This window comes from Miscanthus floridulus, chromosome 16 (genome assembly GCF_019320115.1).
Source record: "Miscanthus floridulus cultivar M001 chromosome 16, ASM1932011v1, whole genome shotgun sequence".
In the NCBI taxonomy this organism is placed as follows: Eukaryota; Viridiplantae; Streptophyta; class Magnoliopsida; order Poales; family Poaceae; genus Miscanthus; species Miscanthus floridulus.
Window position 1 is genome coordinate 23,994,352 of NC_089595.1, and position 69,118 is coordinate 24,063,469.

The following is a 69,118-nucleotide window of genomic DNA, read 5'->3' on the forward strand; positions in this document are numbered from 1 at the left end:
GCAAGTATGACCCCAGAATGGATGACCAAGACCAATGCTTTCCTAGAGCATGCATTTGGCGAGGCTGCTAAAGGGTTAGCCCGGATGTCGTGTCCGTGCAGCAGATGTGGCAACAAGAAAAGAAAAATTAAGAGGCTCATGGGGGAAGATCTTATCAAGTATGGATTCATGGCAAACTATACCCACTGGATCCACCATGGTGAAGCCGATCGTATTAGAGAGGAGGTGGTGAGACAGCGTCAGAGGATTATGATGGAGATGGCGGGGTAGCAGACTAGATGGATGACATTTAGCAGGCACGGTTCGGTGAAGGATTGGAGGAGAAGCCAGAGGAAAGCGCAAAGGCGTTCTATGATATGCTATCTTCAGCGTAGAAGCCCTTGCACGAAAAGACAACGGTATCGCAGCTGGATGCAATTGGACGCATCATGGGGTTGAAGTCGCAGTTTAGCATGAGTCGGGACAACTTCGATGGTATGTTGGCAGTTTTTGGATCCCTGCTTTTGGAGGATCACATCCTGCCGAAGAACTTGTATGAGTCACAGAAACTTCTTCGTGCACTTAAGATGCTGTATGAGCAGATCCATGCTTGTCTGAATGGATGCGTCCTTTTTAGGAAAGATCACGAGGGAGCAACGCACTGTCCAAAGTGCAAATCCTCTAGGTACCTGGAGGTCAACACTAGTGATGGCAAGAAGGAACAGCTGAGTATCCCTACGAAGGTCCTATGGTACCTTCCTTTCATACCGAGGATCCAACGGCTGTACATGACAGAGAAGTCCACGAAACAGATGACATGGCACAAAAATGGCAAAAGGTACAATCCGGACAAGATGGTACACCCATCGGATGGCGACGCCTGGACCCATTTCGATGGCATACATCGTGTTAAAGCTGAGGAGGCTCGCAATGTACGTGTAGCGTTGGCAACAGATGGGTTCAACCCGTATGGATTGTCCGCGGCCCCATACACTTGTTGGCCCGTGTTCGTGATACCCCTGAGGTCGTCCGAGGAGGGCGCTACAGTCGTCTGTCGTCCCCTCGCCCGAGGAGGACCGGACGACGACCACTGACGACGAGGACCAGCAGCTGGCCCCCTAGACAGGAGGGGGTGACACTTCCTCTGGGGGGTGGCGGGGGGTTCCACTTCGAGCACCTCATCGGTACCGTACTTGCGCGGGTCCTCGCAGCTCCCGACGTGGCCGATCCCGTTTCAGAGGAGGCCGGTGATTCGTCCCAAGGGCGACAAGTAAGTATCCGTTCATTTTGCATCTCTTCTTATTCATATGCTGAAAATCAAACTACGGACTAACAATTCTTCTTACTGACTCCTGTAGGAACTGGGAACTTGTGTCCGGGGGCAATCATCGGCAGTGCAATGGGATCCTCGGCGGCCTGATCCGCCTGCACTACCCTGGTTTGGTCACCCACGCCCAGGTTGAGTCGCCTCCCTAGACGTGGGACCACTTCAACTCCGTCGTGGACGCCGTGTACGGCACCGTACAGGAGCGGATCAGGCATGAGTTTTGGGTGAGTCTACATCACACTACATTGCTCAATACTATGAATTCATTAGACGTTCTTGAAATAATGAAAGGACACATGATGTCTGTATGCAGGACTTCTTCATGTTGGAGGAGGGGCATGACCCCGCCTGGGTGATGAAGGTGCAGGACAGGGCATGCAGGGGCCGAGTCACGGACCTGTACTACGAGGCGAGGCTGCAGTGCTACATCAACCACTCGTGCGACGTCCTTGGTCGGTACCCGGGGAAGAGCGAGGCCAGGACCATGACACTCACCAGGGAGCAGTACCTCGCAGTAAGTTATAAAACATTGTTACTGACTCATTCCATGAAGAATAGGTAGCCTTCATTTTATATTCTAACATTTCTAATACTTGATGGCATGCAGATGTGTCCTTCTTGGTGCGCCACCCACAGAGACTGTTGGGCGTCCATCATGGACAAGTGGGTCTCCGATGAGTGGAGGGAGAGGCACGCCCTCCGTCGAGAGTGCCGCCTGCAGATGGGTGGGCCGGCGCACCACCAAGGCAACCGACCCCTTAGTTCGTACGCCCAGGCCTGGGTACACGCTATGCACTTATTTATTTATTTGTTCTAACGCTCAATTCTCATTACTTCTAATCGTCTTTGTGTTTTCCTTGCAGTCCCAGTCGCATGATTGCCAGGAATGCAACGAGTTCATGGCGTACGCCATGGCACACAAGGGCAAGGCGACAGCCCCGGACACCATCTACAACCCAGAGGATGGGCCCGAGGCATACAGCAACACGAGCGTCCACAGCAAGCTCACCGACTACGCCTCGGCGGCCCGTGAGTGGCATGGGGAGGACTTCGACCCCGCCACCCAGCCCCTTGATACCGACCTCGTGATGAGGCTCGGAGGAGGGAAGTAGCACGGCCGGTACTGGATGGCCTCCAACATGATCAACTCGACCTCTGTGCCCAACCTCGCCCAGATCTGAGCACAGAGCACGAGCTCCTCCGTCCCCATTCGACCTCGGCAAGCGAGCACACTGCAACAGATGGCGGCACTCCAGGTTAGTTCTATTTCATTCACCGTTCATTACTTTTACACATGTACCTTGCATTTGCATTGTTTAAACGTTGGTGATTGAATATTGCAGGCCACTGTGGAGAGGATGGAGGCCGAGAGAGTCGAGAGGGAGAGGGAGAGGGCCCAGAGGGAGGCCGAGAGGGCCGAGTGGGAGGTCCTGAGGGCCTAGAGGGCGGCCGAGGCGCAGAGGATGCAGGACATGTTCTCATTCATGTTGAGCCTCGGCACCGCTCTCCCGGGTGTGGTGGTGCCCCAGTCGCTGCTCGCTCCAGTTGTGCCTCCTACTCCTCTGGCTCTAGGCACTCCGGTGAGTATATATATGGTTGATCAAGTCCTTTAGCTTGTGTAGATACTAATGAATTCAATTCTCCTTTGTGCAGCAACAGTCGTTGGGTTCGAACCCGACTCCTTCGCCTTAGCACACACACCACGGCTGGACAGGTCCACCATCGCACGGAGGTGACCCTTCAGGCTCCCATTGGGATTAGTGGCAGTAGGTGGTTCCCCTTCATGTTTCATTGACTTTTCTTGATCTAGGACTGTGTTGGATGAAGACTTTTTAGATGTTGTCATGGATTTGCACATTGGATGTGCGTGTGATGGATTATGCAGGAGGATGTGCTTGTGATGGATGTTGGATGTGCTTGTGATGTATTATGGATGTATGTGATGGATTATGTATGCGTTTTGTGTGATGCTAAATGCCTGTGTACTGTCTCATGTATTATATATGAGTTTTACGTGTTTGCTTTCGAAGGAAAGCAACAAACAAAAAAAATAGCAAATTTCTCAGCTTTGCCGAGTGCCAACACTGGGCAAAGAAGTCTTTACCGAGTGTCAGGGGTGTGGCACTCGGCAAAGCTGGAAAAAATGCTGTAAAAACAGTCACTTCCCTAGTTTTGTCGAGTGTCACAGCCTGGCACTCGACAAAGAGGTCAATTTTGCCGAGTGCCAGGTGGTACCACTCGGCAAAGACTATTTTAAAAAAAAAATTTAAAAATGGTTTCTTTGCCGAGTGCTGAGCCCTGGCTCTCGGCAAAAATTCAAATTTTGCCGAGTGCCAGTCCCTAGGCACTCGGCAAAGCCGGCGTCAAATGTTGACGGCAGTTATTTTTTTGCCGAGTGCGGGCTTGGCACTCGGTAAAGACTTTGCCGAGTGTCGATTTTTGGCACTCGGCAAAGAAATTTTTGATGATAAAATCTTTGCCGAGAGACCTTTGCCAAATGCGACACTCGGCAAAGCCTTTGCCGAGTGCTTGGCTGGCTTTGCCGAGTGCCCCCAGCACTCGGCAAAGAGGGCGTCTGCAGTGGTGTTTGGCACGTGGTTTAATCTGAGAAACAAAGTGAAATATTTGAAGTGCGCTAGTGCTAGACCGCTAGGCTATGCTAGTCGCTAGTGCACTGCTGGAGCCTGCCAAGCAGCTTAGCCCTTAGACAGGTAACAAAAATCGACGCCCTAGGATAGCTGCATGGCAAGCAACTCTGCCTAGGCACGAAACCAAACAAACCCTCTATCTCTATGTCGAAGATCATATTTGGATCCCTATAAATAATAGCTATTTACTAATAATTATCTTTTTTATTCAAGGTGTAGCTAATAAAATAGCTAATTGTTAGTTGGACCTCTAGATAATAACTACTATCTCACTAGTTGGACAAAATAAGATAATATAGCTAATAATTATCTTAGTAGCATTGTTCATTGGCTGTGCCATCCAAACGCCCTCCAACTAATAGGTAGCTATTAGTTACCTACCTAATATTAGCAAACTATTAACAAATAATAAATTCAAAAAAGGCCTAACCCCTTTTATCCCACCAACCAAACACCACGACCCATTTATCCCACCAACCAAGCACCGTCTTAGGATAAACATGCCATCAGTTTTTTTCCAACTTGGAGGGGGGAAGGAAGAAATAACAGATAGGTAAATAAATGGTAATACAAAGGTGGACAATATCAAGGGCAAGGTAAAAATTGGAGCGCGAGATGGTTAGGAATTTAGGCCCTCGAGCCATGAAGCCCAAGACGTAGATCCATGGATCCTGTCGCAGAGGAACGCATGAAAGGGGTAAGATGATGTGGCCTGGCTTGGCCTGGGCTGGCCCGGCCCGTGCCGTCTGGAGCTGGACAGGCTGGTGGGCGGTGACGCGTCAAGTGGGCCTGCAGGAGATGGGCAACGGACTGGCTCCAGAGTGTGTAAAGAGGACAGACAGACAGGGAAAAAAAATCTAGTGCGCCCGGTGCGAGGACACTGTTTGGATGATGAACACGTGGAGAATTTTTTTTTCGGACAGGAGCCCGTCCAGAGTGCCAGAACAGCGAAAGAAGAGCGGGAGATGGTTAGGAATTTAGGCCCTCCAGCCATGAAGCCCAAGACGCACATCCATGGATCCTGTCGCAGAGGAGCACACGAAAAGAGTAAGTCCCCACAAAAAAAACGAAATGGGTAAGACGATGTGTCCTGGCCTGGGCTGGGCTGGCCCGGCCGTGCCCAGCAGTGCACAGTTTAATCCTAACTAGCTGCAAGAGTGTACTGTGAAAAAGTACGATGAGTGCGCGCCTGCTCACGAGCAGGACAGATCGAGTACAAGTACATGGACATATATAGAGCTGTAGCACGACGACAAGGTCAAGTGTGGACTGATAGAAATTACTGGCCATAGATCTAGCATATATACTGACATTTTGAATAAATAGCAAGTTCTATAACATGAACTAGTATGGGATTTAAAAATAGAGAGAGAGAGGTTCGGAGATGCAAACTGTCGGGCTCGGAGGAGGAGGAAGCCATATCGTCGGTGTAGTGTCCCGGCAGCGGTGAAGCCGGTGGCGGTATTTTCTGTCGCTGGCAGCATCCCTCTCTAGATCGGCTAGGGTTAAGAGTGTAGGTGGGGTTTCTAGCGGCGCAGATGAACCTCGTGCCTTGTGCCCTGGCCTCCACCTCTTTTTTATGGCGCTGTGCGACGGGAGTCCACCAACCATAGTTAGGGTTGGACGCCCTTGATCAAAACGTGGATCGAGGCCCAATTGGTCGTTAGGCCAACTGGTGGGATCAATCTAACATTCTCCCCCTTGATCTCACCTTATGACTTAAATCTAACTTACTTTATCTTATCCCTATTCCATCATAGATCAGTGCATAGAGCGTGCCTCATCGTCATGGCCCATTGTCATTAGATTAAATAGCTACAATGCACCTCTCTGTTTTGAAACAAATTCTCAACTAGGCCCTTATTGTTTAGGAATCATAGGCTTTCCCTTAAACTCATTCCGGCTAAGTGTTCTCTGAACACGTTGGGTGGTAAACCTTTTATAAGCGGATCCGCGAACATCTTTTTTGTGCTTATATGCTCAAGACTAATTATATGATCATGGACTTTATCTTTCACAACATAATACTTTATGTCAATATGTTTGGCAGCACCACTTGACTTATTGTTGTGAGCATACAATACTGCTGGATTATTATCGTAGTATAATTTAAGTGGTTTATGTATGTCGTCTACCAATTTCATCCCAGGCATGAATTTCTTCAGCCAATTCAACTGCCATGTAGCCTCATAACATGCTACAAACTCGGCATACATCGTGCACGATGTAGTGACGGTTTGCTTTGAGCTTTTCCACGATATAGCTCCTCCTGCGAGAGTGAATATGTATCCTGACATGGATTTTGTGTCATCTCCCGCATAATCAAAATCTGTATACCCTCTATATGTAGGGAATCAGATCTTCTGTACATTAGCATGAGACCCTTTCGTACCTTACAGGTAACGCAAAACTTTCTTTACTAATTTTCAGTGTTCTATTTCTGGATTACTCTGATATATGCCAAGTAACCCGGTAACAAATGCTAAGTCAGGGCGAGTACATACTTGAGCATACTATAAACTTCTGATAGCTAAACTATATGGAACTGCTTTTATTTGATCGATCTCATATTGGTTCCTGGGACATTGAAATTTCCCATATCTATCGCCCTTGACTAAGGGAGTAGGTGAAGACTTACAATTTTGCATACTGTATTTTTTTAGAACTTTTTCTAAGTATGCCTTTTGTGATAATTCTAAAACCCCTTTTCTCTATCTCGGTGAATCTCTATTCCTAGACCGAATGAAGCTTCACCGAGATCCTTCATATTAAACTTTGAGGACAAGAACTTCTTTATTTTTAGTAGTAAACATCACTGCAAGCGAGCAAGATGTCATCCACATACAAGACTAGAAAAATATATTTCCCATTTTTAAACTTTGCGTAAACGCAATTGTCCTCTACATTTTCTTGAAACCCAAACTTTCTTATTGTACTATCAAACTTCAAATACCACTGTCTTGAAGCTTGTTTTAATCAGTAAATGGATTTCTTCAGGCAGCATCTGATACGTTCTTTTCCTTCCATAATAAAACCTTTCGGTGGTGCCATGTAAACATTTTTCTCTAGATCCCCATTTAGGAACGCCGTCTTTACATCCATCTGATGTAATTCTAAGTCATAATGTGCTACAAGCATCATTATGATTCTAAAAGAATCCTTACATAAGACTGGAGAAAATATCTCATTGTAATCTATGCCTTCTCTTTGTGTGAAATCTTTCGCTACAAGTCATGCTTTATACCTTTTTATATTCCCTTTAGAGCCATGTTTAGTTTTGTAGACCCATTTATAGCCTACTGTCTTAACTCATTTAGGAATTATTTCTAAGTCCCAAACACCATTGGTTTTCAATGATTTCATTTCATCTTTCATGGCTTCAAGCCACTTTGATGAGTGAGCGCTTCTCATGGCTTCTTCAAATGAGGTGGGTCGTCCTCCATTTGAAATTTCTCACATTCATAAACTTCATAGTCATCAGGAATGGCTGATCTCCTGACTCTTTGAGACCTTATAGGGGCCTCGGTAGCTAATGCTTGTTCTATATAAGGCTGTTGTTACTCTTCCTTGTGTGTGACAATGGGTTCTAAGGGATCCTAAAAGATAGGTTCCTCATGTTCATTCCTTGTTGCCACAGGAGAACTAACAACAGGTGCTGTTACTATAATGTCTTGCACTGTTGGTACAGCAACAATAGGTAGTGTGAAGAATGGTTCATGAACCATCGGAGTGGGCACGTATATCCGCTTCTCTTCAAAATTAATTTCTTGTGCTACCATGCTCCCTCTGATCATATCATCCTCTAAGAACATAGCATGTCTTGTTTCTACAAACTTCATTTCTCTGTTAGACAATAGAAGCGATTATCTTTTGACTTTTCTAGATAGCCATGAAATGGTAACTGACTGTCTTAGAGTCTAGCTTTCCTATGTTTGGGTTAAAGACTTTAACCTCAGCTGGACAACCCCACACACGAAAATAGTTCAGTAAGGGTTTATTTCCTATCCACAACTCATACGGTATTTTAGGCACCGACTTACTTGGCACCCGATTAAGAATATGAATGGCGGTTTTCAATGCCTCTATCCATAAACTTATCGGTAAAGAAGAGTAACTTATCATGCTTCTCACCATATCCATTAAGGTACGGTTACGTGTTTCAGCTACTCTATTCTGTTGAGGCTCGCTCGGTGTAGAATACTGGGCTACTATGTCATTTTCCTGTAAGAACCTTACAAAAGGTCCAAGAACTTGGTCATATGGGGTATATCGACCATAGTACTCTCCCCACGGTCAGATCTTACTACCTTAATCTTTAAGTTGTGCTGATTTTCTACTTCAGCCTTAAATATCTTAAATTTATCCAATGATTCTGAACTTTACTTAATTGGATAAATATAGCCAAAATAAGAATAATCATCTGTGAATGTTATAAATGAATCATAACCATCCATACTCTTCACAGGAAAAGGACCATAGATGTCTATGTGAACTGTTTCTAAAATTCATGCGCTTCGTTTGGCATATTTCTTTATTTTCTTAACGTACTTTCCTTTTATGCAATCAATGCATTGTTCTAAATCTGAAAATTCTAAAGGCGAAAGAATTGATTTCTTAATCAATCGCTCTATTCTCCCCCTCGAAATATGGCCTAAACAGCAGTGCCATAATTTCGAAGATGTATCATGAACTCTCTTCCGCTTATTACTTGCATTCATAGATGAGTTAGAATTCTCATTCTCAATGCTCACAACATTCACATTCTAAGAAAGTGATAATAAATAAAGCTTGTCTTGTTGGAAGGCAAGACCAACACACTTATTATTATATAGAATCCGACATTTTCCATTACCAAAATGGCAATCATAACCATCATCATCAAGTCATGAGACACTTATCAAGTTTCTACACAAAGAGGGTACATAAAGAATATCTGAAAGCTGAAGTCTAAAACCATCATCTAATTCTAGAGAGAGATCTCCAATGGCTTCAACTTCAGCTTCAACTCCATTTGCTACTTTAATTTTTCTTTCTCCTCTTTGCAGGGTCCTCATATGAAATTACTGTAATGAATTTGCAACATGAACAGTTCCACCTGAATCAATCCACCAAGTAGATTTTACATAACTTAAATATAAAGACTCGTCTATGAATGTAATGTAGTCCTCACCTCTCTTCAGAAGGCTCTTCAGGAAGTCTGCACAATCCATACGGTAATGTCCATGCTTCTTGCACCATTTGCACTAATCATTTTCAACTTGGGCATTGTTGTTCTTCTGATGGTGCTCAGTCTGAGAGGCTTTCCAATGAGGTTTGGCATTCTTATTGAAATTCTTCTTCTTGTTGTCCTTCAAAAGGTTAGCAGAGTCACTCTGCATCTTGTAGTTCACAACAAAAGTTTTATATTCTTTGGGCAAGGAAGTAAAAACAAATAAATCAGGAATTCATCCTTGAGCCCTAAATCCATTGGCTTCAGCTTCGAAGCCGTGTTGCTCATCTTCAGTATGTGCTCTCTGATACCGCCACCAGTGTATTTCTCATCGAACAATTTCTTGATCAAAGTACTAGCATAAGCCTTTGAAGAGCCAGTGAACTGACTCTCCACTTTCTTAAGATACTCTGTGATGATATCACAATCTGGGATAGACCCCTTATAGCATCTGAAATTGTGGACTTGGCCACCATCAAGCACTTACAGTTTAAAATGTCCCATTTCTTACGTTCGAGATCATATTTGATCTGTACTTCTGTATGATCTCGCTACCGAGCAGTAAAATCAGCATCAGCCTCATTTTCTTTCCTCACCAGGTCCACTGGCTTAGTAGGACACGGGGAGGTAAGCGCTAGGTCATTTTCAGACAGCGCAAGTGCTAGTTCATACTTATCTCGCCATACCCTATAGTTGCCCCCTTCAAGAGGCGGTATGTGCAAGATAAATGCCATTGGGTTGAGTCCTGAAAAACACTATCAGACATAGTGAGAAAAATATGACATGATAATTGTATGCCTTAATTTAACGTTGGTCAAAATTAAAACATACAACTTTCTTATACACTAATTCTATATCACCATTGGGCAGAAATAGAATTAATGCATGGAAAAACTTATGAATAAACATTATAATATTGCTATTATCAACGTTGGTTAGAAAAATAACAATATTATAATTTACTGACTAAAAATGACTGCACTTCAAATTAAATTCTCCCATTAGTTCGAATTTAATTAGAAGATAATAAACTTTAACATTGCAATAGAAATATGAAAAGGTTATTTATCTACTTTTTAGAAGCATTTTACTGTACTCATCTACTCTCTGAAAAATTATCCCGTTGGTTCAAATTTTAACAGAGATTGAAACTAGACAAAAAATGATCAAAATTTGCTTCTAAAAATAATAAGAGAATAACTCAGTATCTACTGTTCATTTTGCCCAGCCTGGTGAAATAGTATGCGGCCTAGCAGCGAAAACCAGCCCACACGCCCGTGCTCGTGGCCCAGCAGTGGCCCAACACGGCGCGCGCGCCCGCTCCCCCGTGCCCAGGACGCAATCTGAGCCTAGGCCGGGAATCTCCAACCCTGCCTGGGCCAATTTCGGTCCAGCGAACGCCGACCGTCCATCAAGATCCGATGGCCATCCGCGCTCCTCGAGAGATCAAAACCGGCGTCCGCGGCCGCATCCGAAACCCTAAGCTCATTCCAGTCTTTCTCTCCCTCCTCTCTTCTCCTCAGCGCCGCAGCTAGGAAAGTAAAGGAGCAACGGAGCGGCGCCGCCACTGGTCCCCTCGCTAGCGTGCGCACTCACCCTAGGTTGAGTGCGCCATCGTCGAGTGGTTTGGGCGACGGTGCCCTAGTCCCCATTCGCGCTGTGGTGGGACTCTTCCCTAAACCCTAGTCCCCTTCTCCTTTGTTAGCCCTCAAAGAAACAGACACCGAAGAAGTTGTGCGGCGCTGCCATGGGTCCCCTTATCGGAGTGCGCGCTCACCATTGCTTGAGCACGCCGCCGTTGAGCAGTCATGTGATGGTGCCCTTGGCCAGGGTTGCGTGCACGGTGACGAGCATGGCTCGGCTAACTCCCCGCGTGCCGGCAAGGCGGCGGCGAGTGCTTCTTCCCACGCGCGGTGGTAGCGACGATGGCGAGGAACCAGGTAGGTCCTCCCCTCGCCAACCTTTGTTCTAGGGTTAGGGTTGGGGTTTGGGTTGGGGTTCAATCCGATTCACAAGTTGAATCCCCTCCTTCTACATTCTTCTACTCGATTTTCTACCCCGACAAGCTAGATCTACGCCTAGTTAGGCAATTGATACCATTGATAGAAATTATAGGATCCACTAGCCATAGATCTAGCATATATACTGACATTTTGGATAAATAGCAATTCCTAGAACATGAACTAGTATGGGATTTAGAGATAGAGGGAGAGAGGTTCGGAGATGCAAACCATCGGGCTTAGAGGAAGAGGAGGAAGCCATGACGTCGGTGTAGTGTCCCGGTGGTGGTGTCGAACGGCGCAGTGGAGGTGCTGTCACAGAGGCGGCGGTAGTTCCCGTCACTGGCAGCGCCCCCTCTAGATCGGCTAGGGTTAGGAGTGTAGGTGGGGTTTCTAGCGGCGTTGTGTGACGGGGGCCCACCAACCATAGTTAGGGTTGGGCGCCCCCGATTAGGGCATGGATTAAGGCCCAATTGGCCGTTGGGCCAACTGGTGGGATCAATCTAACATGGACATCTTGATCTTGCCATGATCTAGTAAGAAGACAACGAACTACTAGAGTCTAGAGTAGATCGTGGATCCAATTACCAACAAATGACCTCCACTTTTAGGTCTTTTCTTTCAGAAGAGCTTTAGGTTTCACGGCATGAAATTTGTAAGTTTGGGTAAGCCGAATCCAATTCTAGTTTCCACATGAGTGGGCCTGGAATTTATATGGTTCAAATTTCAGGCCCATCAATGCATGTCGTTGGATTAGGTCACAGTCTCAATGATGCACGGTAGCCCAACAGCCCATCAGGAATACGTGAGGCCCACTGTCACCTGAACAGAACTTGATCCCTATCCCTGCTCACTCTCGATTTTATTTGTGCCAGCCGCTACACTTTAATTTCACCTTCAGTGGACAAATGTCACTTCTTGTCTATTTCCTGGTATTTGCTAGGACGACATTAAGGCGTGATGGTTCCCGCGTGACCCATCTTTAACCTCACGCTCCTTCTCATCCTCGCGCTCGTCTCCCTCCCCCACACCCCTCCTCCGCTGCCTCCTCCCACGTCCTCCACCACCGGCAGCCATCGACGAGCTGCCTCACTGCACCACCCTCGTCCTCCTCCTCCTCTTCACCCCCACCGCCAAACACCGCCTCGCCGCGGTGCACTAGGGTTCACTGGAGCTCCCGCGAACCCTAGCGTGTTCGCAGCCGCCTTCTTCCCCTCCCTCTTGCCACGACGGCGACCTCCGCGGCCATGGCACCCGCCCATCCCTGGCTTGACCGCCTCCGCTACCGCCAAGGCCCCTAACCACCCAGCCACCTTCGCCACCCCCTGGCTGGCCTGCCTCCCCCCTGTCGGCCCCTTCTATGCCTGCCGGAGTTAGGAAGAAGAGGTCGAGTGACCGGCGAGGTGCCGTCTCGTCATCTCCACCATGGCCATGCCCGTCATGGATCATTGTTAACCGTCGCTGGAATCATAGCGATCTTTTTAAAATTTTAACACTTTTTGTAAACTATTTTTAAATCTAACACTATTTAATTTTTTTCAAATCTAACATTTTTTGCCATGCCTATTTCCCTGGCGCGGCGAAATGTCTGTGAAGCGAGAGAGATGATGTGGCGACGTCTAGGACGTTGACCGGTGATGTGACAGGGTCTACCGCGTCACCGATCTAGACGCGGCACTGATACGCCACGGCGTATGGCGCGGCAAGCCGCTGTTTATTTTCAAAAAGAAGTGGCGGGACAGACAGTGCCAGCGGCCTGTCAGGCACAATGACAATCTTGGAAATGGCACGTCAAGAGCAGGCGTTGAGATGAGATAGACGGAGGCAGGCAGGCAGGCAAACAGACATCCAAAAAGGTGAAGTATGATATAAAAAAGAGAAGACAGGTAGAGCTCCCCGATCGAGGAACACTAACATGCTTTGCTCGTCAGTGTGTGTCAGAGAGAGAGAGGAATTGAACAAAAGCACCATGCCACTTTCTACATTCTTTGATGGTAACTTTTAGTTTTGTTTAAGGCCCAGTTTAGTTTCCAAAAATTTTCACCCTAAAGTGTCACATCGAATCTTGCGGCACATGCATGGAGTATTAAATATACATGAAAAAAACTAATTACACAGTTTGGTTGAAAATCGCGAGACGAATGTTTTAAGCCTAATTAGGCCATGATTAGCCATAAATGCTACCGTAACCAACATGCGCTAATGATGGATTAATTAGACTTAATAAATTCGTCTCGCAGTTTTCAGGCGAGCTATGTAATTAATTTTTTTATTAGTATACGAAAATCCCTTCCGATATCTCCCGAAACATGTGATGTGACATCCAAAATTTTTATTTCACGAACTAAACACACCCTAAGGTTGACAGGTATCCACAGCAAGCAAGCATGCATGGCAGTATCTCATTTATTTTGTGCTTTTCTTTTCGATCATGAGCCTCATAGCCGCCCAAGCATTCCTGCAGGCATTTTCTTCCTCAATTGTCAGCTGAGGGCAATCATCCCTGTTTGTTTGGATTTATTTAGCTGATAAGTCATGGCTGAAAATACTGTTGACTGGTTTGGTGTGAGAGAAAAATATTATTTGTTGGCTGATAATCTATGGCTTATAAGCCAAATACGACCAAATAAACAGGCTGATGTGTGCTGCTGCCTCCAGTACTAGACTAGACATAGTGGTATGTATGTCATATCACTTTGTGTATGATCTGCGTGTCGATAACTTTGACTCGATTTATAGAAAATATGGGTAACATTTCTGTCTCTAAATAAATTTATTAAAAAACTAGATTTAAATATCTATTCAATGATACTAATTATGTATCATAAATATTAATATTTTTAATATATATTTAGTCAAAGTTATTTCTTGAGAAGCGAAAACAATAGATATTTAGGGACGGAGGGAGTATACGCTTGCAATGAGTAGTACGTAGTAGTAGTAGCAGAAAAAAAAAACAAAAAAAGAACCAAATCCGCCACAAGAACACTTGCTACTAGTCTTTATTTGGCATCTCCAATCCTGTAAAGATTGACATGGCTCGGGTGAGATGTAGATTCAGGCTTTGTTAGTGTTTGTCAGTACTCGCAGATGATGCATGCATAGCTAGTAGTACTTGAGTACACGATACAACATACATACCTCCTACTTCAAGTAATCTATATAATAATAGTACATAAACTAACTGTACACTATAAGATGTCATTAGCCATTGTTTTCAGTCAATACCCAGAACATGGAAGGAAGGCTCAAAGTGATAGCTTCTCCCATGCAAGCAAGCAACCAGCAAGTGTAACAACAAAATGAATGAATGGGCCATGATGGATCTTGAGACAGGGAGAGGTCAACAGCATGTTCGCTTGTTAGTTTCAGCCAAGACTTATCAGCCAGACAACAGTGTTTTTCTCTCACAACAAATCAACATCAGTCAGTCCAAATCAGCCTAGAAACCAACCAGCGAACAGACTGAACTGAATGTGCCAAGCTAAAAGCTCACACAATCTCTCACTGTGTGTGCATGCGTGCGCGCCCCTGCTTGCCTTGCCATGGCAATCACTACTAAAAAAACAGACCTTTCACCTCGTCTCTATTTTTGCTTTTAGTCCCGATATTTTTGTGTTCGGGGACTAAAGGGACTATTAGTCCCGGTTGTATCCTCAAACAAGGATACAAAGTTCCTGTCCCAAGTGTGTGGCGACGGCAGACAATAATTAGTCCCAGTTATAGCCTAGAGTCAGGACTAAAGGAATAACCTTTAGTCCCGGCTGGACCCTCCAACCAAGAATAAATCTTTACTCCTGGCTTGAGGCTCCAGCTGGGACTAAAGGATGACCTTTAGTCCTAGCTCTGGGCTATAACCGGGATAAAATCTGTCTTGATAAAATAATATAGTCACGCTGGACAAAAAAAATAGGGCAGCCAGGCATTGAACCCACGACCTCATAGCCAAGGTCCAAACCGCAGCACACTAGCTAGCCATCTGAACTAAGTCACTTTCTCAACAAGAAAGCACCCAAACATTTATTTAATAAGAGAAAAGACCCTTTAATTGATTATATTCTTTTGTTAACTATATTTTGAATTTTCTGGTCCAAGTGCTTTCTAGTGCCTGATTGATCTCATAATTTTTATCAGGGTTTCAAATGCCCAGTGTGAAGCCACCACCAAGTTCAAGATTTTTCTGAATTGGTTTGGTAATTTTTTCACTTTAATTAAATTTCCACGCGACTTCGCCGATTAATTATACGTTGAACTGAGTCCACCCCCGAAAAGATCCAGAATGGTGCCAAACTTTGCCAAATGGTCTCTTGTGCCCTAGGAGACAAATATTTGTGGAGGTTGATGCAAAATTATATTGTTTTGAATATGTAATTCTCCGTATTTCGTCTCACGCGGCACAAAGAAAAATGTAATAATAAAAATAATTATCAGAAAAACCTAAGATCTTGTGTGGGGCCATATTTTGGGTGTAAATGACTGTCAAAAATATTTTAAGCCATTTTGGCATAGGCGGAGTCGACGTGCTTCACAGAGGTATATAGAACCTTTTGTCGAACCCTATCTATACACCTAGGTTCTCTGGGATTCTGAGATCCATGTGCTTTCTAGTGTCGGATTGGGCTGAAACTTTTTCTCAAGACTTCAAATACCTTATGTGTAGCCACCACCAAGTTTGAGATTTTTCTGAGGTGGTTTGATACTTTTTTCACTTTAATTGAATTTTCACACGAATTCACCAATTAATTATACATTGAACTGGGTCCATCCCCTAAATGATCCGGAATGGTGCCAAACTTTGCCAAATGGTCTATTGTGCCCTAGGAGACAAATATTTGTGTAGATTGATGCAAAATTATATTATTTTCAATATGTAATTCACTGTATTTCGTCTCACGCGGCACAAAGAAAAATGTAATAATAAAAATAATTATCAGAAAAATCTAAGATCTTGTGTGGGGCCATATTTTGGGTGTAAATGACTGCCAAAAAAATTTCAAGCCATTTTGACATAGGCGGAGTCGACGTGCTTCACAGAGGTATATAGAATCTTTCATCGAACCCTATCTATACACCTAGGTTCTATGGGACTCTGAAGTCTATTTGCTTTTCAGTGCTGGATTGGTCTCAAACTTTTTCTCAAGACTATAAATGCCATGTGTGTAGCCACCACCAAGTTTAAGATTTTTCTGAGGTGGTTTGGTACTTTTTTAACTTTAATTGAATTTCCGTCCGAACTCACCGATTAATTATACAATGATTAATGAAGAACCTAAAGATTTATGTTACAATTACGTGAAAACTAATTTTCTGTCGAAAACCAATAAATTTAATAATTTCAATTAAAGTCTATATTTTTGCATTAACGAAAATAGTGAGTATTAGTTGCATTATGTTCAACATTTATAATAAAAAACACAATAGTTTAGGTCACATATTTTTTTTGTGTGTAGTAAATGAAAATAAAGTTTATTACTTTTTCTAAAAAAATTTATGTCTAGTATTGAATTTACTGCGTAAATAATAAGACTTAAACATTTAAATACAAAACATATATAAAATAAACTGATCTGCTTAAAAGTTGGCAGGGAATGAAAATGTAGCCCACCTTTAGTCTCGGCTCCTGCCACCAGCTGGGACTAAAGGTGGGCTACATTTGGCGGCCCGCCAAAAAATCCTTTAGTCCCGGCTCCTTCCAACAGCCGGGACTAAAGGTCCCCCTTTAGTCCCGGCTGGTGGCAGGAGCTGGGACTAAAGGTGCTTTAGTCCCAGGCGGTGGATAGAGTCATGACTAAAGGTCCCTCTCCTATATACTACCGCCTCCCTTCTCTCATCCTCCTCATCGATCGTCTTCATCTTCAGCGTGTCCCTAGAGCTCCGCCGTCGCTGATTCACCTTTCCGGCCACCCCCGACGTCGCCTTCCTCACCGGAGGGCACCCCGAAGCTTGCCCACCTCGCCGGAGTAGCCCCGACGCCGCGCCCCTCACCGAGGAGCCCCTGGCCGCCCCTAACGCCGCGTGCGCACCACGCCGCCGTCGATTTTGCCTTCCCGGCCACCCTCGACGCCGCCTTCCTCATAGGAGGGCACCCCGACACCCGCCCACCTCGCCGGAGTAGCCCTGATGCCGCACCCCTCAAGGAGGAGCCCCTGGTTGCCCCCGACGCCGCGCGCGCGCCACGCCGCCGCCGATTTCGCTTTCTTGGGCCACCCCGACCCGACGCCGTGCCTTCTTCCTCACCGGAGGGCATCCCGACGCCCACCCACACCTCGCTGGAGTAGCCCCGACGACACCGCACCCGGCCAGGACCCCCATGCCTCGATCCAGCACCGCTGTCCACCACCGCCCGTCGCCAACACTCCATTAATTCTAAACCGCCGGTATATATATATATATATTATATTTATTATATTTATGAATTATATTGATGAAATGTGTATTAATGTATATATGTATGAAATTATATATGTATGAAATGTGTATATATATATATCAATTAATGTATATATGTATGAAATTAATGTGTGTATATATATATATATATCAATTAATGTGTACATGTATAATTTTTTCTTAGGAAAAAAATCAATTGTGTTATATTCTGATACCATGTGGCCTATACCCTAAACCCTAAACCCTAAACCACCCTAAACCCTCCCCGGCCACCGACGCTGGTCGGCCGCCCCGCGCAGGCACCACTGCCCTAAAATGTGTATGAAATGTCTATGAAACCCTAATTGCATAATTATTGTTTTATAATTGTTTAGGCTCTCTATGGCCGACCCGAGAGATGATGACCTAGAGGCAGAAAAGATGGAATTATCAACGCCAGCGCTGAACATTGTGCCGATGTTGATAATGACCAGCAGGAAGACGACGGGAGTCAATACTTGAATCTCGATCATATTGTTGAGGAAGTTGTTCATGAAGATAATTCCGGCAAGGTATATATTTCTCAATATCTAGCTCTCATTTATTTATTATGCATACATGTAGCCCACTGGATCGACCTTTGTTTTATAATACTTTTTGTATTTCTATGTGTACATAGCCATCTGGATCGACGACGATGATGGGGAACACAAAGAATGTTCGAGGGGCCAAAAAGCCATTGGAAGGCCGCTACATCATCTCAGAATTCAACGTGGCTACAGGCGAACCACTAGGACAATATGCACAAAAATTCGTGTACCACTGTGGGTACCTTGTAAGGGACAAGCTCCCGATTGATGCCCATGAATGAAAAAAAATAACAATGCTCCTCATATTAGTTATGTCTCTAATAAGGACAAGGAGCTGATTTGGCAAGATGTTCTTACACATTTCACGCTCCAAACAGATAATTATCATGAAGACATCACCCATAAAAGGTTGACGGAGCGAGTTAGGCACTGGACAATGAAGAAGATGGCCACCCAATTCCAATCTTGGAAGAAGCTGTACAAATCATACGTCAAGAAGAACAAGACTCCAAATTGGAATGATAAGGGCCCAATCACGAAGGCAAGGCCCTACTAGGAGGAATTTGTATAGTATAAGACATCAGAAGAGGGTGCAGAATGGGCGAGAAGGAATCAAGAGAATTCTAAACAAAAGCAATACCACCATAACATGGGATCAGGTGGCTACGCGACTTCCGTTCCCAAGTGGCAAAAAATGGAAGCAGACCTTATTGCCAAGGGGGTCGTACCTGAATCAGCACCATGGCCTGAATGCACAAAGCGTTGGTTTTTAGGTCATGGGGGAGGATTGGACCTAGTCACCAGGAAGCTCGTCCATGGCACAAAACTCGAAAGAGCAACAGAAAGGTTGATTCAAATTCTAAAAGCTAGAGATAGTGGACTATTCTGGCCCAACAAAGAGAAAGATGAACTGACATATTCCATTGGGACTGCTAAGCATTGTGGATGAACTAGAGGCAAAGGGGCTGTTCTATGGGTGCAAGGTTTCCCTGAATGGATTGATTCATACAGAAGCCGCCAGAGACAGAAGGATGAGGAGGTAAAGAGGATCCGTATCTTGCAGCAATATGTTATTGAGTCATGGGAAGCGGTGCTTGAATCACAAAGGCGAGAAAAAGAAATGCAAGCGAAAATGCAAGAGGAAGTCGCAAGGCAAGTGCAAATACAATTGAGTGCCCACGGGATTACAACAGCTTCGGGAATCAACATTAGCCCCCCTGATCAGTTGAGAAGCAGTTGTGCTTCTACGGAGCTGCCTGATGCCATAAAAGATGCAGAGCTGCGCTTCCCTATGGATGATGTCACTGAACCTTTTACATCATGTGAGCTACACATTCCAAAAGATAATGGCATAGTGAAGGTGGCTATTGGTGTTGTAAACCCTATCGACCGTACCAAGACACCAAGAATCCATGGGGCAGTAGTACCAGCTGGATATGCTACCGTCTCGGTGGATAAAGCTATTGAAGGTTTTAGCGATGTGCCTCTTGACATTCATGGAGGTGATGGGGAGAAGACCGTGGGAGAAGCAGAGAAGTCATTCATTGCATGACGCAAGCGCTACATCAATATTCCCGGGAAGCCGTTGCCGCACAATAGGTACGGATGAAAGTGAACGAAACAATTTTTTATTAATTTTATATTGCCTCTTAAATAACAATTGACTCATTGTCTTCTGTACGCACACAGCAGGGCCTCCGCCAACCTAAGTCCAATAGTACAATCACTAGACCAGCATAGTGCTCCAGGCGGCAGTTACAATGGGGTAGAAGACACGGCTACATCCCCACCATCTCCAAGGCGGTCTCCACCGCCGCCACCACCGCCTCCAAGGCGTTCCCCAATGCCGCCTCAAAGGTCTCCAATGCCTGTTCCCCCACCTCCTCCCATGAACCAGGGAAGACGGCTGCAAACAAATAAGCCATCTACCCCACCGGCGAAGACGACCAAGAAGGCCCTCGTGAAACCAAGGCCAATTCCACAGAAATTGCCTGGTGAAATGAGTAAAGAGGAGTTAGATGATGTGGTTAAAAAAACCGTCGAAGCATTCTTCTTAGGCACAGGGAAGAGGAAGCAGAAGGAGCAGAAGCACTTCCACCTACCTCTAGCTAAACTAAGGCGGATGGTGGAAGCTAAGCAGAAAAAGAGACGGCAAGCTCGTAAGCCCTCGCCACCATCAGACTTTGACCACACTCTTAGCAAGATAATCAAAAAAGCTGCTAAAGCAGGGAAAAGTGTTGCACAACTCAGAGAATAAGAATTGCAATCAGTCCCTCCTCTAGTTATTGCTAATGAATATGGTTCAAATATAGATATGCTAGATATGATGGAAATACCTGCTGATAAAGAAGTGGATATGGAGGAAGTTGCAAACTTTTATGCTATGAGAGGTATCGACCTTGGCGATTTCCTCTTCGAAAGTGTGCCGGTAGCGGATGAATGGTAGAAATATGAGCATGGCATGAGTCTATGGAATCCTAAGACCATCAATGAACTGGGTACACAATTGTTCAAGCTAAACACCTTGTACCTCGATGTGTGTCACCAGAAAGAATTCTATATTTCTGTCAGAATCAAAGACGACCATTGGTTCCGTGGCGATGACGTTATGTACATTGAGTTTGCTGAATTACACCAACTAGTCCATCGGAACTCTCTCGACAAGACTCTCATCAGCTGCTATTGTCTGTAAGTGATTCTTTCTACTAATTAATAATAAGTCTCTGTGTACGTACATGTCTGTGTTTATTATCCTCACTCTATATATATGATGCAGGTTTGAGATGGGAGAGTGCAAAAAGAGAGGGTGTACTGATATTGGTTTCATTGATCCACATATCGTATTAAAAAACCTAAACCCCAACCAACATGGAAAGCAAAAATGGAGGCCAATATCAAGATGTTCTTAGAGAAGCAACGTGACAAGAAATGTATACTCTTCCCCTACAACTTCAGGTAAGTGTTCATAATGTCGACGATCGTGTATCCATATATATATGTTCATTGTACCTATTAGCTAATTAATGAGTGTTAATGGACATGGCAGTGAACACTGGATATTGATGGAACTCGATCTGGAGAAAGGTCTTCTAGGCATCTAGGACTCGATGAGAAAAGAGCAAAAAGAGTTCCAAGAGATGATAGATATTATTCAGAGGTAATTACAGTCTCACTAGCAAAACTATTCCAGTCTCTCTGCATGCAAATTAATGGTCCAAATATTTTTTATGTTATTTGGTAGTTGTTGGGAAAAGGTCTGTCAGGAACACCATATGAAACGCAAAGTGCCACTGAAAGTAGTGCTATACAAAGTACTATATACCTACCTTAGTTCAATTTCCCTATGCTCGGATGATGACGAATCTTTTTCTCATAAAGTGGGTTCTGCTGCAGCCCCAGGGGACCAATCTCTGTGGATACTATGTTTGCGAGTTCATGAGAGTGTGCTCAAAAAGAACTAGTCTAGAGCAAAAAAGGGTAAGTGTACACATATATATATATATATTCTTCATACATATATTTATATATATATATATTCGTGATAGATATAATTTATTTATCATCATTCTTGATACATATATATATACTAATATACTTTTTCTTTATCTCATATCTCAAATTAAAGACTCGTTGGTTGAAGGAAAAAACCCTGGACACACACCATCTCAAAGCAATCCAAGAGACAATAGGTGGATTTCTGAATGATCAGGTCTTAACTCCTGGCGGCGAGTTTTACTATGACCCAAATATGTGATGATGAAAGCCAAATTTCATATTGATCCAAAGAACATGTGATGATGAAATGTACAATTAATGCAAACTTTACAGGTGACGATGAAATGTAATATCATGTTTTAGTTTACTTTTACTTATGTTGCTTGCGTGCATTGATCGTGCGAAAACTTTATAGTATGTGCGCGTATATGTATATTACTTTGTAGCAAATAATGCGTATTCGAAAACCAAATTAAAACAAAAAAAGAATCATCAATTGAAATAAGCAGGAAAAGAAAAAAAAGACCCTTTAGTCCCGGTTGGTAATACCAACCGGGAATAAAGGGGCCAGCCCAGGCACTGGTGTGGCTACCTTTTTAGTCCCGGCTGGTATCACCAACCGGGACTAAAGGTCCACTTCTATTCCTGGCTACTAACTCTTTATTCCCGAACTCCTATTCCCGGCTACGTAACCGGGAATAAAGGGGGTTGGCAGCCGGGAATAGAAGCCCTTTTTTAGTAGTGAATGGCATGATCACAGGAGCTCATGTCACTATTCATAGCAATTACATGGTAAAAATCACACAAAAACAAATGGATTGAAGTGGCGCATGGAGCATGGTGCATCATCAGTCATGGGCCCTGGTTTTATAGTGCAAGCAAAGCATGTCAGTGTTCCTCGATCGGGGAGCTCTACCTGTCTCATCTTTTTTATGTGCGTGTTTAGTTGGGTGAAATTTGGGAATTTGGCTACTGTAACACTTTTTGTTTTTATTTGGTAATTAGTATTCAATCATGGACTAATTAGGCTCAAAACGTTCGTCTCGCGATTTTCAACCAAACTGTGCAATTAGGCTCAAAACTACATTCACGTATCGCAAGATTTGATGTGATGGATACTGTAGCACTTTTTGGGAAAACTTTTTGGAACTAAACAAGGCCACTTTGCCTTTTTGGATGTCTGTTTGCCTGCCTGCCCGCCTCCAACTATCTCATCTCAATGCTGCTCTTGACGCGCCACTTCCAAGATTGTCACTATAGCTGACAGGCCGTTGGCACTGTCTGTCCCGACACTTCTTTTTGAAAATAAACAGCGGCTGGCCACATCATGCGCCGTGGCATGTTAGTGCTGCGTTCAGATCGGTGGCGCGATAGACCTATCATGTCAATAGTCAGTGTCCCAGTCGTCGCCACATCATCCCTCTCGCCGTACCACTATGCATGGTGTGGCACAGGTGCCGATAGAATATCATTGGCAGTCCTCCGAGGGGTATCCCACAAAGGTAGATTGATCGACAGAGAGGCGTGTAATCGACAACAAGAAGGCAACAGAGACACACGAGTTAGACAGGTTCAGGCCGAATTATCTGTGGTGAAGAATCATTATGCATAAATATTATAAAGTGCATGTTTATGAAGTTTGCTGGTATTTGTGGTGAAAAATCATTGTAGTAATAATCCTAACGCAATTATACATAGTATAAGTAGCGTCCGAGCAATTAGTTTGTTACTGAATGGGCCTTAACATCGAGCACGGAGCCCGTGCATGTGTAGGAGGAACAGGCGTCACCAAGGAAACATAGCCGACCACCCATAACGCAGAGCGTGGAGCCCGTAGCACGTGCAGGGAGAGATTGAAGACGAGGTCTTCTCCATAGAGCGTAGAGCAAAACGTGTGCTGCTCGGCGGTTGATGAAATAACTTGGAGATAAACATAGTATAAGTGGCGTCCGAGCAGTTAGTTCTTTAGTGAGCTATCAGCCTTGGCTAGCCCATAGTCCATAACATTGAGCGCGGAGCCCGTGCACGTGTAGGAGGAACAGGCGTGACCAAGAAACCATAGCCGACCACCCATAATGCAGAGCACGGAGCCCATATCACGTGTAGGGAGAGATCGGAGACTGGGTTTTCTCCGTAGAGCGTAGAGCAGAACGTGTGCTGCTCGGTGGTCGATGAAACATTTTGGAGATATGGAGAAATGTGGTTAATGATTTAGAGAAACCTATTCAACGAAATACGTTGGAGATTTGGAGAAACGTGGTCGGTGATTTGGAGAAACTTGTTCGGTGAAAATGTTGGAGATTTGGAGAAACATGGTCGAAGATTTGGAGAAACTTGTTCGGCAAAAACGTTGGAGATTTGGAGAGACATGGTCTACGATTTGGAGAAACTTGTACGGCGAAAACGTTGGAGTTTTGGAGAAAAGTGGTCGGCGCAGCTATGGTGATTTCGTATTGGAGTTCGTTATGGAGTAGCTTAGAGCTCGGTGACCGTAAGTGTAGATTAAACCATAATGGAGAAATAATGGAGATAAATTATGGCGATAAAAACTTTATTCATCATGGAGCGGAGAATACATATCTAGAGCGTTTCAAGGATAGATACGTCTAAGGTGCTCGATGTGCCATGAGTTGGGGACATCGATTTAGTCTAAGTCACATAGGCGATAAGACCCTAGTCGGGTAACCTCTTTGACGACGTAAGGCCCTTCCCAGGGGGAGGAGAGCTTGTGCATCCCTTCGGTTTTTTGTTTTCTACGGAGAACGAGGTTGCCGACAGCAAATGAACGACCTTTGATGTTGCGGTTGTAGTACCTCCGCAAGCCTTCTAGATATTTGGCTATGCGGACGCAGGTGATTAGGCGTTCTTCCTTGACCCTATCGACGCCCTCTGTCCGAACAGTTGTGGCTTGCTCTTCATCATAATTTTCCACCCTATGTGCTCGGAAGACAATATCCATTGGTAGTATGGCTTCTGAGCCGTATACTAAGAAATATGGAGACACACCGCTGCTATGACTAGCTTGAGTACGCACTCCCCAAACCATAGCTGGTAGCTTTTTGAGCCATCTGCCCGGATGCTTTTCTTCTTTCTGATATAGCCCCTTTTTGAGGGCATCAAGGATCATGCCATTCGCCCATTTGACCTGACCATTAGCTCTAGGATGGGCAATAGAGACGTATTTCACGGAGATGCATCAGTCTTCATAGAAGTCCCAAAAGTGATGGCCAGTAAACATAGTGCCGAGGTCGGTGATAATGCTGTTCGGGAGACCGAATCTATGGATGATATATTTGAAGAGCTCGACTGCTTTCTTTGTAGTAGCCGAGACGAGTGGTTTATACTCAATCCACTTGGAGAACTTGTCAATGGCGACATATATGTACCGGAAGCCACCTGGTGTTGGCTTGAAAGGCCCAATCATATCCAATCCCCAGCATGCGAAAGGCCAGGAAGCAGGGATGGTCTACAGCTCTTGTGCCGGCACGTGTATTTGCTTGGTGAAAAATGGCATCATTCACAACATCGAACGAGGTCTTCTACATCGGAGATGGCCGTGGGCCAGTAAAACCAGCTTAGAAAGCTTTGCCGACCAGGTTTCTCGAGGTCGCGTGGTTGTCGCAGGAACCAGAGTGAATTTTGAGAAGTAGCTTCACTCCCTCTTCTTGGGTGATGTATTTCTGCAGTATCCCTTCCTTGACACTTTTTCTCATCAAGTTGTCGTCCACCAGCATATAATGCTTGCTTCGACGGATTAGGCATTCGGTTTTAGTCTTATCGGTGGGTACTTCGGCGCCAGTGAGGTACTTGATGAATTATTCCCTCCAATTAGCAACCGGAGAAGGTACCATAAGTACCAGCTGCTCGGCGGGGGGAACGTCCTAAATTTCCTTATCTTCTTTAATGGATGACGCCAAAAGATCTTGAACAAAAATCCCCGATGGAATCATGGCTCAAGAGGAGCTTAACTTGGATAGGTGATCGGCGAGCTGATTTTGATCACGTACCACATGGTGGTACTCGATATTGTAGAACTTTCCTTCAAGCTTCCTGATTTTGACACAATATGCATCCATCTTCTCACTAGAGCAGGACCAGTCTTTGTTGAGTGGGTTGATGACCAGCGTGGAGTCCCCATATACCATGATGCATTTAACGCCGAGCTCAACATCTATACGGAGTTCGTGGAGACATATATTCAGCGGCGTTGTTGGAGGCTAGAAAATGTATTCAGAGAACATACCAGAGCTTATCCTTGGTCGGCGTGATGAACAGAATGCCCACACCAGCACTGTTGATGTTGAGACCGCTACCAAAGTACATCACCTAGTGCTCGGGGCAAGTAGTGGCGATGGGCTCTTGAATCTCGGTCCACTCAGCGACGAAATCAGCAAGCGCTTGAGACTTAATGGTAGCCCTGCTTCTAAATTCGAAGGAGTAAGTGCCGAGCTCGACAGCCCACTTGATGATGTGGTCGTTGGCCTCTTTGTTGTGGAGAATGTCCCCCAAAGGGAACTCGGTGACCACGGCGATCTTGTAATACTCGAAGTAGTGGTAGAGCTTGCGCGACATAATCAGAATGGCGTATAGCAGCTTTTGGACCTGAGGATAACGAGTCTTGGGCTTGTTAGGAACCTCGCTGATGAAGTATACCGGATGTTGCACCTTATAGGCATGCCCGACCTCCTCGCGTTCAACCATAATGGTTGTGCTGCTGACGCGAGAAGTAGCGGCGATGTAGATCAGGAGAGTTTCGTCTGGCTGTGGCGCCATCATGATCAGAGGCTTTGTTAAGAACAACTTGAGCTACTCGAAAGTTGTGTCTGCCTCCTCTGACTAGGAAAAGCACTCGGAGGCCTTGAGGAGTTTGGGAACGGTATCCCTTTTTTTGTCGAGGCACGATATGAAGCGGCTTAAAGCAGCCATGTAGCCTATAAGCTTCTGTATATCCTTGACGCATGTTGGCCATTTCATATTGGTGATGGCAGAGACCTTGTCGGGGTTGGGTTCGATGCCACGTGCGCTGACGATGTAGCCTAGGAGTATACCGGATGGATCTCCAAAGAAGCACTTTGAAGGGTTCAACTTTCATCCGTACCTTTTTAGGTTGGCGAACATTTCTTCGAGGTCAGCGATAAGATCATCGGTGGTCTTAGACTTGACAACCACATCGTCGATGCAAGCTTCGACGTTGCAGCCAATCTGTTGATCGAGGCACATCTAGATAGCCCTTTGATAAGTCACCCTAGCATTCTTGAGTCCGAAGGACATGGTGCTGCAGCAGTACACACCGAAGGGCGTGATGAACGATGTCTTGATCTGGTCTTCTTCCTTGATGGTGATCTGGTGATAGCCGAAGTAACAATTGAGGAAGGAGAGTAGTTCGTAGCAGGTGGTGGAGTGTACAACCTCATCTATCCGAGGTAGACCGAAGGGGTCTTTAGGGCAGTGTTTGTTAAGATTAGTGTAATCAACACATATTCTCCATTCTTTATTCTTTTTTGAAAGAGAACAGGGTTTGCTAACTACTCAGGATGATACACTTCTTTTATGAATCCGGTAGCTATGAGCCATTTTATTTCTACCCTAATAGCCTCCTTCTTGTCTGGCATGAATCGGCAGAGTTTCTGCTTGATCGATTTGGCGGTCGATGAGACATTCAAGGAGTGCTCGATCTTCTCTCGTGGTACCCCCGGCATGTCTACAGGTTTCCAAGCAAACACGTCAGCGTTGGCACGTAGAAAGGAGACGAGCGCGCTTTTCTATTTGGGGTCAAGGTGAGCCCCAATCTTCACAGTCTTGGAGGGGTCATCGAGGCCAAGGCCGACCTTCTTGGTTTCCTTAGACTTGGTGGAGGCGCGAGGAGGCTCCAGCGATGGGATCTCCAGGTCATCGACGGGCACCGTCTTGGCGTCGGTGACCACACTAGGCATCTGGATGGAGAGGTCGATGGCTTCGGCAAGAGCGAGACTCTCTATCTCATAGATGTAGGCGATAGAGAGGTTGGTCTGTAAGGTCAGGACTCCTATAGGCGAAGGCATCTTTAGCACCAGATAAGCGTAGTGCGGTACAGCCATGAACTTGGCTAGAGTTGGCCGACCAAGTATGGCGTGGTAGGCGGTGTTGAAGTCGGCGACGTAGAAGTTGATGTGCTCGACACGGTAGTTGCTTGTCATGCTAAACTGTACTTGTAGGGTGATCTCTCTAAGAGATTTTGATGCCCTGCCAAGTACCACACCCCAGAAGGAGTCTAAGGGTGTGAGATCTGTTATACCGAGGCCCAACTAGTTTAGGGCCCCGGTGAAGAGGAGATTCAGAGCGCTCCCACCATCAATGAGCACTTTTCTAAAAAGCACTTTCTGGACGGTTACGTCGAGAACGAGGGGGAAACGCCCTATGTAGGGGATGTTCACCCACTGGTCGGCCCTACTGAAGGTGATGGAGACCTCGGACCATGGGCGATAGCTAGGGTTGGTGGCAATGTCTTCCGTAGTGATGGCGAGCACCCACCGGGCAATGAGCTTCTGTTCTCTTCTATTCTCAGCGGAGGCGAGGCCCCCAAAGATGGTGGCGACCACCTTATTGTGGTCCTAGAAGGCATTGTTATTGCCCCTAGGTGGTCGACAGCCTCTAGCTCTGTCGTTGGTGTCATCATCTAGCTTTTTGTCCTAGAACTCCTTAGCTAAGCTGAGGTAGTCCTTCATTTTATGTCTAGCATTCTTGTGGAGAGGACATGGGCCATCGAGGATCTTCTTGTATTGCTCGTCGTAGTTACGCTTGGCGTGAGGTTCATTAACAGCGGCGACGATGTGATCTGGCCGGCGGCGACGATTTTGACTAGACTTGGGTCCTTCTGGCCGATCATGGCTACTGTCACGATGGTAACTGCGGTCGTCGTAGCGGCGATCGTTGTGGTGTCGGTCGTCAGGGTGGTCGTCCTAGTGGAGTGTTGGGCGATGAGTGCTCGCATCCTCGTTGAAGCACACCTCAGCTTCCTCAGCATCGGCGTACTGGTTGGTGGTAGTGATCATCTCGGCAATCCCTATGGGCAGCTTGCGGTTGAACTTAGAGTGAAGCTCATGGTGATGGAGTCCTCTGATGAAGACGGTGATGACCTCCACTTCTGTGATGTTGGGAATAGAATTCATCATCTTGGAAAAGCATCTGATGTAGCTACGGAGGAGCTTGGATGGCTTCTGGTTGATGCGGTTGAGATCATGCTTGGTACCCGGCCGAGTACACGTAGCCATATAATTGTCAGTGAAGACTTTTTCAGCTCTTCCCAGGATCCAATGGAGTCCAGGGCAAGGCATGTGAACCAGTTCATGGTGGTTGGCGTGAGCATGACGAGAAGATAGTTTGCCATAACACTGGTGTCTCCTCTGGCGGTGCGGACAGTAGTGGCATAAGCCTATAGCCACTGTATTGGGTTCATCCTTCCTTCGTAGGGCTCGACCCCAGTGATTTTAAAACCATGGGGCCACTAAAGTGTTTGGAGCGCCCTCGTGAATGCTGGGGGCCCTTCAGGGTTGGTGGCGCCATCGTCTGCAGCGTTGCCAGTGTTGAGCGGCTTGAGAGCTGAGTCTAGGTTACCATACTCTTGCTCGTACTCTTGGCGGCGATGTACTTCTTCTTCACGGAGATTGAAGCGGCGTTCATTGATATGTCGTCATGCATCTCAAAGATTGTTGAAGTGCACTCGAACATCCTGGTCGACCTCTTGGTCATGTTGGCAGTGATGTTCGATGCGGTTGCCCCTAGCTCTGCCCTAGGGGGTTACCTGTCGTCGTGGTGCTGGTCTGTGAAGCGACTTGGGTAGCGATCGAATCTTGTCGTGGCTGATCGGCGAATCAAGGTTGTGGAGTATGAAGGTCTCTGATCCTAGCGGATCTCATTGACCTGATAGTATGCTGTTTTAAGCATGGCGGTGACCTTGACGACCTTAGGTGTCTGCGGGAGCCGAGCGAGCTCGTTGGCGGCCACTATGAGATTGGTGCTTGGGGTCTTGTAGATGTCGTGGCCATCAACATGGACAAACTCATCGTTGAGGTTGCGTTGGTGTGGCCTTCCTTGCGAGTCAAGTTGCTGCTTGGCCATCGTAAGAGCAATCTCATTTGCTCAGTGCTACGCACGGTTGACGTTCTGATTCTCGCGGGTGGCACATTCCTCGGATTCACCGTTCCGAGGGTGCTGTCGATGCTGACGTTGAAGATTGCGCCGCCGTGGAAAGAAGGGAGAGGAAGTAGCTCGGTGGTGGTTTCGGCGGCGGTCTCCATAGAGCCCTGTGACTCAGAGTCTGGATTCTCCTCTAGGATGGTTTGGAGGGATGCTCCGGGGCGTCGGCCGACGTGCAGCATGTTGACGGCCGGTGGAGGCTGATCGGTGATCTGGTCGGTGGGAGGATGGACATCTCCAACCTGGTCGGTGAATCTGCCCCTTAGGGCATCTTGGTAAGCGGCGGCGGCATTGGCGAACCTGAAGGGTAGGGCCGTAACCCTTGGAGTCTCCCAAGCTGCCTCCGATAGATCCGGATCGAAGGGTGGTCGGCACTGAACCAGAGTGTCCAGAGCCGATTCGGCGATGGAGAGGCAATCGACGAGCTTTAGACTAACCTGATCGATGGATGTGATCAGATCGTCGTTGTTGATCTGCCTCCTCTGGTAGCGACGAAGCGGGCGGCGAGTTGTTGAAGAAGGCAACCTCGGAGGCAGTTTCGAGATCGGATTTGCAGTCGCAGGTGTTGAGGTGATCGGCACAGAATCGATCTGCACCGGCTCGATGAGCTCTCTGACTCCGTCAGCGTTGATGACCCACGAGATGGATCCGACCATGAAGATCTGGCCGGGCTGCGGGAGGGATGAAGAGCCTGCGAAAAAAATCATCTTGTTCGACAAGGAAACAACACACACACCCCTACCTGGCATGCCAACTGTCGACAGAATATCGTCGGCAGTCCTCCGAGGGGTATCCCACGAAGATAGATTGATCGGCAGAGAGGCGTGTAATCAAGAACAAGAAAGCAACAGAGACACACGAGTTAGACAGGTTCAGGCCATCAGTATGACATAATACCCTACTCATGTGGTCTGTTGGTTTATATTAGCTATCGTATGATATTGCGTGAGTTTAGAGGTGGTCTTTGTCCGCCTTATATAGTCCGGGGGGCAGGGTTACAAGTCGGTTAGATCTGAGAGATAACCGGAAAGTAATAATAGATTACATGAATCTTGAGATCATACGTATCCTAACAGATCTCGTAGTATCTTCATGATATCTTTCCGGTGTCTTGTGGGAGGCGCCTCGCAAAGCCGTGCCACATAAGGTTTCGTCTTGTGGGATGGGCCGCCCCTAGGGGCGTAGCCCATGTGGTCTGCCGTGGGTATCTGGGGTCGTACCCCCACAACAGACGTTTCGCCGCGTCAGGGAAATAGGCGCGGCCAAGTGTTAGATTTAAAAAAAAATAAACAATGTTAGATTTAAAAATAGTTTGCAGAAAGTGTTAGAATTAAAAAAAATCACCCTAGCCATGTCGTCGTCATCTCCGGCGTGGGCTCATGGCCGCGTGGGAGAGGGAGAGCGGGGTTGCGTGGGAGAGGTGGGCCGGCCCATGTCGCGCCATCCGCGCTCTGCACGATGGTGCGCGTGATAACTTCTGCGATTTAGCTAGCCACCACAGCCACAGGTCGACGAGAGTGACCTCAGAGCAACGGTGGATCTGCACCTGGGCTTCGGGGCTGCAGCCCAGGCCACAGCTCCAAAATGTCAAGAGCGCCTGTTCAGTCTCTAGCCCAAAGTCCAAGCACGCGTTCAACCTCCCCCGGCACCAGTATTCCATAGGCCCAAGCAGAGTCAACCAATCTTCAACTATTTAGTTTCAAAAAAAAAAAAATCTTCAACTATTTAGCCCCCCTCTTATCTTATTTCTGGATCCACCACTATCTCGAAGCATCAGATTATCAAAACTGAAATAATTAGGTTCAGTCTATTTTCCCACTGAATTAACCAAATAACTCTTTTTTGATAATTTTCAAATATACAAATTTAGGCTATTCAGTATATTTTTTCTAATACTCTCCAAATATATAAATAAGTTATGTACGTAGTCATTTCTTTCCACAATCTTTTCTTCTTTGGTCTCACCAAACATCTACGCTATAACGATGCCAATTTTGCTATAGTTTGAAAGTTTACACCTTAAATTAAGAGCAATAAATACAAGCATGAACACATTATATGATCACCCACTAGTTGCTGGAGGTGTATTTAGGTTATTCGGTCTATTCGGATTTTAGAGGCCAACCACGAACACTAACCCATACCACGAATGAAAATAAACTCAGAACCAAACCCAAAATAGACCGATCGATAATTCATGTTCAGGTCAAGTTGGTTTTTGGTTGTCGGGGCTCAAAGCGAATATACCTACAGAATTACACTACAAAGCAATTGGATTATCACGGACCAAGCATGAGTTACACTACAAAGCAATTGGGTTATCATATACCTGGGCATGTTTGATTTGAAACCTGCCAAGCAGCTTACCTCTGAGATAGGCAACCAAAGTCGACGTCCTAGGATAGCTGCAAGCAAGCAAATCTGCCTAGGCACGAAACCAAACAAGGCGTATTATATGTCTAACTCCTCATGTTCCTCCAACAGAACACCACGACCCCTTTATCCCACCAGCCAAACACATCGCCTTACGATAAACATGTCATCAGTTTTCTCACCTACATGGAGGGAGGAAGGAAGGCAGGCTGAGGAGATAGGCAAATAAACGGTAATATAAAAGTGGGCACAATCAAGGGTAAGGTAAAAAAAAATTGGAGCAGGAGAGATGATTAGGAATTTAGGCTCTCCAGCCATGGAGCCTAAGACGCAGATCCATGGATCCTGTCGCAGAGGAACGCATGAAGGGGGTAAGACGATGTGGCCTGGCCTGGGTTGGCCCGGCCCGCCATCCAGAGCTGCACAGGCTGGTGGGTGGTGACGCGTCAAGTGGGCCTTCAGGAGATGGGTGCGCTACTAGCACTCTAGTCTAGAGTGTGTAAGGCATTGCTGGGATGTTATCGGACATCAATCCACGTGTTTTAGGTGGATTACAGTGGAACTTAAACTAAATTACATCTCAATACAAGTAGATTAATATGAATCCGACTACATCTAACAAGGCCTAGAGAGGACAGAAAGACGGGCGCTGCTGCTAGTCAAGAGTGCCAGAACAGCGAGAGAAGACGACGGCTGAGGCCTTAATGCAGGGGCTAAAGTTTAGGGGTGTCACGTGGAAGTGTTCAGATAGTAATAATAAAATAAATTACTTAGTAATCCGCGGTACGAATTTATTAAGTCTAATTAATCCGTTATTAGCACATGTATTACTGTAGCACCACATTGTCAATTCGTGGACTAATTAGGCTTAAAAATTTTGTCTCGTAAATTTATCGTAATCTATGCAATTAATTATTTTTTAGTCTATATTTAATACTCTATGCATGTGTTAAATATCCCAAACAAGGCCCGAAAACAGAAATCATACACGTTGATTCTGACCGAAGACGTGGGATGACAACTTGGGGGCGCTCGCTGGTGCTGCGCTGTCACCCCGCCTGCCGCCTGCCTGCGCGCCCCTGGGGTCAATTTGAAGGCACTGCGACTGCGACGCCCCGGCTCCGGCTCTGACCCGGCGCTATCATTATCAAACTCGAATGCAGGGTGTTTGGCCGGGCCCTGTGTCGGTCGGTGGTTGAATCGTGCATGAATCAACAGAATTTATTATTTATATATAAAATTATAAATCGAATAAACTTGTGATGAATCAACAGAGAGGAGGTGTAGTAGTGAAGGAATCAATCTCTGAACTTACAGACAGCAGTAACTTGAGACAATCAGGACATACCCATGAATATATATACTAGTAGCAGCTTGATAACTGTTTGTTCGATTCATCGACGATCACACACAAGTCGGCACGGCATTTATTAACAGATAGATAGAATCATACAAGAACAGAGCAGCTTGTGCTACCTAGCTACGACTATAGCAGGTGTTGGAATCGGCATCCATACATAACAACATACATATCGGCGAGCTGAGCAAGCAAGGAACAGCAGTAGTAGCTAAGCCAATAACTAAGCTACTTGGTGATGGCGTAGACGGCGTAGATGATGCCGGGGAGGTAGCCGAGGAAGGTGAGGAGGAGGCAGAGCCAGAACTCGTGCCTGCACCCGAACTTGAGGAACACCCCCAGCGGGGGAAGGATGATGGCGATCAGGATGTCCACGCAGCTGGCCGTCCCCTCCGACATGGCTGCCTGCTGCTTTCTTCTCGATCTGCTGCTCGGCGGTGATCTCGATGGACGGATGCAGTACTCTTCTCTCCTGTGCTGTGCTGTGCAGTGCCTTTTCTCTGCCTTGCCTGTTGGCTTGGATGGATCGGATTGCTGATTTCCTTTGGCTTGCCCTGCTGCGGGGAGTTCACTTTATAGACCGACGGACGGACGGACGGACGGACGGACGGACGAGGAAGAGCCACTGACAGCTAGGTTCGTTTGATCAACCATGCTTATCAGCAATGATACAGTGTTTTTCTCAGGCAACAAAACAGCATCAGCCGACTTATGAAGATCCTAATCCCCAACAGTCGAACACGCAACGCGAAGAGGACACGTCTCATGGTGGGCGGTGGCACGTGCGGTGCGAGCGGTCCCGACCTCCCGACGAGGCGCCGCCGCGGACAAGTGGCGTCCGTCCGTTCCAGGGCGTGGACGGTTGATCCATGGATGCCGCGTCCGATACGACGACGTCCCGCGACGGCAAGGCAACGCGGTGGGCGGCTGCATGCTGCCGACGCGCGGCCTGCTGCTTCCTTCGCTGCTAAGCAGCAGCATCTATTCTTGGTCCACGGACGCGGACGACGCAGCGCCCGCCCGGACGGCCAGGCCAGACTTCACTCGCCGTCTGCTTGTGCGGGTGCGGCCGTGCCAGCTGCATGCTGCTGTGCCGGCTGCCGCCCTGGAAGCAGTACCGCACCAAAGCACACACGCGTCAGCAATCAACCACCACCACCCGAGAGGTGGAACGCTGGCGTTCAAAATCTAACGCGGATAACTTCACCACACGTGAAATTTTCGTATTTGGGTCTCTTTTGAAAATAATTTTTAGAAAAATACCAACGCCAAAACATTTTCTGAAAATAGACCATTTTTAGGCGTCTTAGCACATGACGCCGAGATATGAGGCTCGGCGTCGTGTCACTCGACGCCGAGGTACTGCCACGTCACGGAAGACCGGGGTCGTCGTCGACACGTTGGCGCGTGGGTCCGAGACGTCGGCGTCGTGTCAGCCGTCGCCAAGTACCCAACCTCGGCGCGGTCGGACCGAGCGCCGAGCTCTGGCCCCATCCGGAGCGCGGCCCAGGCGGCCCAACAAAGCACGGTGGCCCAGCAGCTCGGCGTTGGGTCACTTAACGCCGAGACTCCAGACCTCGGCGTGACCCGACTCAACGCCGAGGTCTAGACCCTTTAAGCCGAGGCCCCCTTCTTCTTCTTCCCTCCCCTCCTCCATTCCCCCACGGCTCCCAAATCCCCCACGGCCCCCACGAAACTCTAACCTCCAAAATCGACCCCCGGTGCCCGGATCTTGTCTCCCGAAGCTTCCTCGAGGTAATGGTCCCTCCCCTCCTCCATTCTATCCGCGTAGATGTGCTTATATTGTCTCTAATCATTTGGAATCATGGTTGTTTGGTGATTTGGTATATTTGTGTTTGCATTTGCAAAATGTATGGCTTAGGATCATTGAGTGCATTGTTGTTTAACTGTTTTATGTGATGAACATGTTAGGTTAGTTTGGTTTCTAGTTATTTTGGTCATTAGGGTTATTTGTTTATTGTAGGTGTCATTAGGGTTAGTTATTTGTTGGTCATTAGGGTTACTATGTATTTTATTTATTTGTTGGTCATTACATTTCAATTTGTTATGATCAAGGCGTTTTGCCAAGGTACTCCTCTTTCCCCTCTTTCAATTCATTCATTTAGATTCGTTTGTTTTTGAACTTGGCATTATAGGTTTGGTTCATGTTCATGTCATTCGTACAATGTATGGTGGTTCAAATGATTGAATGACCCAAATGTATGGTTGTTGGTGTTGTTGTTGTTGTATATGTTATGATTTATAATCATTGAGTTAAATTTTATGTTTGTTGGGATTCAAATTTGTTTAGGGTTTGTAATGAAAAGCTTATTTGGGAGGTATGGTGATGTAGTGTTAGTACCTTTACATTCGTTGCAAGGTACTTTGGATTGATTTTTTTTCTACGTAATGTTAGGATGCCAAGGCGTGGTAAAGCTCGTATTCCAAGGTAATCCCAATGTTTATTCATTATCTATGCAACAAATAGAAAACCCTAGGTTTAGGTTTGGTTCTCCGTTAATATGACTAAATTCTTTCAATTGTAGCTATGGTCGTCAGATGGCAAATCCCTACGACCTAAAGCCTCTCCCTGAAGGTGTTCCTCGACCAATGTGCTTTTGTGGTGATCCTTGCAAGGTAGACATCTCTGAAGATGAGGAAACATATAGACAGAGGTACTGGATGTGTCCCAATTATGCATGGAAACCTACAAAGCAACAGCGCCGTGCATCGTTTGTGAGGAATTTTTATTGTGTTAATTAATTTTCTTGTGATATTAAGTATTGCTTATTTATTTGTTTTGTAACAATTTGTTTTTCTTGCAGACCGTTCCACCACTGTGTGACTTTGAGCAGTGGATTGGCACTGAGATCAAGGAGTCGGACAAGCAGCGTCTAGAAGGCCTGAAGGAGTGGGATGCGGAGGTTAAGGAGAGGTTTGAGCAGAGACGCAGACTGGAGGCTATAGAAAAGGAGCATAAGGAAGAGGAGGAAAGGAGGCGTGTTGCTGCGTACAGGGCGGAGAGGGAGAAGAAGCTTGAGCGTGTGCGCCGAGCGAAGGCAGCGATGGAGGAGAATCCCGATGCCGAGAGGAAGGGAAAGTGGCCTCGTTGCACTCAGTAGGTATTTGGTTCATTTACGAGCGATGTCGTGTAGCCCTGGACTTTTTTACTATGTTGTAATGCACTCTGCTTTTATTTCAGATGAACTTATTCCCTGGACTTTTTTTATTATGTTGTAATGCACTATGATTTTATTTCAGATGGTCTTGTGCCCTGTACTTCGTTAACTATCCTAAGACTATAGTGGTACTGTTTGTATCACTGAAAAGACTACTTGTGTTGTTGCAGTCACTGAAAGGGCTACAGGTACTGTTGCAGTCACTGAAAGGGCTACAAGTCTATTTGAAAACTCACTGAAAAGCCTAGATTCGTTTACTGTTGTATCCGTATACACAATGAATTAATATCAGAGTGATGTACTGCATTTAGATGAAGTGACAAAACACAGGTGTAGCCTTTTCAGATGAAATGACCAGTCATGGTTGTAGGCTTTTCAGATGAAGCATCTAGCCTTTGCAGATTCAATAAATGAGTACGCACACATGTTTTTTGTCAAGTAGCATTCATGGTGAACCTGCCTTCATCTCTATATATAGTGCTCCATGTCTTGCTCCACATCCACACAAATTGTTTTCTGGTTTAGTTTTAGCAAATGTCGAGCGGAGGTTCCTCGAGTGGAAAGGGTTTCGGCGGAGGGAGAGGAAGGGACCTCCGATTGTGTGGGAGGGTTCTCTGGGTCCTGATTCTTTTGAAGAACCAATAGAGGAATTTCCTTTGGAGAGGAAGAGTGACTTCACCCGTGAGAGACCTCTTAGATCATACGAGAAGCGCATTGAAGATTGGCCAAAATGCCGCCACGGTTTGGATTGCGTTGTGCAGATGTACAACGACTGTGACGGTGGAGGCCGTCGTTTCTTCAGATGCCCGCGAGGATTTGTATTGCCTTTGAACTCTCTCCTTTTTTAGATTTGCATTTGGTTTCTACTAGTACTTATTGGTAGATGGGTTTTCAGGATTCAAGCTGTCCAGATAACTGTGGCTTCACTAGATGGGTCGACCCTCCTCCTATCTATCCCCATCAACAGTACATCACATATCTACAGGGACGCATCTTTGACCTAGAGTATGGCCCTAGAAGTGGTAACAGGGACAAGTCGGACGACGACAACAGCAATGATGCAGAGGAGGCACTATGCAATAATCCGTACTGCGAGTGCCCGTACCATAAGAAGGACGGACCTCCTTCTCCACCGCCACCGCCACCACCACCGCCTCCGTCAACTGGAGGATACTATGGGGAAGGCGCAACTCAGTTCAATATGTGGGAGCATTATTAGGACCAACATTTGTTAGTCAATCCGAATGTGGAATGCTTGTATGAGTTGTTCTTTTCAATCTCGTAAGGCATGCTAGGTTTAGTTTGCAACATGCCCTTGTTAGTTTTTATGTGAGTGTGTACCCTTTGCAATGTCTGTATCACTTGTTTCTTTCAATCTCCTAAGGCATGCTAGGTTTAGTTTGTGACATGCCATTTGTTACTTTTGATGTGACTGTAATCGTTGTGCCTCCGCTATTTCATAAATTGCAGTTTACCTACCTCTAAGTTTCATGTACTATGGTTGATTCCCAAACTGAAAAAAAGATTTGAGTCTCTCTAAAAATAGGGGATTGAAATCGAACCAACAAGCGGTTTTTCCTGCAGGAACAAACATACAAACATAAATATAACTTGTCTACTCCCCGCATGGTAGGTGAAAGCTATGTGTCTCCGGACGCCACCGATCTATCAACGTCGTCAGCGCCACTGGGTTGAAAGGTGGCGTGCCTTGACGACAAACACGAGCAACGGTAGCAAGGTTCGCCAGCTTCAGGAGGGGCATGTACCTCTCGTCGTAGACCATGGTCGTAGAGGCCTCATGTGTCATTGGCCTCAGCACATTCAAAACCTGCAAAAAAAACAAGCATGAAAAAGTATTAGTTCATGTCACTTTATAAAGAGCATGGACTATAGAGCAAAACATGAACAATGCAATGTTTTCATACAAATTGTTGAATATACCTCTCCGTTCTCGATCCTCCGAGCCCGGTGGTGCTCATCGAACCTTGGATCAAGAAGGGGGAACCGATCCATCCTGCAACATAAGCAATGCCAAACCATTAGTATAAGTTAAAGCATGTGTATGTGGTACGAAGTAACATAAAAATAAAAAAAATAAAAGTAAACCAATGTACCATTACACAAAGCAATTCTAGTAGCTAGCTTGATGGATACCTGTTGTCTAAGTAGTTTAGGACATTTTCTCTTATTGTGGCCCGGCTTATGGCAACCAGAGCAACGGCTCTTTTGGGTGTCCTCTACAAAATGTCTCCCAACCTTACTCGTGGTTGATCTACCTTTCGTGGCTCGGTCCATGTCCATCCTGAACCGCTTCCGCCGCCTAGGTCCTCTACTCTTCTAGAGTAAACCAAGATCAGCCACATACTTGGGGCCATCATAAGTAGGCCATTGACTCTCGTCAAGAAATGGCTCGAACTAAGGATTCCAGGTGCTCATTAGGTTCCTCAAAGAGAACTCCGCGGCCATACGGGGAGGGACCTCAGGGTCAACACGTCTAAGGCGACAGGCTGTAATCATGTGGGAGCAAGGCCTATGGTATATGATCGGTTTTCCACACGTACACTTGTTCTCATTGATCACTACTTTATGTTTTCGAGCACCCCGGTCTTCACCACCAATGTTAGTTCCGCCACCCTCTAGAATCTCATATCCATGGTTGATCGGATCGAAACATGAACCCTTCTGTCGTTTAGACTTTTTCTTTGAGAAAGCTAGTTCCTGAGATGCTAAAAGTGGCCAAGCTTTGCCTGCTGTCCATAGAGACCTCGCATGCTTCTTCCTCGAAACGAACCAAGAATTCAACTTGTAGAAGGTGAATGAGGCAATAGCAGTCATAGGCAGACCACGACAACCTCTTAGAAGGCTGTTGAACATCTCTGCCATGTTACTAGTCATGAAGCCCCATCTCCAACCACCCGTGTCATATGCAAGTGACCACTTATCCTTCGACGCCATCAACTCGCTCAAGAATTGCCTGTCATCAACATTTGTGGCTAACTTCAGGGCATCTAACTTGTCTTTGAATAATTGAACCTCTTGCTGCCTGCAAATCTCCTCAAATAATTTGAAGTTGTCCTTTGTGTGATCATGCCTTATAAGATTCTGAGCAAGGTGTCTGGTGCACCACCGGTGATGTATTTGGCCGTAACCAGGAATCTCTTGTTCTACGGCATTCAGAATGCCAGCATGCCTATCGGATATCACACAAACATCACGTCCCAGACCAATTACCATTTGTCTTACTAGCCTGAGAAACCAACACCAACTATCCGTGTCCTCCTTCCGAACAATCGCAAAGGCCAATGGCACAAGCTGGTCCTTTGCATCTGTCCCAATACAAATAAGCATTGTGCCTTCAAATTTCCCTGTAAGAAAGGTCCCGTCAATTGAGACGACGGGCCTGCAATGCTTGAATGCTTCGATGCTCTGCCCGAACGCCCAAAACGCCCTTCCAAATACCTGGCTACCATTTCTTGTTTCACCCTCCTTAGGTAAATACTCGAAGTGCATCCTAGGATTTACGGCCCTCATTGCGTTCAACATTACAGGGAGGCGCTCATAAGCTTCTTCCCAATTTCCAAATATTATTTCCAGTGCACGCTGCTTTGCCCTCCATGTTTTCCCATACTTGACATAGTAATTGTACCGTTGGAAGATGATCTCAACCAACGCAGACACCGTAATGGTTGGCATATGCTTCACCACGGGGCATAATTGCCTTGCAATGAACCTAGAATTGAGCTGCAGATGGTTCTCTTCTACCTCAACAGTGGCACAAACATGTGGTTGCTTCACTGAGGTAATCTTCCATTTGCCTGCCTTCGTCTTCCTAGCACATACTCTCCAACCACACTGTTGTTCTTCACAAGCAACAGTGTACCTCTTCTCCTTGAATGAATTGATGACCCTAAAAGGTCGGTTGTGTACAATGGAGTACTCTTGCAACCATGATTTCAACTCATCTATGGTAGCAAACAATATGCCCTTCCGTATGATGAGGCAACCGCTAACATCAGGCACAGTTGTATCACTTGGCCCACCATCAGCTACTGCCCTATGACCATGGCTAAGGTCCTCGAAATCACCAACTAGTGGATCTCTCCAAGGCAAGACCCTAGACAATATCTCTATTTCCCTTAAATTCAGACGACCAACAGGGCGATCGTCATCAGAGTCTTCGGCTATCTCCTCTATGAAGGACTCATCATCTCCAGCTATCTCCATGTCAAAACGGTTCGTAGCCCTAGCATCACCAAAGTCTTCTTCACTACTAAGATCATCTTCGTCGCTAAGCTCATCCTCAATAGATAAGTCTCCGCTAGCGTCGTCCAAACCTTCTTCTGCATCAACAATTACATAATCATCATCTTCTTCATCACTATCATGATTGCCCTCACCATCGGCAACCGGATTCTCTTCCTCATCTCCACCGTAGCCTAGTTGTGTGACAAGTATTTCTTCTTCAGGCAAAGGACCATAACCTATATGAGCGGGGGAAGATGGCCATGCTTCGAAGTTATCATTTCCTAAGCCGGACTCCTTACTTACTACTAAATCCAAAGATCGCACTTCTGAGGCCAATACAACTGCCTTGTAATCATTCCATTCAGACTCGTTTGTAATTTTGAGCAACCGCTTGATCCGAGGACCCTTCGACGACCCAACATCTATGACACCTTCAAACTGAACATGCACGTCTCCTTCATTCCAGCCTAACTTAACCTTCACTCGCTCCACTAACTGGGTCAAAGATGGTGTTTCAGAAAAAATCAACAACTCCTCACACATGTCCAGAAATTCCAAACTATCATCTCTTGTCCTAACAATACGGCCTCCATGATGCAACCTCACTAATTTATCCATCTACAGCCATCACACAACAAGTAGTGTAACATATGAATATATTTCAATCCAATAAGTAGAAACTAAAATATATCATTTCATCGTTTTTCAACCCCAACAACATAATCATTTCTAGTCATAACAAATTGAAATGTAATGACCAACAAATAAATAAAATACATAGTAACCCTAATGACCAACAAATAACTAACCCTAATGACACCTACAATAAACAAATAACCCTAATGACCAAAATAACTAGAAACCAAACTAACCTAACATGTTCATCACATAAAACAGTTAAACAACAATGCACTCAATCATCCTTAGCCATACATTTTGCAAATGCAAACACAAATATACCAAATCACCAAACAACCATGATTCCATATGATTAGGGACAATGTAAGCACATCTACGTGGATAGAATGGAGGAGGGGAGGGACCATTACCTCAAGGAAGCTTTGGGAGCCAAGATCGTGGCACCGGGGGTCGATTTTGGGGGTTAGGGTTTGCTGGCGGCGCGGGGGAGAAGAGAGAGGGAGGCCGGCGGTTTCAGAATGAAGGGAGGAAGAAGAAGGGGCCTCGGCGCGGCCTAAAGGGTCCAGACCTCGGCGTTGAGTCGGGTCACGCCGAGGTCTGGAGTCTCGGCGTTAAGTGACCCAACGCCGAGCTGCTGGGCCACCGTGCTTTGTTGGGCCGCCTGGGCCGCGCTCCGGATGGGGCCAGAGCTCGGCGCTCGGTCCGACCGCGCCGAGGTTGGGTACTTGGCGACGGCTGACACGACGCCGACGTCTCGGACCCACGCGCCAACGTGTCGACGACGACCCCGGTCTTCCGTGACGTGGCAGTACCTCGGCGTCGAGTGACACGACGCCGAGCCTCATATCTCGGCGTCATGTGATAAGACGCCTAAAAATAGTCTATTTTCAGAAAATGTTTTGGCGTTGGTATTTTTCTAAAAATTGTTTTCAAAAGAGACCAAAATACGAAAATTTTCACTCACCACACGCCATGGTAGGACGCGGACGCGTGCAATGCAATGCGACCTTGGGCAGGGGCTGGGCTACCTGGTCGAGATCAGATGCCGATGGCGCTGGCGTCTTGACAGGCACCGGCCAGGCCGACACGTCGTCGTCGTCGCCATCGCCACCCACGTTGCTGGGATTGGTCAGACAACTGCTCTTTAATTGTCTGCATCTGCGGCGTGTACACGTATCCTCGCCTCTCTGCATTCTTCTCCCTCGTCACAGTCGTCAGTCAAACAAATCTAGCGAAATGATAAAAAAAAGAGTCAGTTATGAACAGTCTCATTGCAACAAGGTTAAAGAAAAGGGGGTCCACGCAGGGCAGTAGAGCGGAGCCCTTTGAATCAGTAGTAGTAAAGATAGAAATCGAGATAGAGATGGACATAGATATTGATTGAGATAGAGATAGAGGGATAAAGAGAGAGATGGGGAGGGATATAACGTGTAATCCTGTGTATGTAAATTTTTTTTTAAGTAGTATATTTTTTAGTTACTAAAGTTCTTAGCTTAAAGACCTATTCGGACATCCTGGCCCACCGTGAACGAATAAAGCTACGTAGAGGGCACATGATGACTTTCATCATATATATTGGAATAAATAAAGAGGGAAATTAAAGGAGCTGCCGTAAGGAGCTTTACCCAGCTTTTCGCGTGTTCTTTGGCGAAAAGAGGCAAAAGCCGCAAACTAAAACCCAGCCGCAAGGGCAAACCACATCCATCTCTCTCTGCTACAAATAAATTTGATGCATCTACTAGCTAGGCCCATCGCACATCTCTGCTCTAAATTTTTCCTATCTTCTTGCGACTCCCAGTCCCAGATATGAGTCCATCGGATATACTCCTCTAATAGACCATCATATTGTTAATTAGACCTGGTCACCTGGGCATCGATCTTAGGCTGCTCTCGCTTGGCTAGCTAGCTCCGTGTGTTCGTCGACATTCTTCATCATCAAAACCTGCTGCTGGTATGTAGTATAGTAATACGTACATACTTGTCCGTCCCCTTCTCTGTTGCCATGCACGCATGTTTTCTACGGGGAAACAAATACGCCGTGCATTGTGACTGAATCTAGCACCAACATAACATGCCGTTCTTTGTGTGTATTCTGCTCGCAGGTGGTGACGAAATAATGAACTGATCATGGGTTAGGCCTGTTAATTTGCGCCTCCTTTCTTGCTTGATTGGTCTTTTGCACACCAAGCACATTGTTGCTCACCTGCGTCGACCGTCGTGAGTACTATTCCTTCACATTCTTTTCATTTCTTTCAGCCAATGCTCTTCATCTCTCACATTATCGAAGGCTGTAGTGTACAGAACGTATGAAAACAAGTACCACATGTTGTGCTATTTTAGTTCCGCTGAGTAAGCAGCAGGGGACGGCGGAAAGTATGAATAGTAATCCCAGATTATCTTATTCCACATTCGACAAAACTACATGTGTATTTTTAGATCAAAGGCTTAGCCCAGCTTTATTAGAGAGCGCACGAGAGAACCTTCACTTGAACTACTTCAGCAATATTTTTCAACGAACGAACAGTGTTTTACTCTCACAACAAATCAACATAAGCATCAACATAAACCAAATTTCTACGAAATGAACAGGGATTGAAGTATCACACACACAACGGACGCAACCGCCCAGAAACCACACAGTATTCGCCCAAACAACTACAACGACCTGACTCTATGAAACTCTACTAAACTCCGGTATGATACTATGGGCACATCATTCGTCTACATACAAACACAAGCAATGTAATCCACCAACATAGGACATAAAGTACGTGCTATCTCACCACGAGGGCCTAAACCTGTATAAATCTCTATGTTTTGTGTTACCATCAAGCTCTAGGCTTTGACGACATAACCCCATATCCATGTTAACCTTGACAAAACACTAAAAAGAAGATCTTGAATCCATCAAATTTCTCATAATACCTTCGTTTAATTTGTAGTACAGTGGAGGCCCTATGTATCCATAGTGATGCCGCAGTGTCTCTCATAAAGCCAAGGAAAATCCTTAGCAATCAAGCAGTCGAAGCAAAACCAATCATCCTCCGTCATTGAAAACTTCGAAAGGGGAAAGTGAGTACGAGAAGAACACAATTTCAACAAAAGTAGATAGAATTTATGTAGGGTAAACAATAAAAAAGGGGATAAGATAGGATAAAGGTTTTCAAAAAATAGTTTTTGTAAAAAATATTCCACTCTTTTCATGCAGCCAATCCTAAGATCTCATATGCTACGGTCGTGAAGTTGTAGTACTCAGGCTCTTCATCTATAAATAAACAACGGGTAAGTACTTAAGGTACTTAGAAAACCCTAATGCAGGGGTCACATCCCACTACTACAAAAAGCTTGATCAGCGCTGGGACTTTCACCGTAACCGGCGGTGATGCATTTCACTACTGGTTTAGAGGTAGATGGGGCACAAAAGAGTGACTGACTAGCGGTGATGAACGTTTTCACTGTCGGTTCGACGTTCGATCCGGCAGTGGAGACAGTGCCGGTCTTCGCCGTCATTATCAATTTATCATACGCTGACGGTGAAAACATCTAGCACTTCTTGTTAGTCACCCAATACACGACAATTGTATTATGAAAATTGCAGTATAACCGCCTGCCTATCCAAATCGTTGGTGATATGGAAACAACCGACAGTGATGATAGTGGCAACACCACCTTTAAAAACATCACACCGGCGATGAGGGACAAGACATCACCGTCGAATCAAACTCAAGCGCGGCAGTGATGGACAAGACATCATTGACGGATAGTACGCCAGACCGACGTTGATGTAGCTATTATCACTGCTGGATCGAATGCTGACCGGCTGTGCTGGTACCTACATTAACGTCGGATCATAAGCAAGGCCGACGTTGATGCCTCCATCATCACCGTTGGATCGTCTTCCAAACCGGCGATGGTATTCAACCAATTTCCGCCAAACCAAACTCCGACGCGCCCGTGATGGTAACAATAGCACCGCCGGTGATGGTAACAATAGCACTGCCGGATGGAACCCGATCTGGCAGGAATAAAGTTTATCACCTCTGATTTTAAACCGACGGTGGTATCCGAGGCTATCACCAGCGACTTTCAGAAAGTGTATACATCTTGACCTCTAACACTATAATATATTCACTATGGTAGTTAAACTATAAGCACTCTATTTTCTTAGAAAAAATACTACAATACATAAAATTCTTTGCTATAAAAAATTCAACACCTTAAGTATCATGGTGCAAGATGAAATGAATGATTATCTTTATGACATTGACGTAACTAAGAGTGTAGTCTAAGACCAAGGGTCATTTCTTAACAAAATACAAAAGCAATGTTGATAAAAGAAAAAAAAATACAATAAGCATTAGAGTTTCAACTTAATATGTGGATAAAAATAGTAGAAACTAATAAAATCTATCTTTGAAAGCCAAAATCTAAACTCATATGTCATGATGCATGTTGGAAGAAGAGCTAACAAAATTTAAGCCAAGGTTTTAGCTAAATACACATACTGGAGACACGTGAAGAATTGGCAATGGGGAATATAAATATAGATGGTGAAACATGTATAGTAATATGTAATTTATCAAAACCGTCAAAGGGCGCCTAGCTCAAACAGTTATGTGACCCAGCGGCACTCCTCAGGTCCTGGGTTCGACTCCCCGTGGGAGCAAATTTCAGGCTGAGATTAAAAAAATTCCCTTGTCCGTCCCCATAACCAAAGCACTGGGGGGGGGGGGGTACCGGCCCAATTCTCACTTGGGCGACGGAAAGCCACCGTGTAAGGGTGAGGGCAGGGGTTCGGGGGTTTTCTTGACCGGGTGAGAAGGTCCTTATTTGTAATGCTGCGGGGGCAGTCTTAACCCCCCAGTCGAGTTTTTTTTTAATTTATCAAAACCGATATAGATTACAAGGAATCTAATGTGTACTCCCTCTGTCTCAAAATAAGTCTGTTCTAAGTCAAACTACTCTAAGTTTGACCAAATGATACCAAATTGGTATCACTATATACATCATGAAATATATTTTCATAACATACTTGTTTGATGTCATAGACTAATATTACTCTTTCATATAAAGTTGGTCAAACTTAAGATAGTTTGACTTTGAGTGACTCTATGTCTTCATTTTTTAGACAGAGGTAGTGTTCTGTTTACAAATGAACAATAAGATAGAGTGCACGCGCACAAAGAAAATCAATTTTAATTAGTTGTAGGTACCGAAATCAATTAACTTTTATCACTTTTCTCTCCAAAGATTCTATCCTATGCAAGAGCAAGGGTTGATGGGCTAAGTTAGATTTGTAATTTGGTATTGGGAGAGCTATTGATAATCTGCGATAGAGACGTTCTACAACTGTGGCTTAACTTTAGGCTGCTAACAGCTTAAAGCCATTAGAGATAATTTTCCTCAGATGGTTCTAAATAACCATCAGAAACAAGATGTCCCACTGTTGTATCTGCATAAACAAGTTTTTAGGCAACAGCTCTATGCTAGTTTGGTCATATAAGTTAAAATGTTATGTACATATGTTGATTTAAATGGTTGGCCAGCTTATGCATTTGTGATATGAATTAATTAGTTGAAGCTGTATCGAAACAATGTGGCCTCCCTTCGATCATTTCCTTACTATATTAATTCTTGCACTTCAGAAACAAGACGTCCCTTCGATCATTTGTTAGCTTAGGCTGCTAACAACAGTTTAAAGCCATTAGAGATAACTTTCCTCAGATGGTTCTAAATAACCATCAGAAACTAGACGTCCCACTGTTGTTTCTGCAGAAATGAGTTTTTAGGCAATAGCTCTATATATGCTGGTTAGGTCATAACTTAAAATGTTATGTACATATATGGATTTAAACGCTTGGCCAGCTTAATAATGCATTTATGATATGAATTAATTAGTTGAAGCTGTAACGAAATAATGTGGCCTTCCTTAGACCATTTGCTTATAGCACTATATTAATTCTTGCACTTCAGGCAAAGATGCGTGGGAAATACTTATACGAAGAACGGGATTCGTTACTTCACACCCTTCGTACTTGTCCAAATGTACGAGTGATTTATTTTAATGGCTGGGATGGACTCGGGACAAAGGCATTCCTTCGATCTATAGCACAGAAAGTTCTCAAAGATCTGGAGGCTCCTTCTGAACAAATATGGTTTGACAAAATAGTTTACTTGGATTGCTCAGCATGGAATGGTAGAAGAGCCATGCAGAGAACCATTGCAAAGGAGATAAAACTTGACAACAAAACGATGGCAATGTTTGATGAGCAAGATGAGGAGGATGATTTCAATGGAGTAGACCAAGGCTCTAGGGATGTGATACGAGGAGTTGCTACAGAGATTTATGAGAACCTAAAGGATAGCAAATTCTTGATACTTTTTCTTAACGGTAGCGATGAGGAGATTGATGTGTCCAGCATGGGTATTCCTCCATTCTCGGAATTCCGTAACCACGCAATGATATGGGCATTTAGCAGAGGGTCGCCACTGACATTAAACTCTAGGGCCAGCATGTCTAAGAGAGAAGGCAAGCTTAGATACACACACAAGTTCTATGATTGCTTTTCAGGACTCTGGCAAGTGTATGATCATGTGCTAGATTGCGTGGCTGCTGCCATAGCAGCTGGTTACTCATCTATGCGAAGCATGGACACATCAAATACAATGGTCAAGGACTGCTGTCTGTATGAACTATGCCTACAGCACAATTTTCATAGAACCACCAAATTTGATTGGGTTGCTCATGCTTCAAACTATTGGATATGCGATGAAATCATCAAAGGGGACACTGCAAAGGAGATCAGTGCCGCATTGGGCCGTGAGATAATAACATGGGAGTGTGATGATGCAGTGCTTGATGATGTATTTCCGAGGGTCATGTTGTCAGCAAGGAGACCTCCATATATGCGAGCTGTTAAAGAGGGCGGCTGGGGCTATGAAGAGGGACCGTACCGCTGGATTTCAGTGACCTCAAGGAATATAGAAGCACACCGTATGCAGTCTATACCTGCAGTGACATCCTCTTTCTTCCTGGCATTTGAAACACAAAATGGGCCAACCACATTACCAGCTAGCTTGTTCAGGGATGCCAGAAACCTTGGTGTGCTTATTCTCTGTCATTGCACCTTCAGTTTTGCATCACCTCCCTTCTTTGTGTCCCAGTGCCTACGGTTCCTCGGATTGGATCATTGCTCAGATGATACAACAGGTAGTCATAGAAGTGAGGATTGGGCGACTATATGTGGCCTATATGTGTTGGACCTACGTTACACAGTCTGGAATGAGATACTTTCTCAAGAGAAGATGGAGCTCATGATTAACCTGAGGGAGCTACATGTAGAAGGAGCCAGATGCTGGCCGGACAACACTGACTTGCAGGGGCGGTTACTTAACCTTGAGAAGCTCAGAATTACCAGGTCACAAAGTGAGACATTAGCAGACATTAGCACATCCTTTATGGACAAGACAAAGTTGGAAATACTGGACCTGTCTGGCAGTCTTTGGGTGAATGTTCTGCCAACTAGCCTATCAAAGGCTTGTAGCCTTCAAGTGCTTCTTCTTGATGGTTGTGAAGAACTGGAAACTGTTGTTATCCCTGATGGGCTTCCTTCCTCACTCAGATCCTTCAGCTTTGACAGCTATGGACCAGTATCCAAGCATTGGATACCATGCCCTGACTTGCCCCCCGACAATTTGCGTCCTTCTTCTTCAGATGATGACCGGCAGCAGCAAGCAGCCAAAACCTCCAAGATCTCCCTGGAAGGCTGCACTTCATTAGAAAATTTGTTCGTGCGGGGGCTTCCAAACCTTGTGGAACTGGACCTCTCTGGAACTGCAATCAAGATGCTCAACTTTGAAACCATGGTGGTGCAGGTCCCAGGGCTGAAGCGACTGTTTCTACTAGGTTGTGAGCATCTTCGTGGAATAACATGGGACAAGGACCGTTTTAACTTAGAGTTGCTGTGCATTGATACACGAACTGGGATCCGAGGTCGTACTCTGCAGCCATCCCTTGGCCATGGCAAGAAGAAATCCTGCTTTCTACTGCATGCTGTTCTAGTTGATGCAAGGCTCGTTCGGTCCCTTCACTTCCCAATACTTCACCATAAGAACCGATCAACAGGAAGCGGTGACAACGACTTCCAATTTAGCATCCATTTTACCTCTTCATCCATGAACAGTGGTAGTAGTGCTAGTTCACAACAATTTGAAGGAACCTGCAGTTGCAAGGAGAAGCAGATGGAAGAACTCAGTCCTGGTGAACACATGAGGCTTGGTCATCAGGTCCCAGCAGCAATCCCATACCCGGATGTCCCTGATCTGGGTGGAGACGTCCCAATGCAAGATTTCCCACAGCCTTTTCCTCCGGCATCCGCAGCGGATCGCTACATTGAGGTCGTTCAAGGGAGCCACAACCTGGAGGGCGAACTAAGGTACACGGCTGGTAGAGAAATTATGGTGTTCCATGCTGAGTTCCTGCATGTCCATGATGCCTCCATCGCTAGTAGTTTCCCTGGAGGTTACAGCGTTAGGTGGTGCCGTGTAGAACGGTGCCCTAACATGGAAGCGGTATTCTCTGTGGATTCAGATGGTTTCAGCCAATTGGAGACTTTCTGGGCATCGGATCTGCTCAGGGCCCGCTGCATCTGGAGCCAGAGTCCTGTTCCTAGCTGGATGGGTAAAAGTGATTCCCGTTCCTTCGATAATCTTCGGCACTTGCACCTGCGCTCCTGCCCTAGGCTGGAGTTTGTGCTATACGCTGATGGAACCTACTCCACATCATCCACTGCGGCGAGCTGAGGCATGTCTTCGTACTGAAGACGACATATGGGTATAGAAGGGACATAGCCTACCGCGGCGTGACGTTCCCGAAGCTGACCACCATCCGCCTGCATGACTTGCCACTGCTGCTGCAGATATGTGTGGTCAAGATGCTGACACCCAAGCTGCGTAGAGTCAAGATCAGCGGTTGCTGGGGCATGCGCCGGCTGTCAACGGTTGTCGACGTCGTCGCCACCGGCGATGACCAAGCAAGCTGCAGCAAGCCGACTGTGGAGATTGAGGAGGAGGTGTGGGAAGCGCTAGAGTGGGACGGGGTTGATGCTGGCCACCACCACTCCCTCTTTGAGATGCGCCACTCTCGCTACTACAAGAAGAAAACTGTCAGGGGTGCCCTCCTGAGGTAATTAAGTGCGACTAGCTAGCTAGCTGGGTGTGTTATCTGTGCCGCCAATCGCTTGCGTTGCTTTGCTTTGTTTATCACTGTCGAATCGGCCAAATTGATCATTCGGTTTGATTATATTATTTGCTTCAACGTGTTAAAATAAGAAGCCGCGCACTAGCTGATGATGATGTGAATTGTATTGGCCTGCAGTTGCACATCGACTGAGTGTATTAATTTGCTTGATATATAGAATTATTCTGAATTCCAAAACAAAACGAAATGTATGTTGTACGTACGTATGCAGTTGGGTTGGGTGTGTGCAGCTTGTGCCGGTGGGTTTTCTATTTATGAGAGCATTTGTGTATCTCAAACTTTTAGCCAATGAATTTGCGTGTTTGCTGGAGCTGTATGTGTGATTTGATTACACTCGGGAAGAGACTGCCACCGTCCACGCTATGTAATTTGACTATAATACTATTCTATCTACATGTGCTCTTTATTAGTTTCACATAAAGTGTTAGAAACTCGTTGATAAATATGTCTCACAAGTCACAACAAAACTGCTTATCTTTACTATATCTCAGTTGTGATGGACTTCAGTTACCAATTACTGTAGTAGGGAACATGCCAATTGTTGGATGTGATCTCGGCTAACCGTGACCAACTTGGCACACAACTTAGGTCCACCTGTCAGTGGTTTGCCGCAATCCGTAGCAACCATAAGGGTTATCTAGAGTTGGCACCGGCCCTGGCCCCACAGCGTGTATATAAACAAGACCAAAGGTGATTTCGGGATAAACGCAACTAACCAATCAGTTAGGCGCTGCTAAGGGTTTGGGAAACACGACTCCTGTTCAATAAGGCCAGGCCAGGAGGCTGCTGATGTGCATCTACGTCAAGTTCTTCATCAAGAGATTGGTTTTACACGCTTGTATTGAGATTGGTCCTACACGCTTGTATTGAGATTGGTCCTAAGATTAACTTGGTTTATGGATGAATATTTCCAAAATCCAAATCCAATCTGTTAAGTCTGACACGCTGAATCCGATTGAGTTAGATGCAAATTAGACTCTAAGATGCCAAATTAGAAATATCGAGATGCATCAGTAAGGTTTTACCCTAAGACGTATCGGCTTTGTGCATGATTAGTTCAAAACATCAGTCTAACTGGAACTCAGCGTTAGTGCTTTACTGTATCATCACACCATAAGTCTCGGCTTATATAAGCCTAATCAAAAGCAATTAAGGGTGATTTCCACCGATTAGGACCGGATAAACAATTATAAGGAGCGGATTGGGCAAAACCCGAGCGAAGACCCAAAAATCCCCAAATTTCCCCAATACCAAAGTACCTTACCCAGTAACCCTAACCTTAAGTTGAGCAAACTCACCTCTACTCGCCGTGTAGCCGCCCGCGGCATGAGTCGAAGCCGCCGCCGCACGTGGACTATTGGCGCCCCTGAGCCGGCCGGAGCTGACCTTAACGGCACGAGCGACGTCAGAATGTTGCCATGCGCACGCACACCCGGCCGGCCCTGACCAAACACGTGCGCGCCATCAGACCCGGCGCGCGCGCGCGCGAGCCTCGGCGGTCGTAAGCTGGACTGCCGTCGCCGCCTTGTTGCATGCGTGGTGTGCATGTGGATCCGCGGCCCCAAGGGCACCGCAGTGGAGCCCCTCGACGGAACCGCGTGCAGGCTTGAAGCACGCTAGCGCCGGCGAGAGGGACCACGGTGGCACCGGCGGTGGCTGCCCACCCTCGCCGGCGTCGGCATTCGCACGGGGAGAAGCAGAGCATGAGAGAAAAGGAAGAATGGCGCCGCCGCTTGGAGAAGAGTGAGGAATGGCATCCGATCCGACGGCCGAGAGCTCAACGGTCCTATCTCAGCCATTTCCAGGCCCGGGCCCAGGTTGGACACGCAGGATACAGCCCGGCGCTGCAGAGCGCCGTAAGCTGGAACATGATCTGGGCCGTGAACATATTATTCAGACGCTCGTTAGTATAGGCTGTTGCTGGTCTATATTTAATTGTGGGCTCAATTTAGTTTTTACTTTTACTTCGGTTGTTGTAAGTCTGTTTTGTCCTTAACATTAGCGATTTAACTTTGTGCTACGAAAAGGTTCTTAGGAGGCTGGCCCTCGCGATTAACATAGCCGGGAAATTATTAATGAATGCTAAATTGTGTTTTTTTTACCGGTAATGCTTAGGGCCGGGCGTCTGTTCGATCGGACGTCGCCTTTCTGGGTCTGCGCGCTACCGGCCTAACAAGCATGTCTCCTCCACTCTACGTCTCTCACATCTCTCTCTCAAAAATTTCTCCCCACTTGCTCGCCTATCGAACGCTTCACAGCGCTGTGCGGCCGTTCGTCCGCCCCACTCCGCATTCGTTGTATTCGTCGACACAGCCATGTCCCCGCACGCGCCCTCATCCTGTGTTGTTCGCTCCTCGCTCCTACCCGTCACGCGTGACACTCATGCCTCTCACTCCTTGCTCCCGTAGTCCCACCCACCGTGCGTCCACCAGCACCGCTCGCTCCCGTGTCGTCGGCGCGCTGCCCACCTCTGCTGGTGTTGGTGGTGCTGTCGCACACCTCCGGTCAGTCCCGGTCGAGCCAAGGGCACACATAAGCGTGGCCCGTGCTGGTGGTGCTCGCGTGCCGTCGGCTCCCGCCCCGAGGTCGGAATCAACTGGCACCGACCCCCCCCCCCCCCCCACCACACACACACACACACAATATGTTGTAAATGTATATTTTAAGATGTTTCATATGTATGTTGCGAGTGTTTATATGGACGTTGCAAAAGTAGATCGGGATGTTGCAAGTGTTTTCAGAGGTATGTTGCAAGCGTTTGTTCAAAATATTTTATCTGTTTCAGACGTATGTTGCATGTGTCTTTTGATCAGGATATTACACATGGTTCACACATATGTTGCAAGTGTATGTTCGAAATGTTTCAGCTGTTTCAGTCTTATGTTGCAATAAGTGTTTTTCATGTTGCAAGTTGCAAGTGTTTTATTTGGATGTTACATATGTTTCAAACACATGTTGAAATTGTGTGTTCCAAATGTTTTATCTACTTCAGACTATGTTGCAATTATGTGCAGTGAGCCGTGGGCCGACGACCGGGGTGCGCAACGCACCTAGGATCCTGCGTGCAGGGCGTGCTCGTCCTCATGCGACTCTCGAGTCCCGCCAGTGCAGAGAGATGAGAGGGTCAGGAGGAAGGAGCGGTGTTTCCCGTAGGCGCATGAGCGTCCAGACTCGCGGTCACGGAGTTAGAGGAGGAGGCTAGGGGGAGGAGCGGCAGGCGCAACGTTTTCTGTGGGCGTGTGTGATGGAGGTGGTGCGGGCGTCCGGACACGCGCTTCTGTCTAGACGTCCGGGCACTAGTATCTCCCTTTTTTACTTAGATATATTTAAGTTCTTATTAGTTTATTTGAGGAAATTTGGTATTAAAAGCATGTTTCTTGTTCCTTCATATTGCTTCTAATAGGTTAGAGAGATGGAAATCCCAAAGGACTAAACCTTCCTTATTTTTTTATTCTATCAATTTTTTTTTTATGAATCACAGTGTAGACAAAGAATGATACAAGGTCACATACATGCACACACTTATCTCTATGCATACACTCTACTCGAGTATCTTCGAAACATTAAGCCGGTAGATCTTGAGATTGACAAAATCATCACAAGTGCATCGCTGTCGACGAACATGTTGCCTAACAGTAAAGAAGAGTGTATTTAAAACCAAGGTGAGCAGATTTTACAAGTAACCTAACTAGTTGAGCTTAGTTTGTGATGTCAACTTTTCCTAGCAGATCCAATGGATTATTTTTGCTCATTTTATCCTACCGGCTCCACAAATAAGGCCTATTGTTGTATACTTATTTCATCACAGTCCTTTACTTCAAAGGCTTTCTGTCTTGAGTTTTGGACATGCATTAAACAAGAGCAGCAAGCTCCTCTAGCCCAAACGAACGATGGCCCAAGCGTCTCCGGTTATCACGCCCAGCCAGCTACGCTTGAGAATTTGCTAAAAAAAAAGCTACGCTTGAGAATTGAGCCATGACACCCTACAACCACACATGCGGAATCCACCTATGATTTGTTATTTCCTCTCTCAAAAAATAAAACCTATGATTTGTTATTCATACACACACAATGTTCATGGATACTAATTACGATCCATGGTGCTACATAGAATATAGAAGGTTTTATTACCTGCTAATTAATTTGTTGCAACAGAAGCGCAGACCTGGTGCAATGGTGAAATCTGTCTCACTGAGTCATCAGGTCATGGGTTTAAAGCAGCCTCTCCACAGATTTTGTGGAGAAGACTTGTCTCGGTTTTTCCCTTCCCCAGACCCCACTCATGCGGGAGCCTCCGGCACTGGGTCTACCTCTTTTTTAATTAATTTGTTGCAACACCATATATAGATTTGAATTTAACAACAGTTTTTCGAGATCTTTGCGCAAACCTACACGAAACAAGCGTTGGCGACCAAGAAACCTTCACTAAAACTGCATACCGAAGGAGTATACAACATCTGGACGGTTGTCCTCTGACTACATGACAAGCAGCACTAACCATGACACGGCATCAGGGAGAAACACTCACGGCATACAGACATATAGCTATCCTACGACAACTGTCAGGAAGGCATCTTGTTCGATCATCCCACGACGAAGTGGGATTGGAAGGAAAACCCTTCGTTGTTAGAACAATCAGCATCTTGTTCAACAATCCCCTTCAGGACTGCAGTTCTGCATCTGAATCAAAGGGACTGAAGACTTGCAACTTTCTCTTCTTCTGCTCTCTTCTTCGGCCTGTGAAAAAAAACGTAAATGTTACATTGTCCTTTCAGCTGTAAAAATGTTTGTCAATTAGACACGCAGCTTAGGCATCCTTATTTTCTCTTCCTATTGTGACAAGCATGGCCCTAAAAAGGGCACAAAATAACGGCTTCAATAAAAAATCTTTTCTTGTAGTTCACCATACCAAACCGAATTCTCTGATAATGAATGTTCAAAATCAGCTCTTTCCTCACCTACTAGAATTATTAACCTCCTCTTTTCCATCTTCCTCACTAGCTACAACGTCGACAACAGGCTCATACAGGTACCATTCTTTCCTTTTCCTGATACACCAAAAAGAGCAGAATCAAGGCGATTTCAACACCAAACGGCAGTAAACTAGTAACATAGTAGTTCAAACACATAGTGAACCTATCAGCACGATGTAAATGGTACCATCATAACCAAACTACATTAATCATTAACAAATCAAGGTTTTTAGAAGAAAAGATCATACCGGATGACGCTTCCTTTGCTGCCAAAATACTTGAACAAATCCACTGCATTGTTCACAGCTTTACTGAAAAATATGACCATATCAATTTCATATAACAAATAAAGAAACAAAACAGGAAGGGCGACATTTAGCTCGAATGTGCTAATTAGCATCTGTATGCATCCAGTTTCCCTACATTTTTTTTCAAAAGAAAATGAGTAAACTCCTCCACAAACCTATTTGAAGAAAATTCTGGTGCTCGCCTTCCCTTCTTTGACATTTGTTTCTCTCTCATAACAGAGACGCTCTGACTAGCAATCTGCGAAGTCAAAGTATATATTTTTCAATACAAAGCCTTATACAAAAACAAAAGATTAACAATATATGTGAAGGAACCACAGACAAACTTTATACGTTCTGCCTCTAAAGGAACATCAAAGTGATTTCATGATATTGCGAACTACACTAGAGTTAACAAAGAAAATTATATCTAACCTCATAAAGCTGCTCACGGATGGAAACAGCTATTGCAGGCTGCACATCAAACAAAAAGACTTCATCAGCATAGAACTAAATTTTCGGAAATACTGCACAAATTTTACATAAAAAGAACAGCAGTGCAAGAAATATTCATACAACAGCAAATTCATGACTACACCCATCACAATTCTGCAGCCATGGAAAATCACAAAGATAAAAAGAGAACAATAATAATGGTAGCATTTTACATGACTTGCAAGTACAATAAAGTCAAATGCAAGTTCAGAGAAAATATGAAGAAAAAAATCATCTGGTAATCCATCCTGTATAACAGTTTCGGAGAATCGAAATGTGTAAACAGAGGCCAGCTGACATGGGAAACCATCATCACAAAAGCTGTTGCTTTAGTTGAATTAACAGTTCATTGCACTGAACACACAGAGCCACATTGTTTAAGGCATACCCCAACTTCAGGATCCGTGATGTTCAAATCATCACAAAGCGTCCTCACAAATTCTTCAGGGTCACTATCAAGGTTGCCGATATCCTGACCACCAAGAGTACATGGGCATTAAAGCAAATTATCTGGACATGAGGACTCCAGAAAACCACAAACACACATGTACATACCCATAAGAACTGGTCTCTAATTACAGTGTTGTTCACACGGAGGTCAATCTGCGGATTCACCATATATATAAGCTCTCACTTGAGTACATAAAACTCCATTCATCTGAGGATAAAAATACACCAGGCCCAGAAACAGTAAAACAAACCTTGAGAGGCACAATCTTCTCTTTGATTTGCATCTCCTGCCCTTCGTAGGAGCGAAACTCCGCAAGTTGCCCCTACGCGAAAAAACAATACAGTCGATTGACCATTAGCAGTACAGAACACCTTGCAGGTTAGGACAGGACAGAGCAGCAAGAGAAAAGAGAGGAACCTGGATGGACTGCAGCATCTGGGGGACGAAATTGGCCGGCAGCTTGAGGTCCTTAGCCGTCCGCTTGGCGAAGCTGATGATCTCCGAGTCGGGATCTGCCGGCCAGGCACAAGGGAGAAGCGGGTCAATCTAGGCAGCGAGCGAGAACGCAACGTGAACTGGAGATGAATGAGGCGAAAAGCGAGAAGCGAGGCCGGGTACCTCGGGGGTTCCAGGTGAAGGCGTCCCTGTAGCGCTGGCCGTCCACCTCGACGTCGACGCGTATCGGCACGAGGTTGTCCCTCGTCGGCCTGCAGCACGGAGGAGGCAGAGGAGGAGCGAATCAGCCACTGGCGCCCTCTTTCCCCCACAGCAATCGATCCAAGGCGTCTCTCTAATGGAAAAGGACTAGGAGGGAGGGAGAGGGCGTACATGCGGAAGTTGACGGTGGAGGGCCTGGAGGCGCCGAGGCTGACCGTCTTCATCTCTGTACCCCTCGCCGGCGGTCGGTCCGCCGCCGTCGCCGTAGCCCGCTCCAACCCGATGGCTCTCGGTCTGCGCCGCCGTGCAACGCGAAAAGAACGGGTACCGTGTGCGTGTGGGCCTAACTAATTAACTTGGGCCCAACGATAAGTCGTCTTTGTACGGGCGCCGGGCCGAATTCACGACAACGTTTATTTCCTGCTGACTGACCCATTTATGTTCCCCTCGATAGAATCGAATAAGATACAAATTTCGTTTTACCTTTTATTCCGGTCTGATTTTCCTTGTCCAAAACACACATCTCCTCCTAACTCTCAAAACCATTCAAATTATCTCCATACCTAATTTTGAAGGTGGTTTTGTGAAACGAGCTTGCTAGCGCCCAGACGTCCGGATGCCCGCGCCTGTAGACCGTTTTCGCGCCATTTCATGCACCCGCGCGGCCTGCACCGCCCCGAACGTCACCAACATCGAAAAGAAGGCGAGGGAGCGGCGGATGCCCAGCCGGTGTTGGGAGGAGGAGCAGGGGGAGACACCGAGGCGAGGCAGCAGAAAGCGAGGAGGGAGATGCAACACCCTATCTACTTTTGAAACATCTTAAAAACCATTCTAAACACATACGCAACATCTAGATAAAACACTTGCAACATATGTGTGAAACATATGCAACATCCAAATAACACACACTTGCAACATACGTCTGGAAAAATAGATGAAACATTGGAAAAAAGAAGCTTGCAACATAAGTGTACAACCATTGCAATATCCTGATATACTTTTGCAACATGCGTGTGAAACACTTGTAACATACCTCTGAAACATATGAAACACGTGAAACATATGCTTGCAACATGCGGTTTCAGCGCAACATCTCCTTGCTGCTTGAGTCAAAAGAGGCTCGTCGTGTATGAAGTTCACCGGTGTAGAGCTCGTCGATGGCGCAAAGCTCGCCGCTCCGGTGAAGAAGGCCATGGTAGGTTGGCCGTTGCAAGTTGCGCAGGGGCGAGTTCCGCCTCAGCCCAACGAGCTGGGCAGGCGGAGCATAAGATGTGTGCGGGCGGGCTCCGCCCGGGCTGCGATGAGCTGCACGCGGGCGAGCTCCACACCGACTGCGACGTACTGGGTAGCTTCCACCCCGGCCAATACGAGCACGGGTGGTGGCGGCGAGCACGAGATGAGCGCAAGCGGTGGCGGCGAGCTGAGCGCAGGCGGAGGCCGCCCCGGCGGGCCGCATCCACTGCGATTTTTTTAGAAACTACGGTGATGAGATGAGAGGGTTATTTGGGCTGTCATCGTGGCCCACTAACAGAAGCGTCCGGGCAGACGGACGCCCAATTCCAAGAATTAACGATACAAAACCTATCCCATGCTCATAGAAGCCGCCACCTATTGACAATCACAAAATAAATATTGACGGTGCATTTACCAGGAGGCTGGGCTTTGTGATTAGAGACACATGTGGGGATATCCGGCCTGAAATTACGAGATATGGGTGCTCTACTCTACGAACTGAAGCAATGGCAGCCCTCAAAGCAATCCAGCATGCAACACATCTTGGTATGAAGCATATCATTCTAGAGATAGATGTTGCAACCTTAACATTAGCCATGTCTTCAACAGGAGGGACAAAAAGCACTATTAGTTCCTTAATTCACCATACTAGAGACCATATCGATATGAGTTTGCCAAGTCTCTGCGGATGGTCTAGCCTCTCATGAGCATGTATGTTAGCCCCCGACTCTTCTATGTTTTTTAAGTCAAGCTCTTGATTTTGCAACAGACCTTGTATCTCCTAATTTTGTAACGGACCTTGTATCTAGTGATTTGCTTAGACATAGTTCTAAGGATAAAAACATATGACATTATGTTTACTTTGTTCTTGCCCAAGCGCAACTGGCAACCGTACTTTGAATTTTTAAATGAAGTAATAATAATATAACAGACACTAGTACTCTTTGTTAGCAGAAGCATTGGTAATGCAAATGTAATGGATTTAAAGCTACGGATGTTACCGCAAGCCATTCGATTTGAACTAATATTATTTCTGTTTCTGCTACTGTAGAGCAAACCAAACACTGCCCTAGGGATTTTTTTTTTAATTTTAACCCTTTTTTGAATATAATTTTAAATCTAACACTGACGATTTTTTTTAAAACTAACACTTTTGGCCGCGCCTATTGCCCTGGCGCGGCCAAATGTCTGTGCCGCGCCATGCATAGTGGCGCGGCACAGGGCTGACGTGGCGTGGGGCGGCCGGGGGGCCGCTGACGTGGCCGGTCCTGCCGCGCCACCCATCATGGCACGGCACTGCCGCGCCACTGACCCTGGCGCGGCAGTGCCGCGCCGTGTTGCGTGGCGCGTCTGGACCAAACATACCGCACGAGCACCCACACCTGCCGTTGCGCCTGCCGCCGACCCGGGCTACCTGGATGGTAGAATCGATACACGTCGCGCCAGTATATTGTTGAGTTTTTTCACGGCCAAATAAAGAATTTGATAAGCCAATGATTAGTTTTTCGTCTTTCATAATACTGTTATGCACCATTTTAACTAATCAATTACGAAAAATTGCCACCGGTGTCCAGATACGCCGGGACTGCCGGTTCCCGAACGCAGGGTACTTAATCTCGCCGGCAGTGCTGCCGTGACTCAACGAAACGAATAAGAAGCAAGTTGACAAGCTGCCACATAACATATTCATTGTTTTGACATAAGTTTGACATAAAATAACCAAATAACCCCGCAAGTTTCGGATGTCAATATTCGTTTGACCAAAACAAACTAAAACCCAGAAGTGTAAGGATCCCTCGAACGCCTCTGTCTCTTCGGATTTGTTGGCAACACATTGGGAGTGTAGCCAACGTCGGTATGGTCGCGTCGACGGTGCGTACGACTCGTACCCTGCAGGTATATGATATGCACGATTACTTATAATTCTTTATGATAGTTAGTTTATGGAGCCTACGTACTGAAACAAACTATCTTTGTTAGTACCTGTGAGGCTCCTTGGGTGCCAAACGGGGCACCACCTAGCTGAGACATGTTGATCTCGTCCTGCGGCCATTCGTCCCACTGGCTATGCTGTCCGCGGAAGCTCGGGGGTTCGTCGTCGTCGTCATCGTCTTCCTCCTCATCCTCGGCTGCAGGGTCCTTCCCAGCGCTAAGATGTGGTGGTGTACGCACCGCGGAAGTGGCACCCTACATCATCGCCTGAGAAGAGCCGGCTGGTGTCCTCAAAGAGGCTGAAGACGTGCCACCTGACCGCGCGGGGAGTGACGGTTCCTCATAAGGGGTGTCCATGCAGCTCAACTTCTGAGCTAGCTTCCTACAGCTCTTCTTCACCTTCTGTATAAATAGACGTTAAAGTTAGTTCATTAGCCAAACGCATATACAATAAAGAAATATTTTTGAAATGGACAAGTTTATGTTTACCTCCACAAAAGCCGCGAGAACGCCTGGCCCCTGCCCTCTAGACTCGTGAAGCCAGAACGCTGCTTCGTTGGATAGCCTTGACAATTGTGTCGCCTGGGTACAGAAACGCGGTTGGACAGTTTTAGTACACATACTTAATACCAAAAGGATAACAAATTGTACCATTCAAGTATCTTACCACATATCTTTGAAGCGGGGCTCTCTGTAGCTGTGTGTCCTCCCTAGTGGTGACATCGTACACATGTTCGATAACATCTTCCTCTGAGTCCTCATCAATCACCATGTCAGTGTACGGGGGCTTGATATATGTCCTCATAGACCTGTGAAGCCACTGTAGGTACTCGTCGAAGGTGTGCTGGTCATGTGGAGAACCCTCAAGGACCGCATGTGGTACCCTGGTCTGCCACAAATGGATGTACGAGCTGTGTGTCACGCGCCAATCCTTGATCTTGTACCTCTTCCTGCGGTCAAACCTACAATAAAATGATGTTAGTTGTACCAAACACACCTCTGAATTGTAGCATTGTTATTAATCGATAACGCACCCGTGCAATTCTTGATTGGTGGAGTACAGCGGTGGTGAGCACCATGTCATTCTTCCAATCTGTCTACAGACCCGAATGGGCAAGTGAATCTCGACCACATGGAAGAAAATAAGAGGGACATCACAGCGATACTTGTGTAACTCGTCCCTAGTGATAGGACTCAGATAGTCCTGGAGCTCTAGAGAATCCCAAGGACACCAAAACACCTAAAATTTCGTAATTGTGTTAGGTTATGATATAGTGTACATCGAAGAAAACACTGCTACGATAGTATAGAGAGTGTAACCTGGTGCTGTGTCAGGACGTCGAGACCGTTCGTATACTCCCTGTACTTGCGCCACACATTTCCTCTAACTAACTATGCTTCGGTCCAGATATACAGAGTTGTAGGGAGTGTATCATGCCCGTTCCATTGCTGCATTGAATACGATAACGAATTAGCAACAAATAATCTCATCATATCTAACTGCCTAGAAGAATATAATAAACCGAAGTACTTACTAGTAAACCATTATTAAGGGGCCTCCCAACGGGCAATCGTTCCCAACACCAAACCTAGAGTAGGTAGGAGCAACCCCCAAGGTTCGCATGTCCTGAGGTGCGACGGTAGGCAACGCATAGCTATCGATACGTCCATGCTAGTACTGCGCTGCCCTAGCTGTACCCCGCTATGTTCTCCCACGGTTGGCGAAGTATGTCAAGGAAGATCCAGCTAATGGTGTTGCCCAAGGCGTCTGGGAAGAGGAAAGCACCAAGAAAGTGTCAGAGCCACACTCGAGCTAACCTATCAATCTGTGCCTCCTCAGCTTGTGGGTCCAAGTACTCAAAGCGCTCTGTGATCCAGGACGACGAAACACCGAAACTTTTCCTGTAATTGATCAAAGAAAATGAGACCCGATTGCTGCAGGAAAGCAATGCAAGTATTAAATAGGCTTGAATTTCTCACTTATTTTTCTTGGAAGCCTCATCGTCTGGTGGAAGAAAACCAGTAAACTGAGCCACCAGCTCCCTCCAGTGATCGTTGTCAACTATCCCTGTCATTGTAAGTCCCCCCAACCGAAGGCCTAAAATAGCCTTCACGTCCTGCAACGTCAAGATCATCTCGCCACAAGGTAGGTGGAACGTGTGGGTCTCAGGCCTCTACCTATTATAAGAATAGAACGATTGTTAGTTGCCTCTAATTTGTTACAAGAAAGTTTACGTACAAAGAATGCACTCGCACATGTCTACAGCTGCAGTAAGTAGTGCTGGGTCAAGGAGCGAAAGACCGTGGTTGACAACACGGACAAGCTCGAGGAAGCTGGCACGCCGTATGTACGGCGTATAACGCTCGTCCCACTGATGCTCCCTGGTGTGACTACAGGGCCTCAAAGGAGGCAAGGACACCTCTGCGTTGTTGTCACTCAAGATGTGTGCTCGGTGCTGGTCGTCGTACTCCACCTCTAGAATGAGGTACAACAGGTGCTGCGTGGGAGGGGCCATCCTGTTATAAATTGATAAACAAAGTGTTAGAATATTCAAATTAACAAAATTTAAATTAACATTATGTAGCATTGCAAAATTTAAACTACTTGTAATGCAATATGAAAGCATATATATATATATATATATATATATATATATATATATATATAGGGAGAGGCTATTCAGTAGCCGGCTACAAAATAAGTTATTCTGTAGCCACCTCCATTTACTATAATTTTATATACTAATTTACTATAATGTCAATACATATTTACGATAGTTGGGTTACTATAACACATGGGGATATTTACCATAACGTTATATTAAACCACTTAGTAAGGAGTTACTATAATCTCGTAAATTAATATAGTAATTATCATAACTCAAAGTGGCTACAGAATAAGTTATTCTGTAGCCAGCTGCAGGATAGTAGTTCTATATATATCGACACAAGGCTAGGATAAACAAGCGAGCAAAAGAGGTAAAGTCCGATGGTCATGTGCTATGAACGTGGATAGGGGCTAGAGATCGTAAAATAAACACCAACCAAGAAGTGAGGGAGCGAGTTACACTCAGCGTTACGGCCACGGTAGGATTAACCCACGATCGAAACGTTAGAATGAATTACGATCCATCGACCAGCTCGCTACAATCCCTAACTAAATAACTAACTACAAACTAAATAATAAATACCTAACCAATCACAAACTAAATATCCTAAAACAATAATAATCACAAACTAAATAATAAATACCTAAAATCTAAAAACTACCTACGTAAATCACAAACTAATTGTCCTAATACAATAATAATCAAAATAACTTTAAATCAAGAGAGAGTTACCTTAGAAGCGGGCGGCCTTGACGTATCGGCGTTCGTGGCGTGACCGGCGAGGGTACTGTGAGGCGTGGACGGCCGCAGCTGGCGGGAGTGGCCGGTGAGGGCGCGGGCGGGCGCGGCATGGGCGGGCACGGCCGCGTGCGGGCGCTGGAGGCATGCGTTGGGCGGCGGCGGGGCGCGGCGGCTGGCTGGCGGCGTGCGTGGGCGGGCAGGGGTGCGTGCGGGCGGGGGGCTCGCGCGCTATATTTATTTGGCCCTGTCACGCCATGATGGGTGGCGCGACAGAACCGGCCACGTCAGCGGCCCCCCGGCCGCCCCACGCCATGTCAGCCCTGTGCCGCACCACCATGTATGGCGCGACACAGGCATTTGGCCACGCCAGGGCAATAGGCGCGACCAAAAGTGTTAGTTTTTTTAAAAAATTCGTCAGCGTTAGATTTAAAATTATATTAAAAAAGGGTTAAAATTAAAAAAAATTCGCCCTAGGTTGTATCCTCGCAAAGAAACTAAGGTAGAACATAGGAACTTTTTTTTTCGAATTCCGTGTTTTTTATGAATTTCTATAAAACTCGTTAAATTCCTTACTGTTTGTGTAAGCATTGTTAGATGATGCAAAAAACAAGGATTTTTTTTATTAATGTCATTACAATTCTCGTGGATTTAAAAAATACTCTTACTATTCACCTATTTGGAGATGAGACATTATAATTCTTCGGTTCTTTGAAAAATGTCATTGCGTACGCTTCAGGTGTGGCTGGCCCCATTTGCGACCACTGTATTTCCGTATTGCCAAGAATGCTCCTCTGTTCTCCGCTCTCCATATCAATGATGCGTGGGCGCCACATGTCATCTTCCTCCTTCCCCATCTTCTTCCATTTGTGGCAGCAACTGTTGCTCGCCCTCATGGCCTCCTTGGCGGCTGCTCGCACGTGCGTCCGCGTGAACGCGACAACGGCTGCTGCTCTCCCACGTGGCGGCGCCGATGGCTTGCACGCGCGCTTGCCGAATTTTTTACTATTTGGCTCTTTTTCGAAAGTTTCTCACAAATAGACCCCTGGCGGAAAGAATTCCGGAAATGGACCCTTGGCTCGGCGCTCAGCGCCACGGTCACTGGCGCCGACCTCCTGGGCACGGGAAATGGCCTACCAGGGGGCTCGGCGCCAGAGTGACTGGCGCCGAGCCCCCTAAATATCTGCCGCCCCACCTTTCTTCTTCTCCATCTCGCCCTAGCCGCCCCTGCCCATGCCGTCGCTGCTCCACCGCCGCTCCTACGCCCGCCCGCGCCACCGCGCCACGCCCGCTCGCCCGTGCCGCGCCCGCCCACGTCGAGCTCACGCCACGCCGCGCCTGCCCGCACCACGCCGCGCCGCCGCTGCTACTCCGACGGCCGAGCCCGTGCCCTCGCCGCGCCGCGTCGTCTCTGCTGCTCCGACAGCCAAGCCCGCACCCTCGCCGCACCGCACCGCCGCCGCTGCTCCCTCGCCAGAGCCCGCACCGCGCCGCCGTGCCCTCACGCCATTGCCCGTGGTTGGCTACAGTGCCGCGCCGCCACGCCCTCCACCGCCGTCCTCGCCTTAGCCTCGCCTTGGTCTCCATTGGCATCCTCGGCCTCACCCCGCCTTGCCCCTTCCACCGCCGGCCTTGCCCCACCTTGCCACCGTCCGCCGCCGGCATGCCTCTTGCGCCCATCGAGTCGGACTCACCGCGCGGAGCGCCGGGCACCCCGTGGACGCCGCGCGCCACCTCTGTCGTCGGCCATGCCACCACGGGCCCAGATCTTCGCCTTGACCTACGCCCGTCGTCCGTCGACCCGAAAAGGTAAAAATTATGAATATGCAATGTACCTATTTAGTTGGTATTTGTTATTTACTAGTTACTTTGATGACTCAGTTAGTATATTTAGTGAGATATATATATAGATAGATAGAAATATAGATACATTGGTAAATAGATATAGTTAGATAGCTACTTAGATATGTAGTTATATTTGTAGTTAACTACATATGATCTAGCTATTTAGTGAGTACACTATAAATATATACGTAGTTATTATCTTGATTACTTAGTTTGTAGTTAGAAAGTACTTATTAGGTACTATCTATCGTCTAATTTTGACTAAAGGACATGTGTTTCATTACGTTTTTGAAATAAATGGATAACCTAGTGACCATATATCATGGAGGCACGGTTGAAAGCGATCGCTATGGATATGTTGAGTTTCTTGACATGCAAAGCGTGCCTGTGCTATTCAATAATAGGCCTTCATTTAGTGAGATGGTTGCAAGGACTCGGGAGGAGCTACATTGCTTTGGAGATGATGACATTGCAGTTGATGGTGTACTGCACCTAGGTTGTCCTCTGAACATCTTTAGGCGAATGATCTCAATTGGTTGTGCAGATCAGTGGGAGAACTATGTGAGATCGGCTATGAAGAGCCAGCTACAATGTTTGGATGTGGTTGTGCATCGGGTATTAGTTGATCCAATCCCTCATGGGTTTACCCCAGCAATGGATCATCCGGTACACATCGACCCTCTCGTTCTGAAACCTTACCTGCATGTGCAAATTGCGCCTACGGTTCCTGATGCTTAATCTGCCCCCAATGTGGTATTTGGAGATGGTTGTCATACTCATGTTTTTGTGGCAGATCCTCCTTATGAGATCCCTTTGACACAGAATCATCTGAGTAAGTGTCTTAACCGCATGATTTTTGGGAGCTTATCCCGTTCCTTACATCTATTTCTTTCATTCTGTTGACACCGTTTTTTGCACGTGTCAAAATAATCGGAGTGGATTAATCGGCAAGGGGAAAGGTATTGAATACTTTGATAGCCGATGAAAGCCAGTTTGTAAAGATGGTTGCCGATAGCTGGTGATGGTCGATGGAAAGGTTGATTTGGACTCGGGCGTTGCCGATGAGGTTGGAGGTGTTATTGTCGATGCCGATGAAGGGAGGCTTGAGGACTACTGCCGATGAAACAGGAAGTATGCCGATGAAGGGAGGCTTGAAGACTACTGCCGATGAAACAGGGAGTATGCCGATGAAGGAAGACTTGAAGACTACTGCCGATGAAACAGGGAGTATGCCGATGAAGGAAGACTTGAAGACTACTGCCGATGAAATAGGGAGTATGCCGATGGGAAGGAGGACGGTGAGATTTCCATCGTAATTGAGGCGGACAGGGAAATAGATAGGAGTTGATTTCCTTTTCTATATTTGTTAGGGTATGATTCATGTAAGAGTCACGTGTTTCTTTAGATATGGGATTGGTGTCCTAGTTGTGTTTGGTTGTGTCTCTTTAGATCAGGGTATAAATATGGAGTAAGGGGCAATGTAATAAAGATATATCAATCAATATCAAAACTAATTTTTACTCCTATTTGCATCTACTTACTTTTCGGCGACTTCGTCAATTTGCATATTTTTCCTTTTTTTTACGAGTTCTCATTGATTCGGCGAGCTGCATCGTTTCAGTACGACCTTCGGCGACTCTCGAGTTCCGCGTGAGCACCTCTTGGCCGTGACTTCCGGGCGTATCGCTGTTGTCAGGACCAAAGTGTTCGTATCTCCATCCTTGTCGATTAGCAGGTCAAATCGACTGGCACGCTTTGGATATCGATTCGGGTATTAGCCCTTTGTGTTTGCAGATCCACTTTTGCATCAACACATCTTTTGGCACGCCCGGTGGGACCAATCAATCAAAATGTTCAATCCCGTGATCGATTCAGGGAACATTATCGCAGTATCAGAAGAAGATCTCAAGGAAGAACAGAGACAGGCTATGGAAAAGGCTGTAGAAGAATACAAGCAGCTTTGTCTGAGATCATTTAGCTTGAACAAGAGTGGACAAGTCATCCAGAAGCAAGATTTGCCGTTGCCTCGGCAGGTTACCTTTGACTCCAATCCTGGTAAACTTCAAGAGATGGTTAATTCTGCAGTAAATCATGCTTTGATTAATCATTCCAATGTGCTGTCCAATACTGTTCATAATGCTGTGGTTCGAACTCTCAAAGAAGGACAAGCGGCACCACATTACGTTGGGCCTGCCTATCATCAACCAGAGCCGGCATCTGTCAAAACTCCATCGGCTCCTTCGGCCGTTGTGGGTACAGAAGTTACTTCCCCTCCAGTATTGGTAGGCTCACCTAATATTCAATCTACACCGATACAATCAGATCAGGTACTACCAGGAGGGCGAGTTCAGCTTAATACAGATCTATCGGCATCAGCTATGTCAGGCCCTGTGTCTCAGAATAGCCAGATTCCTACTAATTGGTGGGGATATGGCATGCCTCCAGAGTCATCTGCTTTCAATCCTAGATTACCTCAAGTGTTTGATGCAGTAGGAAGAGCGCCCATACCATCGGCCGTTTCACCGATGGCTCAAGTGCCTCAATATGCCGCAACTACTTCTGTGCAACCAACTCCAGGAGGTTTCCAGATGCCTATGGTTCAAACATTCAATTCAAGTCCATCGGCGAGCTTACTGCCGATGCAGCAGAAAGCCCCTGCTATGAGTCAAACTGGGGTTCAGTTCATGCCTCAAACCAGTTATAGTTATCCAACAATATCAGCAAATTACCAGCCATCGGTAAGTTTTGTACCGATGAGTTCTAATAATGATTGGTCAGGACAGTTACCTGTTCAACATACAGTTCAGCGAAATCAGCAGGTTGCAGGGATTCAACAAGGTCATATGCAAGCTGGTTTCCAGAATCAAGCATCGGTAGTCCAGCCGATGAATCCTTTCCAACAGGCTAATGGACCACAAGTAACGGCAAATATGCCGATTGCTGGAGATCATGGGCCACAAAGATATGTGGAGGGATGTCAGCAGGCACCTCCGGTAGAAATTCAACCAGTTCGTCAGCAGGAGGCTGATGCTTTTTGGGCCGATAAGATAGCAG

At 46.1% G+C, this 69,118-nt stretch overlaps 4 protein-coding genes and 1 pseudogene across 6 annotated transcripts; 3 read left to right on the forward strand and 2 right to left on the reverse strand.

Moving 5' to 3' along the window:
- Nucleotides 1-35,922: 35,922 nt before the first annotated feature.
- LOC136511556 (uncharacterized) lies at nt 35,923-36,756 on the forward strand. The gene is made up of 3 exons (XM_066505601.1): nt 35,923-35,971; nt 36,069-36,258; nt 36,348-36,756. The coding sequence occupies exons 1-3, from the start codon at nt 35,940-35,942 to the stop codon at nt 36,642-36,644; spliced, it is 519 nt and encodes a 172-aa protein (XP_066361698.1). The 5' UTR covers nt 35,923-35,939; the 3' UTR covers nt 36,645-36,756.
- Nucleotides 36,757-38,244: 1,488 nt separating this feature from the next.
- LOC136513650 (uncharacterized) lies at nt 38,245-52,563 on the reverse strand. Of its 3 annotated transcripts, XM_066507617.1 has the most exons (5): nt 52,143-52,563; nt 44,511-44,642; nt 42,614-42,813; nt 38,643-38,715; nt 38,245-38,529 (listed from the first exon to the last, which is right to left on the reverse strand). In XM_066507617.1, the coding sequence occupies exons 3-5, from the start codon at nt 42,688-42,690 to the stop codon at nt 38,317-38,319; spliced, it is 363 nt and encodes a 120-aa protein (XP_066363714.1). In that variant the 5' UTR covers nt 42,691-42,813; nt 44,511-44,642; nt 52,143-52,563; the 3' UTR covers nt 38,245-38,316. The 3 variants fall into 3 exon arrangements, 2 of the variants coding, with proteins under 2 accessions (XP_066363714.1, XP_066363715.1); XR_010773403.1 differs by lacking the exon at nt 44,511-44,642 and having other exon boundaries at nt 42,550-42,813; XM_066507618.1 differs by lacking the exon at nt 44,511-44,642.
- LOC136513651 (uncharacterized) lies at nt 43,379-52,132 on the forward strand (annotated as a pseudogene).
- Nucleotides 52,564-55,156: 2,593 nt separating the features above from the next.
- LOC136512818 (chromatin structure-remodeling complex protein BSH) lies at nt 55,157-58,038 on the reverse strand. Its single transcript, XM_066506818.1, has 11 exons — nt 57,879-58,038; nt 57,669-57,757; nt 57,468-57,562; nt 57,301-57,372; nt 57,155-57,202; nt 56,988-57,071; nt 56,540-56,578; nt 56,281-56,363; nt 56,066-56,128; nt 55,803-55,892; nt 55,157-55,581 (listed from the first exon to the last, which is right to left on the reverse strand). The coding sequence occupies exons 1-11, from the start codon at nt 57,929-57,931 to the stop codon at nt 55,530-55,532; spliced, it is 768 nt and encodes a 255-aa protein (XP_066362915.1). The 5' UTR covers nt 57,932-58,038; the 3' UTR covers nt 55,157-55,529.
- A 7,247-nt stretch (nt 58,039-65,285) lies between these two features.
- LOC136510428 (proline-rich receptor-like protein kinase PERK14) lies at nt 65,286-66,032 on the forward strand. Its single transcript, XM_066504873.1, has one exon. It carries the CDS (start codon nt 65,286-65,288, stop codon nt 66,030-66,032), a length of 747 nt encoding a protein of 248 aa, XP_066360970.1.
- Nucleotides 66,033-69,118: the final 3,086 nt, after the last annotated feature.

Coding starts and splice junctions, on each gene's coding strand:
- LOC136511556 (XM_066505601.1), top strand. CDS start 35,940: ATGCCAAGGCGTGGTAAAGCTCGTATTCCAAG. Junction 35,972..36,068: donor GGTAAAGCTCGTATTCCAAG/GTAATCCCAATG, acceptor TTTCAATTGTAG/CTATGGTCGTCAGATGGCAA. Junction 36,259..36,347: donor AACAGCGCCGTGCATCGTTT/GTGAGGAATTTT, acceptor TTTTTCTTGCAG/ACCGTTCCACCACTGTGTGA.
- LOC136510428 (XM_066504873.1), top strand. CDS start 65,286: ATGGACCCTTGGCTCGGCGCTCAGCGCCACGGTCACTGGCGCCGACCT.
- LOC136513650 (XM_066507618.1), bottom strand. CDS start 42,690: ATGGCGACGACGACGACGTGTCGGCCTGGCCGGTGCCTGTCAAGACGC. Junction 38,716..42,613: donor CGGCATCTGATCTCGACCAG/GTAGCCCAGCCC, acceptor CTTATGTTGCAG/GATGGATCGGTTCCCCCTTC. Junction 38,530..38,642: donor GGAGGATCGAGAACGGAGAG/GTATATTCAACA, acceptor TTTTTTTTGCAG/GTTTTGAATGTGCTGAGGCC.
- LOC136512818 (XM_066506818.1), bottom strand. CDS start 57,931: ATGAAGACGGTCAGCCTCGGCGCCTCCAGGCCCTCCACCGTCAACTTC. Junction 57,373..57,467: donor AGATGCTGCAGTCCATCCAG/GTTCCTCTCTTT, acceptor TTTTTCGCGTAG/GGGCAACTTGCGGAGTTTCG. Junction 57,203..57,300: donor AGAAGATTGTGCCTCTCAAG/GTTTGTTTTACT, acceptor GTGAATCCGCAG/ATTGACCTCCGTGTGAACAA.